The sequence below is a fragment of the Primulina tabacum genome, chromosome 12 (assembly GCF_025594145.1).
Source record: "Primulina tabacum isolate GXHZ01 chromosome 12, ASM2559414v2, whole genome shotgun sequence".
Taxonomy (NCBI): Eukaryota; Viridiplantae; Streptophyta; class Magnoliopsida; order Lamiales; family Gesneriaceae; genus Primulina; species Primulina tabacum.
This window is the reverse complement of record NC_134561.1, coordinates 16,738,121-16,810,209: the sequence shown is the minus strand read 5'-3', so window position 1 is coordinate 16,810,209 and position 72,089 is coordinate 16,738,121. Positions and strand designations below refer to the sequence as shown.

Sequence of the window (72,089 nt, the reverse complement as noted above, 5' to 3'; positions counted from 1 at the left end):
TCTGCACTTGCGACCATACAAAGCTTCATACGGAGCCATTCCTATCGACGACTGAAAGCTGTTGTTATAGGTGAACTCTGCCAATGGCAAGTTCGACTCCCAACTCCCAAAGAAATCAATGACGCAAGCACGGAGAAGATCCTCCAAAATCTGAATGACTCGCTCTGACTGCTCATCTGTCTGCGGATGGAAAGCTGTGCTAAACAGCAACTTCGTCCCCATAGTCGAATGCAAGCTCTTCCAAAACGAGGAAGTGAATCTGGGATCTCTGTCAGATACGATAGAAACTGGAATACCATGGAGTCGGACTATCTCCCGAATATACAACTCCGCATACTGAACCATGGTGAAAGTCGTCTTAATAGGCAAGAAGTGCGTTGATTTGGTAAGACGATCTACAATCACCCAGATGGCATTCGATCCTCTAGCTGACCTCGGCAATCCGGTCACAAAGTCCATGGTAACATTCTCCCACTTCCACTCATGAATGGGAAGAGGCTTGAGCAAACCTGCTGGTCTCTGATGCTCGGCCTTCACTAACTGACAAGTCAGGCACTCGGATACAAATCGTCTGATGTCTTTCTTCATACCAGGCCACCAATACAATAGCTGCAGATCTTTGTACATCTTCGTACTCCCTGGATGAATAGAGTACGGGGACATGTGGGCCTCTGATAGAATATCTGCTCGGATAGAACCACTGCTAGGAACCCACATCCTGTCTCGGTATCTCACAATACCGTCACTAACTGAATACAAGACACTGCCCTTGGCCTCATCCCTCTGCTTCCACTTTGCCAATTGCTCATCTGCTGACTGACCACTGCGAATGCGGTCCAAAAGAGAAGACTGAATGGTCAAGGTAGATAGTCGGGGAACTCTACCTTGAGGATATGGCTCTAGATCAAACCTCTGCATCTCAATATGAAGAGGTCTCGAAGCTGTCAAATGAGCCATCACTGCGACTTTTTTGCTCAACGCATCCGCAACTACATTAGCTTTACCCGGGTGGTAGCTAATGTCACAGTCATAATCCTTCACAAGCTCCAACCAACGCCTCTGACGCATGTTCAGCTCCTTCTGCGTAAAGAAATACTTGAGTCTCTTGTGGTCGGTAAAGATCTAGCACTTCTCTCCATATAGATAATGCCTCCAAATCTTCAAGGCAAAAACTACTGCGGCCAACTCTAGATCATGGGTAGGGTAGTTCTTCTCATGAGTCTTCAACTGTCTAGAAGCATAAGCTATTACCTTCCCATGCTGCATCAATACGGCGCCAAGACCGAGCTTTGAAGCATCAGAATACAGTACAAACTCCCCGGACCCTGACGGCACGGCCAAAACTGGTGCTGAGATAAGAGCTTGCTTCAAAGTATCGAAGCTCTTCTGACACTCCTCGCTCCAAAAAAATTTCACATTCTTCTTGGTCAGTGCTGTGAGTGGAATTGCAATCGAGGAGAATCCCTTGATGAACTTCCGATAATATCCCGCTAAGTCAAGAAAACTGCGGATCTCTGATGCATTCTGCGGTACAACCCAATCTCTGACTGCTGCAACTTTCGCTGGGTCTACCTCGATGCCACTGCTGGAAACAATGTGGCCTAAGAACGCCACCTTCTCTTACCAGAATTCGCATTTACTGAACTTTGCGAATAATTTGTGCTTCTGCAATATCTGCAACACTGTGGTCAGATGCCTGCTGTGATCCTCCCGATTCCAGGAGTAGACGATAATGTCATCTATGAACACTATCACAAACTGGTCGAGGTACGACTGAAATACGCGATTCATGAGATCCATGAAGATCGCTGGCGCATTCGTCAAGCCAAACGGCATCACCAGGAACTCGTAGTGACCATAACGAGTCCTGAAAGCTGTCTTTGAAACATCGGCGTCTCTCACCCTCAACTGGTGATAACCTGAACGCAGATCTATCATGGAGAAAATCGAAGCTCCCTGCAGCTGGTCAAACAGATCCTCAATCCTCGAAAATGGGTATTTATTCTTCACTGTAACCCTGTTCATCTCCCGATAGTCAATACAAAGCCTCATCGTGCCATCTTTCTTCTTAACAAACAAGACTGGCGCGCCCCAAGGTGAGAAGCTAGGGCGAATGAACTCCTTGTCAAGAAGTTCCTGAATCTGCTTCTTAAGCTCTGCCATCTCTGTCGATGCAAGTCGGTACGGTGCTTTTGAGATCGGAGCCGTACCTGGCATAAGCTCGATAGAAAACTCCACCTCCCTCTCAGGTGGCATACCAGAGACGTCCTCAGGAAAAACGTCTAAGAAGTCTCTAACAATCGGAACATTTGAAGCTGACTGACTGGGTGCCTCGGGGACAGATACAAAAGTCGCTAGAAACGCCCGACACCCTCTATGCATGAGCTTCCTAGCCTGAACATATGGAATAATGCGCGGTAAAGGAAAGTACCTGTCTGGCTCAAATAAGAACTGCGTCATTCCAGGCGATCGGACTAAAACAGATCTCCGCTGGAAGTCAATCAAAACTTTGTTCCGCAATAGCCAATCCATCCCTAGGATGATGTCAAACTCTGGCATCGGCAACATGATAAGATCCGCATAGACAAGATTGCCATGGAGCTCAAGATCTATGACTCGTATGACATTGGTGGCTGTCATCTCCTCGCCAGACGGTAGTACTACGAAATAGGTTATATCTAGCCCAATGGTCTTAACTTTGAGGAAATTAGCAAAGACCTCTGAAATGAATGAGTGAGTGGCCCCTGAATCTATCAAGGCCTTGGTAGCTGAGCCAGCTATGAAAATTCTCCGTGAAAGTTCGGAACACTAAGCGGAACCCAATAATCACAAGAGCTAAGCTTATAGACATGCAAAGGTCACAGTTCTTCTAACTAAATCCCGGAAATAAATACTGAGTAGAGCATGCAATCCTATCGCAAAACTAAGTTCAAAATCTAAATCCCGTTTCCCAAAACATTAAATCTCAAATGTAAACTTAAAGCTGCAAAGTACCTGTCATCAACATAGTATCGGGGTTCATCTCCGTCGCATGGAGAGCAAACACTCTGCCCTGGGTAGGAAGGTTCTTCTGAGGGCAATACGGCAGCGTGTGGCCTGGGCTACCACACTTGTAACACTTCCCTGAGCCAAACATACATACTCCGACATGGCGACATGAGCATTTAGGGCAAGCCGGATGCTCAAAGGTCCTCGGGACGGCACGTCCCTGCTGCTGCTGAGGTCCTCCTCTGTTTCTGGGCAGGCCGTGATACGGCCTCTTGTTCTGATGCTGATGCTGCTGAGGAGGAGGGCGGTGTGGTACCTGGATTGGGCGCTTGCACTGACGGTCTCTCTCGATGTCCCGCTGATCCTGCTCTGCGGCTAAGGCTTTGGAGACAGCGACCTCATAAGAAGTAGGGTCAGACACCCTAACATCACGGCGCAAGATCGGCCGTAGACACACCAAGAAATGCATTAACTTAGCTCTGGCATCATTCGCGATCAGGGGCACAAAATGGCAACCCCTCTCAAACTTACGGATGAATTCCGTAACAGTCGAATCTCCCTGTCTCAGGCTCATGAACTCAGTGGTCAACCTGGTGCGCACCTCCTCTGTAAAATATTTGGAGTAGAATACCTCCGTGAAGCGTGCCCAAGACAGTGTAGCCAAGTTAAGGGCTACTGAAGCTCCTTCCCACCATAAGCGGGCATCTCCTCCGAACAGATAAGAGGCACAACGAACTCGATCTGAATCTCCAAGCTCCATAAACTCGAAGATAATCTCGAGGGACTTGATCCAGCCCTCGGCAATCATGGGGTCAGACGTCCCAGAAAACTCCTTCGGACGCATCTTCATGAATCTTTCGTAGACAGCCTCGGGCCCTGTCGGCCTGGTCGCCACAGCATGGTTCCCCGCAAACTGTGCGAAGAACTGTGTCATCCCAGCTAGCATCTGGGCATTCATGTCCGGTGGAGGCGGTGGTGGGGGTGGTAGGTCTCTCTCCTGTCTCTGCTCCTCCCTGTCCTCTCGGCGAGGCTCCTCATCTCTATTGCGCTCGAGGATGCGCCTAGGGGGCATATTGTTCCATAAATAACTCATACGTAACTAACATGCATAATTCCATTATTAATTTAAATTTAATACTGAGCAATGAAATCTGGGCAAAAAATATCTCATGAAATCATGCTGTTGAAAATAATTCATGCTTTAAATGAAATGCGTAAATGTAAAACTTACAGACCGAAGATGTGACTTCATGAGCTTCTCGAGATCAGTAGTAGTACAACCCTATACAAAACCATTGCTCTGATACCAGCTGTCAAGGCCTAAAAATCCTTACTTGAAAATTTACAGAAAATTTAAAATTTTTCTTTTAAATAATTAAAATTGCCTCAATCATAACTGAACTGATAAATAAAGTTTGATGTTCAAAGTGGCAGCGGAAGAAAATAACATTTTTGAAATAACAGTAAAAGGTTTTTCCAACGACAATTAAAATGTTTGAGCCATCAAATAATAATAAATGCTGAACTGAGGTCCTCGGGTCCTACTACTGCCGACTCGAGCCTGCTCACTGGTCCCCGCCCTCGGTCCCGACATCATCAGCACCTACAACAATCAAGTCTAGTGAGTCTAAAGACTCAACATGCATATATCGTAAATAGCAAGTAAATAAATAAATAATAAGCTTGCATGCAAGTGAAAATATCATGTCATGAGGCATAACGTAAAAATGTCGTGTCATGATTAATTATAATACGTGCATAACTGAACTGAAAATCATAGTGAAAATGTTTGCTCCTTGGAGCCCTGTACTGAAATAGCCTGTAATAATTTTCTGGTGAGATTATGGTCTACGCATATGGTCCCTGAACTGAACTGACCGGTAACTGGCGACCGGGCCTGTAACTGGCGACAGGACTTAGTAATGTACGTCTGATCAGACCACTGCGACAGTACTGGGTGAAACAACTGAACTTACCGGTAACTGGCGACCGGGCCTGTAACTGGCGACATGACTTAGTAATGCTCTCATAACCGGTAACTGACAATCGGACCGGTAACTGGCGACCGGATTTAATCATGATAGTAAAGTGACCACAAGCCATATCGCATAAATCTCAAAATTTGTAATTTTTCACGTAATATAATTAAATAACTGAATTAAATATCCTGTAACAATTTTACTGAATGGATTGGATCGCTCCCAAGCTCGCTGCAACCTAAATATGCCATGAAAAATATGCAATAGATTTATGGGACCAAACTATGCAATTAAAAACCAAAAACTGAGACAAATGCGCCTGATGACTTCGTATTTAATCATGACTCCGAACCAACATTGAAACATCATATAGTCATGATTAAAATACGCTTAAAATGATGAATTAATGCTCCTCAAATGATGCATGTCGAATCTTAGGTGATGGAGGCCAAAACATGAAACGCTCTTTCGAGAGTCAATTTGGCACATCGCACCGTAAATTCTCGTACGACCTCAAAAATGAACCGAATGACGAATGGACAACAACATGACCTTTCAACTCAATGAGGCACTGTCCAGTCCAAGGCCATAGGCTAAAAGCATACCGAGAACCCGAACGAGCCACCGAACCGACGCAGCAAGCTGCTGTCCAGAAATTCCAGCAGCTGCGCTTGGGTTGCTTGTGTCGTTTGCAAGGCTAATGGCCATTCGGGCTTGAACCACCGACCAGAACCTCTTACCAACATCCTACGGAATGATTTGAACCATGGCTATGGGCCCTAGACCAGCCACAATTCGCACCATTCAGCAAACACCAGAAAAACTCCAACCGAGAATACCTTGCATGCGTGTGTGTGTTGTGCTTTGCTTGCTGTCTCGTCTCGTTCCAGTGGCCATTTGATTGACCATGGCACGATCTAAACATCTTGGGGTATGGTATGAACCGTGGCTAAGGGCCATAGGCCAAACAAGATCCACACCAAAACACCAAAACCGAACCATACATGCTGTAAAAATGAGAGGGGCGAAAGTGGGGGGGCTGTTCTTGAGTTTTATGTAAAAACCGATTAACCATGGACCAAGCCACCAAAAGGGCGACTTAGTCACGTCTTGGAAATGCTAGGGAAGTGATCTAACCATGGCTATAGGCCCCTAGGGCAGCCATGATCAGATCCATTTCCTTGGACAGCAACAACAGATTTTCGAAACTCAATATGGCAAAGGTGATGAGTTGCTGTCATCTCGTGTTTTCCAGCATGCATGGGGTTGAATGAGTGAACCAACATGATCCTAATGCATCCTATTACATGTCTAGATGTCGCCTCGGGAGCCTGGAATCGAGCCAATACCTGAAATCCACAACACAAAGCAAACCGTGAAACTGCACAATGAAAGCCGAAATTCTGCATGTTGGTTTTTCTGAAAAATGCTTGCTGTATTTCGATTTTTGCCAAGGACTTGATTGAAGAGGCAAGGAATAATATATGCATGCCTGGTTTCGTTTTGAAAGAAAACGAACGAAACGACGACGACGCGGCGCGGAGGAGTGGAGCGCTCTTGCTAGCTTGTTCTTCACTCGATTATTCTCTCTTGTTTCCTACTGAATTCCCACGGTTTTTAGCTTTGAAATTCTCTCAGGTTTTGAGCAAGGGAGAGGGGGAAAGATGGTTAGGAGAATGAGGGAAGTGGGTGCAAGATATAGGGGATAAATCAAGACCAAGTCTCCACCTTTTGAAATTTGAATTTTTGTTGCTATCAATTAATTTGTTGGTGCTTGAAGGGGGTGAGGTGGCCGATTATTCAAGGCTATGAATAGGTTAGGATATGGCTTATTAATTAATTAATTAAGGTTGATCACTAATTAAAAAGGTTATCATGCTAAAAAAAATGACAAAGAATGGGTCAAAGGTGAGTTGGCATATCCTTGCTCAATCTACTAAGGGGTGGCCGAATTCTTTGAATAAAATGAAGGGAAATGTTGATTATTTACTAAATTTATAACCCTTAAAAGCCTTACCTATCCTTTAAATAATTTAGTGAACTAAACCCTCATTTAAGTAACTTAAATGAATTTATTTTCTACTCACATCAAGTAACTTAAATAATTCCTTAAACTTCCATTTAACTTAAATTAACTTATTAATTAGCTAAAATAAGTTCTGGGAATGTTTTCCTAAATCTTAAATTTTATCTCTAAACTCCAACTCTAGTCCGGCCTCTATGAATTAACTGAAATGATAAAAATCTAAACGACTGCATAAAATAATAAAATAATTAAATTTAAATACTCATGCAATAAAAATCATTTTAATTTAAATACTAGAATTATGCATGGCTTATACGTAGTCTAAGTTACGGGTTCTACATTTGGCTTTAGCTTTTCCCACAACCAAGACAACTCATTCACTCCACTTCACTCTCTCTCTTGGCCGAAAATTTCACCTCATTTTTCTCTCAATTTTGTTCTTCAATAGTTGGAGAAACAATTCTCTTCTCAAAGAAAAATGCCCTACATTTTCTAGTGCAAGTGTAAGGTGGATCTTCCTAGTTGGTGGCGGGCTTGATTTTTTAACAAGGAGTGTTCAAAGGAAGCTTGTAGAAGGTCATCCCATCAAGTGCTAAGGTGTTTACACCTTAGTTGGAGCCATCATCAATCCATTGTGATTGATAGGTAAATTTCATAACACCGTATGAATGTCATAATTTGTGTTTTGTATATGTTACACACTAGTACATGAGGTGTTCAAGAAATTTTTCCCTTAAAATTTCGGTTTTCATGCCCTTAAACATTTTTGAACTTCCGTTGCGCATTTGAACACCTAAAACCGATCCCCTTTCAAGTGGTATCAAGAGCTAAGGGTACTAGTTTGTGTAGCATATACATAATATTATATTGAGGTCGATTTCTAACCGCATGAGATGAAATTTTTGCAACAAAATCAAGGCGTTTTGGGGGAAAATTTCGGGCAGCATGTTGCTGCCCATTTCAGGCAGCTCGGGCTACCCGAGGGGCTGCCCATTTTGGGCCATCCCCCTCAAAATAATTAAAAAAATTTTTTTTGTCTTTTTTGTTGGCCGGAATCCGGCGACGGAGCTCCGGCAACGGCGATGACGACAAGGGTTTTCAAAAGGTGTTTTGAAATACCAAAGTGTCATGGGCCTTGAGTTGTTGGGCCGTTGGATGGCTAACATATTTGTGAATTTAAATGGGCCAAAATATTTTTGGTGAAAAATGAATTTTTTGGGCCCTTAAGTTTAAAATTACAAAAGTTGCAAATATTTTTTCATGAAATAAATAATTGAAGTTGGACTTTAGTTATTTATAGTAAATGGTGATTTACAAGAAATTCGATTATAAATAAATTAATTAGAAAGTAGACAAAGGTGTTTGTATACTTTGTTAATTTAGTTTATAATCGTGGCGGTTAGTGATTGGTTCAAGATATATAATATTGGATCAATTAATTATTGTGATAATTAATTGATGGTGTATGATATGTGATATTATGCATGAAGGATGATCAAAAGCCCAAGCCCAAGTTGCTAGGTGTATGCTAGGATATTTTGTGTTGAATGATTGTAATAATTATCAATTTATAAAGTGGGCTTAGTTTATGGCCCGTTCCCACCCCCATGAGATGTATCCCTATTTGCCATGGATATTTATTTGTAAATATTAGTATAGTGGATGATCAAGATTGGAAGATGGTGGCCATGATGATTATAAAGATCGAAGACATGTAAATATTGGAAGCTAATGTAATAGTTGCATTTGCATCCCATGCATTTCCCTAGGATTGGACCTAGGCCCGTGTTTAGCTCACACGGGCCATTAGTTTTGGGGCGATTGATCATCCTTTTTTTGTTTACTGTTTATAATATATGCATGATATGTTATAAAAAATGAGTATGTGCGTTATTATTATGATAATAACAAAGTTGCATGAATCCGGCAAACATACGATCAAACATGGCGAGCTTTTAAATAAAATTAATGATGAGACCTTTCAAAATTAAAAACCCTCATTTTGAATAAGATTCAAAATTAATATCAAGCCCGAAAAGGGGAATTATAAATTTGTTTATAATTTCCATGTCTTCCATCGACAATGGGTGCATGATGAACCCTACCCGTGCTCGGGGCTCGGCTCATATTATTGGGGGGGCCCTGGGTGCCGGAAAGCTGCGACATCCATTGACATGGTGATGTGAACTACGTGGAACTCCCATGATTTCGGCTCATATTATTGGGGGAACTCATGGCGACCGTCCATTAAGGTTCAACATCGATGGGTAAGGCTTGACACGTGAAGATGAACGACGCCATATTATTGGGTCCTAATCAAACGGGAGACAAAAGTTTACGTAGAGGGTTGCATTGAGATGCAATTGGAAACTACCTTTTAGGAATTGTGATTGGTTGATATTATTCGGGATCATGATTCGCTAATTGGACCTTGCGTACCTACTAAGAAAAGGAGTTTCCCGTTTTCACTAGAGGGTAGTGAAAGATGTCAAAACAGTGGGAGTAAACATTTATAAAGTAAAAGTCCATACTTTATATCTTACTAAATATTTTAAAATAGTCATTTAAATTTATCTGTTATACTTTTCAGTACAATTTTTGACAATGTCTTCGATTCGCAATCCGCTATCTGCAATACTCGATAAACACGTATTAACCGGACCTAACTACCTCAATTGGCTAAGAAACCTAAAAATTGTCTTGAATTCAGAAAGGATAGCATATACACTGACTGAGTCCCCCCCTGTTGAGGCTCCGACTGACTGCACTCCTGAGGAATTGCAGACTTACAAGGAATGGTGTGACCATGACTTGAAAGCCATGTGTTATATGAAGGCTTCTATAAATGATGAGCTGCAGAGGCGTTTTGAGGATGCAAAGAGTGCTGCTGACATTCATTTGCATCTCAATGAGCTCTTTGGTGATCAAACACGGCCTCTTAGACATGCTACCGTCAAGGAGCTAATCACTTTGCGCATGCGAGATGGGGCTTCGGTCCATGAGCATGGCCTAAAGATGATTGGGCTCGTGGACAAGCTCGTTGGCATGGAACTTACGTTTCCTTCGGAGTTTACCACCGACGTGTTGCTCTTGTCACTGCCTAGCTCATTTGATCTTTTTGTGGTGAACTTCAATATGAACAAGATGGAGCCGACCCTTGAGGAGTTGGTGAACATGCTTGTGACCTTTGAGTCCACCATCAAGAAAGAGAAGCCGGTTCTTTATGTGGGTTCTTTATCTGGTACGAAGATTGATCCACATGGGAAGGGAAATAAGCGTTCTTTCCAACGTCCCAAGAAGAACGTGCCCTTGATGAGGCAATCTCCGAATCCCGTCGTGGCAGCCACACCAGTTAAGGCTGACAAGACTAGTGATGTTTGTCATCACTGCAAGAAGCCTAGACATTGGAGGCGTAATTGCAAAGAATATCTTGCTCAGAAAAGTTCTGAAAATGGTATGTTCTACATTGAAGTAAACATTTCAATTAACTCTACTTTTTGGATATTGGATACCGGCTGTGGCTCACATGTCTGTAATGATTTGCAGGTGATGGAAGAAGTAGGAGACTAAGGGGAGGTGAGACCTTCTTGAGGATGGGCAATGGGGCAAGAGTTGCTGCTAAGGCTGTTGAAGATGTTTACTTATTGTCGAACAATAATTTTAAGTTAATTTTTAAGAGATGTTTTGTTTGTACTTGATTTGATGAAAAACATTGTTTCCATTTCTATGTTGATAAAGATGGATATTCTTGTTTCTTTAGCAAAGGTGTTTGCAATATTTACAAGAATGAATGTTTGATTGGTACTGATGAACTTGAAAACGATCTCTATAACTTAAAATTGAAAGATATTCCACTAAATGTCCATTCAAAGGCAGAAACCATATGAGATATGGATGGGTAAGCCTCCCAAATATTCTTATCTTAGAATATGGGGATGCTCTGCTTATGTGAAGCAGGTAGTGGGAGATAAATTGGATAGTCGATCCATTTTTGTTACTTTGTGGGATATCCAAGGAATTCAGTTGGATACTATTTCTATCATACCCAAGAAACAAAAGTGTTTGTTTCTAGGAATGCAACCTTTTTGGAAAAAGAATTTCTATTGGATAGAAAAGGGGAGATGATAGAACTCGAAGAGGTTTGAGAGACACCCACAATTATAGAACCCAAACCCGAAGAGCCAAGAGAGGAGATACAAGCTCCTAGAAGATCCGAGAGAGTCTCGAGACCACCTGTGAGGTATGGTCTGCTTCTTGAAGAGGGCCATGATGAGCCTAACCATGGATGTGATCCAAGGACCTTCAAGGAAGCGTTATCTGATGCCGATTCATCCAAGTGGCTTGAAGCGATGGAATCTGAGATGAATTCCATGCATTCAAACCAAATGTTGAATCTCGTGGATCCACCTGAGGGAATTGTTCCCATAGGGTGTAAATGGATTTACAAGAGGAAACTTGGGGCGGATGGGAAGGTATTGACCTTCAAGGCGCGATTGGTAGCAAAAGGATATACTCAAAGATAAGGAGTTGACTTTGAGGAAACCTTTTCTCCAGTTGCAATGTTCAAGTCCATTAGGATATTGCTAGCCATAGCTGCATGGTATGACTATGAGATATGGCAGATGGATGTCAAGACAACATTTCTTAATGGGGATATTAAGGAAGAAATTTACATGTCTCAACCCGAAGGGTTTACATCTGTCGGAAGTGAGCATATGGTATGCAAACTTCAGAGATCTTTTTATGGTCTAAAGCAGGCATCTAGGAGTTGGAACCTCAGATTCGACAGTACAATCAAAGAGTTTGGTTTTACTAAGAATCCTGAGGAACCCTGTGTGTATAAGAAGGTCAGTGGGAGTGCCGTGTCATTCCTGGTGTTGTATGTTGATGACATTCTACTCATTGGGAATGATTTAGGAATGCTGCAATCAACTAAGATATGGTTAGCGAGTAAGTTTTCGATGCAGGACTTGGGTGAAGCATCTTTTGTATTGGGAATACAGATCTATAAAGATAGATCAAAAAGATTGCTTGGTCTCACCAGTCCACATACATTGATACCATCGTGAAGCGGTTCTCGATGGATGAGTCCAAGAGAGGACATCTATCAATGTGTCATGGCGTGTCCCTATCCAAGTCTATGTCTCCCAAGACTGATGCAGAGATAGCGGAAATGACAAGCATTCCTTATGCATCTGCGATTGGTAGCATCATGTATGGGATGATATCTACACGTCCTGACGTGGCTTTCGCACTAAGTGTAGTGAGTAGATATCAATCGAACCCCGGTCTTCCACATTGGAAAGCTGTGAAAGACATCCTCAAGTATTTGAGAAGGACCAATAAATTGTTCTTGGCCTATGTGGGTGGGGAACTGAAATTGGAAGGCTATACCGACTCTAGATTCCAAAGCGATATAGATGACTCGAAGTCAACCTCTAGGTTCGTATTCATGCTCAATGGTGTTGCTTTCTCTTGGAAGAGTTCTATGCAAGACAGTACTGCGGATTCCACCACTGAGGCCGAATACATTGCTGCATCAGATGCAGCAAAAGAGGCTGTTTGGATAAGGAATTTCGTCCAAGAGTTGGACGTCGTTCCTATGGAATTGCTGCTGTCCCGGTGTTGTGTGACAACACGGGAGCCATTGCTCAAGCAAAGGAGCCAAGGTCTCATCAGAAGTCCAAACATGTATTGAGAAAGTACCACATCCTCCGAGAGATTGTGGAAAGAGGATATGTCTCGATTGACAAAGTCGGCTCCGCAGATAATGTTGCTGATCCGCAACTAAGCCTTTACCTGGACCATTATTCGAGAAGCATCGCGAATCGATGGGTTTGAAGCATATGGGTAGTTGGCTCTAGTGCAAGTGGGAGATTGTTAGAGTAGGTGCACGTCGAGCCAAGTGTTGGCCGAGTGTTCACAATGAAACTCTATGTATAAACAATCTTTATTTTAATAATATTTGAAATTATTATTTTGGCACATCTTTATCCGTATACCCATGCTAGTTTCATAGATAAAGCCCTTGAATATACAAATAGTAGAAAGAATATGAGATGCTCATATGATGAGTATCATGAAACTCATATTTGGAATACTGTATATTCTAAACAGTTCCTAGTCGATTCAGCCGCCGCTAAGGAGGATATAGGCCGCTCGAGTTCAAGACTAGTATCTGCGATATGAGTACCATGTTTCATTGGTAGGGGACATTGTGATGTCCGAGCATGCAGATAGGTGCTTCTGGTAGAGTGCACTGAACTACCCTCCATAAAGGACTTTCCAAGTGGTTCTCACTTATCGAGTGTAAACGTCCTAGTTTATGGTTGTACACCATTAGTCCTTATGACCCGGGACAACATTGAGACTCTATGTGCTAGAATTATACTTTGACTTGTTTACCGACTCTCAAGGGGTCATCAGGTGGCAAGGTTGGGTGTTTTGTCGAAACATATAGGAGTCGATGCATTGTAGTCGGGGATTCACCGCTTACCTTCGGGTATGGATATCCTATGTGTTCTCTTGTATGTGTAGTATGAAATCTCTGATCAGAGTATGGTGGTAATTATGAAAGGGGTTTCATAGATTACACCATCGATGCAACTACGACATGACACATAGTATCGATTCATTGACAACTCTCGATTTACCAATGGTTGTCGAATCGGTCGGGATATATGAGTTGAAAGGACCGTACTGTGCGCTAACCATAATTGAATGGTTCTTGCAGGCACTATCATTTGATACCTAGGGAATCATGTAAGCGATGCTGCTAGGCGTTTAACATGATTGGTTGGGTACTATCAGACTTGAGTTCTGACGTTCTTGTTATCAAGGACTTGATAAGTAAGAATGGAGCAATTGGGGTATGCTCGTATAAGGACATGTTTAGTCCGAATCACATGGAGATGTGAACACACGGCTAGTTGTATCAATGAACCATTGAGGGTCACACAAGTACTAGCTTTCGAGATCACGTTGAGAAGTAAAATAGTTCAATGTGTTGAACGGCTTATAAATGAGTTTATAAGTGTAAGGAAAAATAGAAGTATGACTTCTATGAGGGAAAAATGTAAATTTTAATTTATGGAAGTGTTCCTAAATTAAAAGTATGCCAAGTGAATAATGTATTTGAAAATTGTGATTTTCATAAACATTATTATGGACTAAATTAAATTAATTCAAGTGTTGAACTAATTAAACACTAGTGGGCCTAGTAGAGTCCACATAATTAAATTAATTCAAGTGTTGAATCAATTAAATAACATTGGGCCTTGTAGAGCCCAATTGGAAATAATTATTTAACTAGTGGGCTTGAGTAAAATCAAGTAAAATTTAATTGGGCTCAAATATGTTTGAGACAATTTAAAAGTTCATGGGCGCTTTGTAAATGTTACAAGCCTACTTGATATGCATGCTTGGGAGGTGAAGGATTGTGAAATACTTTTGATTAAAATATTGCATGGCATGCAACTTTTGGCTTTAGCTTTTCCCACAACCAAGACAACTCATTCACTCCACTTCACTCTCTCTCTTGGCCGAAAATTTCACCTCATTTTTCTCTCAATTTTGTTCTTCAATAGTTGGAGAAACAATTATCTTCTCAAAGAAAAATGCCCTACATTTTCTTGTGCAAGTGTAAGGTGGATCTTCCTAGTTGGTGGTGGGCTTGATTTTTTAACAAGGAGTGTTCAAAAGAAGCTTGTAGAAGGTCATCCCATCAAGAGCTAAGGTGTTTACACCTTAGTTGGAGCCATCATCAATCCATTGTGATTGATAGGTAAATTTCATAACACCCTATGAATGTCATAATTTGTGTTTTGTATATGTTACACACTAGTACTTGAGGTGTTCAAGAAATTTTTCCCTTAAAATTTCGGTTTTCATGCCCTTAAACATTTTTGAATTTCCGTTGCGCATTTGAACACCTAAAACCGATCCCCTTTCAGGCCTCTGGCCCTTAGCCACGGTTCATACCATAACCCTTGATGTCAAGATCGTGCCATGGTCAATCGAATGGCCACTAGAACGATCAATGACAGCAAAACAATAGCAATGCCCCACGCGCGCAGAATTGGTGCTCGGTTGGGACGTGTGGTTTGTTTCTGGTGTGGTTCGAATTGTGGCTGGCCTAGGGCCCTTAGCCATGGTTCAAATCATACCTTAGGATGTTGGGAAGAGGCTTTGGTCAGTGGTGCAAGCCCCAATGGCCGGTAGTCTCGAAAACGACGCAAGGAAACGAAGGCGCTGCTGCTGTATTCTGTGGACAGCAAGTGGGGCGTAGGTTCAGAGGTGCATTCGGATTCTTGTTTGGCTTTTAGCCTATGGCCTTGGACTGGACAGTATCTCATCGAGTTGGGAAGGTCATGTTTTTGGCCGTTTGTGATTCGGATCATTTTAGAGGTCGTACGAGTAATTTCGGTGCGATGTGCCAAATTGACTCTCGAAAGAGCGTTTCATGTTTTGGCCTCCATTCACCAAAATTTCGGCCCTTACCATTTTAGGAGCATTATTTCATCATTTTAAGTGTACTTTAATCATGACTAAATGACGGTTCGGTGTTGGTTCGGGTTGGCACGGAGTCATGATTAAATACGAAGTCGTTGGGCGTAATTGTCTCGTTTTTGGATTCAATTACAAAGTTGGGTCAAGAAAATCATTTGCATATTTTTCATGTTAAAATTTAGGTCACAGCGAGCCTGAGAACGATCCAATCTATGTGGTAAAATAATACAGGATTTTTCATTATGCCATTTAATTATATTACGTGCATAAAAATATAAAATATTCATTTTTTTTAGATTTATGCGATATTGCTTGTGGCCATTTCACTATCATGGGATTATTGCATCACCCGATCGTCAGTTACCGCTTCAGTTCAGTTCAGTTCCACCCAGTATACTGTGGCATTAGTCTGATCAGACGATTATTACTTCACCCGCTTGTCAGTTACCGGTCAGTTCAGTTCAGTTCAGTGCAGGGGCCACTTGCGTAGACCATAATCTCAACAGAAAATTATTACATGTTATTTCATTACAGGGCTCGATTGAGCAAACATTTCACTTATGATTTTCAGTCAGTTATGCACGTATTATAATTGCTCATGATAAGTTATTTTCACGTTATGCCTCATGACATGATATTTTATCCTTGCAATTTTATTATATTATTTACTCTTTATTTACAATATATGCATGCTGAGTCATTAGACTCACTAGACTTGATTGTTGTAGGTACTGATGAGGTCGAGACCGAGGGCGGGGACCAGTGAGCCAGCTTGGGTCGGCAGTAGTGGAACCCGAGGACCTCATTTACGGCATTTACCATTTTTATGCTCAAACATTTTTATCAGTTGTTGGATTACTTTAAACTTGTTATTTTGCGAACAATAATTTCTTCCGCTGCTATTTTGAACATTAAACTTGATTTATCAGTTTATTTTGGTGAATGAGGCATTTTAATTATTTTTAAAAGAAAATTTTAAATTTTTTCGCAAATTTTCAAACACGAATTTTCGGGCCATTATACATATAGTTTCTCAACTTCTCTTCTCTGCTATTTACAGGCTTTTCCTCCAACGGTAATATTGAATACGATCTGAAACTTTCTATCCATTGTTTGCCACGTCAACGTTCTTCTGACAGTCGTACTCTGTAGCTTTTCTGAAATGCGACGATCCCACTACTTGTTGCAATCAGCTTTTGTATAGTTGTCGGTTGAACGTATTTTTCCTTAACTGATGACGTGTACTGCTGAAAGATCAGCTAATAAGATGTAGCTGATAAGCTCACAACTGATTGTAGTAACTAATCAGTCAGTTGTCTGTGTAGTTCAGTTTGCTAGTCCAGTTGCCTTTGAAAATCTGCGTACTATTCTTCAGTTAAGGGCAACCGATAGTTTACGTATTTTAGATCAGTTGCTATCAGTCTTCTTGATCAGTTAGTTCAATCTATTAGACGCTCAGTTTGTCAAACTTCCGAAATTCAGTTTCCAACACTGCACAAAGCCGACAGAAAAGCTATCCCGATAAGCGTCGAAGAGTGTTGGAGTTTGCAGCGGATGACCACGTATTTGTGAAAGTAGCACCCCTGAAGGGTGTTATGAGATTTGGTAAGAACGGTAAGCTCAGTTCGAGGTTAATAAGGCCTTTTGAGATTTTTTAGAGAAGAGTAGTGCTTCCACCGATGCTAGCTGGAGTACATAATGTGTTCCACATATCGATGCTGCGAAAGTACATGTTGAACCCTTCACATGTACTAAATTATGAACCGCTACAATTAACTCCAAATATGTCCTATGAGGAAAGACCTACACAAATCCTAGGTAGACAAGAAAGAAGACTTTGAAACAAAATCATACCAATGATGAAAGTCAGGTGGCTAAATCCCTCCGAGGAAAAAGCTACTTGGGAAACTGAGAGGGACATGAGGAGTCGCTACCTAGAGTTATTCGTTAAGTTTTAACTTCTAGGACGAAATTTCATTTAAGGGAGGGAGGAATTGTAAGATCCAAAATACAATGACGTAACCAAACTACATGAGAATCTAGGGAAAAAAAAAAATGACTAACTAAAGTGTTTTAATTGCATGAATTAAATATAGGCTACATGCTTATATGTTTAAAATGCACTTTTGTACATGAATGCCTAAAACTGTGTTTTAAAAGCTTATTCGAGACGTGATCGAAGAACAGAGATCAAGAGCTGAAAAAGGAAAAATATTTTTATTAAATAATTATTTTTAATTATTTAAAATATGGTATATGTTATATGGTATTTTTGAAAATGAGGTGTTTTGATGTGATTTTATACGTCGAGATATATTTTAAGACGAAAACATGAACTTTTCGAGAACTCGGCTAATATTTTCATAAACTTTCCTAAACAAAATATTTTAAATATTTACTAATGGGTTAAATGGTCCTACTATACTAGGTTAATGAGCCTAAGCTTATACTAGGAGTTTTAATTAACAAATAAAAGCCTAAAACCTCCCCCAACCCACACAAAACTCTCGCCCTACCCCTCAACATAATACTAGGACTCTTCATCAGCAAGAAATCACACAACACACGAAAATTTTGGAAGAAATTCACGTGGGGTTGAAGGAAAATCACCAAGGTCCTGGCTAAGTCGGCGTTCTTCGCATCTCAACTCGTTTTCGTGCGTAATAAACGAAAGGCACACCTTAACTTTCTTTCAAACATCTTTCACACCATATTATGTATATTGGATTAACCTTTCATGAAAAATATGTGGCACAAGTTTTCGTTTTTATGGGCATACATGCATATAACTCATGTTTTGATGATATAAAACTCATGTATATGGTTCATAAAGGGGCTGCCATCCTAGGACAATAAAAAGAGATGAACGAAAACAAGGAGTTGCATGCACTAGGGTTTCAGCTATGGCTTGTAGAGGGCTGCGGCTCCTTGCTGCTGATAGGGCATGATCAGAGGGCACTAGAGGGTTGCATGAGGATCCTAGGGAGGCTGCACGGTGGCTGGCTCGAGGGCTAGGCACAAGCCGCGTGAGGAGTCCTAGGGCACGGGCGAAGGGCCGCGACTTCTGGGTGGGTTAGCTTCTGTGGAGTAGCCTGTTGGGGGTTTGGTTAGGGTCCTAGGGTCAATGGTTAGGAGCTGGACTCGTTGGTTAGGGCTGGAGCCGAGGTATACTAGGATTCAAACCACTTACAACTAGGACTCTTGGTGCAGAAAGTTTCAGTAGGCATCCTAGGGTGTTCGAAGGTCTTACGGGGCTTGAATTGGGTTGAGAGTAGTTTAATTATGTGTTATTATGCTTTGGTCCAAGTTTGGTAAGTTTTAGTTAAATTTGGAGTCAATACGAGTCAAAATTGGGATGTACGGCTAAGTTTAAAAACGAATCGAGGAAATTATCAAAAACCTAAATTTTAAGCCTAAGGAATATTTAAGGAAGTGTTTTAAGGTAACAGGTTAAGTTTGGAATGATTTGGGACGTAGTTTCGAGGTCCAGGGATAAATATGGAAAGTTATACTTCTAGGGATAAAACGGTCATTTTACACCTGAATTTGTTAGACGTCCTGGCAGTTCCCTGAATGCTGTAATATATGCTAAAATGTTTTTTTTAAATGTTTATGAAATTATATGACGAAACATTAATGCTAAAAGACATGTTGTATGCTTGGTTTAAAATAAAAATGATTTCTATATGCATGAATTTTATAAGTGATGAAAATATAAAAAATTAAAGGAGATGAATTGATTGTGACTAATACGATGATATGATTGAGATATCGTAAGAGAAAAGGCCAGAGGGAGCCTATTTACGGGAGAAAGCACCAAAAAAAGCCCGACGATCGTATTTCCTTTCTAGACTAATATGATTTGTTAGAATATTGATATTTATGATAAGATATCTAGAAAGGTAAAATTATGTATGTTAATACCACATATCAATAAAGAAAAATTAGTTAAGGAATAACATATTCCTTTCAGAATGACTATTATCGTGAATATGAGAATGACCATTTTCACTTCAATATAATACCAATCACGAATATAAGTAATTAGATGAGAATGTTCATTTCATTCTCTTCTACCAAGCATGCCTTAAGTTCCTAATATCCAGTAAGAAAATATTTAGTTCAAAATCGATCTTGATCTAAAACTAATTTCAAAAGATACTCAAAGATTGTAAATGTAAACAACTTTTTTTATTTAAAAAAAAATTACATTAACCTCGTAGTCTTCATCTTTCGATAATCATCGAGTAAACCTTCAGAATTAACGCAGTAAATGTAATTAACCACTATTTAATATTACGTTAGATTGATGGCATTTTAATTGAAATATGATAAGTATGATGAGATACGTGATAAATATGTAATTAATATATAAAAATTTATATATCCCTAAATATTACAAAGTAATATTTTGAGTATAATAAATTTGTCATTTGCTAATTGTTTGAAACTTTATCTTTATATGAACACGATAAAATATTTTACAAATATATACATACACTCGATTAATCAAATATCTCTTTTGGAATTCCTCTCAATAAATACATAATAATTTTTTTTAATGAAAGTGAGACTCGTTATAATTAGATCTCGACTCTTGAATTTCATCCAAAACATGATATTTTAGTATCAGATCAACTATAAAATATAGCTAAAAGATACATACATTAACATTTACCAATTATCTCAGCCATATCAAATCAACCATGGACACACACCTATATACATACAACACACAAAACACTTATTATATCTATAGTTTAGAGGAATTTCGCCCCACAAACGGCTGATGAATCGGTCTTTCATTGGCTTGACCTTTGAGCAAAGACAGAACAAGTTCGATTACGGTTTTTGTGAGATGATTTCACGCATTTTTATTTGTGAAACGAGTTAATCATACTCATATTTATAATAAAAGTAAAAAATTTTTGCATAAAAAATAATATTTTTCATCGGTGATCCAGTTAAAAATTATCTCACAGATTAACTCATTAGATCTTCTCGAAAATTTTTGTGAACAAAAAGCATTACTCCAAGTTTATTTTGGAAGTTTTCATAGTATTTTTGTGCACAAAAAACATATAAATCCTAAATTTATGTTTTCACAAGCAAAATTTCCATATACCCTTTGAGATTCTGCCTCAGATAAAGCACATAAGAACAATCCAACAGATCTGGAACGTTTGATTTTTGGCCAAACGAAACCCTCTTTAGTGAGTACACGTGCCGCCCATCTCTTGATTCGTATTTGTTTTCATGCATGGAATACGCCTCACACTATAGCGCACGAAAACGGAAAATATAGATAGATACACGGATTGCAAGTACGTAAAGAGAGTGTGAGGGGGTTATGTGGGACGAATGGAGAGCAACGTGGGAAGGAAAGAGTCTTTGGTATCTGTTTCATTTCTTGATCTTTGATGGGCAGTGGTTGGTTCAAGGCCATCTTTAGCTACCCATCTGTTTAAAGTTTTGATTTTGGCATAAAGTTTTGATTTTTGGATGTGATTCATTTTACGTTGTTATTTATGCGAATTATCTTCCATGGATGTGGAATGCAAGACTGTTTTCTTTTGGTGGTGGGTCTGATCTTTTACTTCCCCTTAAACTGTCACATCTGACCAGTTTGATGTTCTTGTTTACATCGCTTGTGGAATATCATGGTATAGACTTGGTGATCTGTGCCCAGCACCACTTCCTAGTTTTGTACTTCGCAGTAGTATTTTTTTTTTTGATCTTGGGTCTGTTTTTTCGTGCTTCTCTGTTTCTTGAACTGTTTGTGAAGTGGTGGATCAGGAAGTGATGCATCGTTGCACAGTTTGAGTTCATTTAGTTGTTTGCTGGTCTTGATTTGGTATTGCGATTATCTTGATTTGATGGGTGGATCGAATAATTTGATGGAGGAGGATAAAAGTTTGAGATTTGTTTGCAAGTTTTGCTACAAAAAGTACCCTTGTGGGAAGTCGTTAGGGGGTCACATTAGGTCTCGTGTGATTGTGAATTCAGTTGAATCTGAGAAAAAAGGTCAGGCCAGCATGAAAATAATTACATCTCCAATTGATGAAGTGCAGCAGAATTTTACCGAGTTTGTGAATGGGCAATCTATTTACGGTCTGAGGGAGAATCCCAAGAAAACTTGGAGGGCAATGGATTTAAGTTTCGAGTATTCACAAGAAAGAGTTTGCAAGCAATGTGGTAAAGGGTTTCAATCAATGAAAGCTTTGTGTGGTCATATGGCAGTTCACTCGGAGAAAGATAAGGCTAACTTGAAGGACGATCAATCTTGGACTGGTGAAAACCAGAAGCTGTTACTGGATAGTTGTTCCGATACGGAAGTCGATGACAGGATTGTTCGAACAAGGTCATCAAAGAGTAAGAGGTATAATAAGATTATACCAAATTCTGCTTTTAACTTGTTTAATAATGGTTCTTCATCTGTTTCGGAGATTGTTGGGAATGAACAAGAAGAGGTGGCTGTGTGTTTGATGATGTTGTCTATGGATTATGTGAACACTGGTGGTGTTTATTCGGTTGTAGAATCTTCTGATAACAATTCTGCTGTTTTGGAGACTAAATCATCTTCTGTTGACATGAGAAATGATAGTAAATATGGCTTAGACCAGAGCAAGACGACCCAAGTAAAGAAACTCGGGGATAGAAAGATTAAAGAAACTGCTTTGGATGCTGAGATATATTCAATGGAGGATTCTGATTCTGGGTATTTCTTGGATGAATGTGCTAAGGTTGAGTCGCATGTGTCTTTTGACCGGTTATACAGAAATTGTACGACCTGTGAAGCCAAAAAGTCCCTGGTAAAGGAAAATGGGGATGATGATGCTTATACGGTTTCAAATCCAACTAGGATTGAATCCCAAAAGTGGAATCTGGAATTGTGGAACCAAACTTGGCGTACGAGGAATGGTTCGTCAGAAATAATGGTAAATTTGGTGGATCCACTAGCAGCAGAAAACTATCTGGTAAAGAATCGTTTCAATATTCTGAGAAAAAAATCAAGCCTGTGAAAAGTAAGGTTCACATTTGTCCGTTTTGCCAAAGAGTTTTCAAGAACGGTCAGGCCTTAGGTGGACACAAGAGGTCACATTTCATCGGCCGTAGCCGCGAGGAAAATACCAACAAAATTCCAGTTACTAAGCCTAAGCTCCCTGATTTACTCGATCTCAATCTTCCAGCTCCCGAAGAGGATGAGGATGATATTGAAGATTCCCTGTTTTTTCGAGTGTAAGTTTCTAATAAGCTCACAAAGATTCAAACAAACTTCGAAAGCAGGTCTCATACAATGTTTTTCGTGCTTCGCTGTGTTCATTCCGCCTAAGAGGCCTCCTTATTCATCCCATATTTTTGCATGTTTTAAGATCATTCATCAGCTTTTGCAGACTCTTTTAGTTCTTTTTTGTTTTTTTTTTCAATCTCTGTTTTGAAGTGATATGACACATGATAAATTTCTGTTATCCAGTTGTCCATTTATTCAAGACTAAATGCAAAGAATTATTTTATTTATATTATTCATTTTGCTCCCAACTCATTGTGCTGCCTTATTCTTCATAAAGTATTAGGGAGGCCAACTGGTAAAAGGAAGTCTATATCTATTATGCAAGAGCCATTTAACGACACAGACCTTACACGAATACGGCCTGATCTTCTTTCAGATCCATTTTGATGGAGCCATAGTTTATAACTTTTGATTTGGGAGGAACAATTATATGCATATACATACCTATTTGTCCCTTCCTAATGTCTTTCACTTGGACAATATAAAATGATTTGATTATGATAAGAATAAATTGCCTTGTTTACTCACTAATGCTTAACACTATTCCAAATTAGGAAAATTAACTTAATGGGATCCTAATCGGGCCGATTAGTGTTTATTTTAATGGCTAACATTTGTCTTCCTTTGAAAATAAAAGTGTTAGGATGAAGTGAATAGTGGAGTGGGGAAACTTTTAGCTATCTTCACTTTGAAGTAATGCAACTTCACTTTAAAAGTAGTGCAAGCACATTTTATCTTGGAATGCAATTGTTTCCATCACTTTGCTTGAGAGATTAACACGTGATTTTATAATCCAAATGTTAGAAGCAATAATTAAAATTAAAATATTTGAATTGGACAGCTATCACGGGTATAGTTCTTGATAAAATTGATAAGTTTTCGAAACGTGTGGTAAAACGCTACAATTTCCAAAATTTCTTACCAAGCATAATTTTAAAAATACTTTTAAAAAGATTATTTTAATAAAGAATGGTTGAAAACTATCGATGTCACACCTTAAAAACAAAGGTGCATAAATACATTTTTATTAGTATAAATTTTACTATTTTCACTTTTAAAATTTTATCACATTATTTTTCGATACAAATTTTATTTGTCCAAAGTATCTAGAAATACGTTAAAATACATCACAATACACTTAAAAATTCATCAAGCACTATGAGTTTCCCATTCCAAAATCCAATACCCAAAATATAATAAAATATTATAATTGAACTCAATATATATGTTAAATAATTAAGTACAGTAATTATTAAGTTCAATATAAGATAATTAGGTTCAATAATTAGATACACGAATATAATAATATTAAGTTTGGATAAACATAACATTTTTTTCATTTAATAAATAAATAAATAAATAAAAATAATTACATAAAACTAAGAGGGATAAACTTGAAGTTCTCGACTATAAATATAGCTGAACCTTTCCTCTCTTCACAAAAAACTAACCGAAAAGACCAACCAAAGAAAGAACGAAGGAAGGAAGAAAAGGGAAGGAAAAAAGGGAAGGAAAAAAGGGAAGAAAATAGAAGAAAAAAAGTTATACCCTTTCTGAAAAATCCCAATAAATCACCAACTATTGACCTCATATAGTAAAACAATATAGCACTGAAGGTGACGTAAAAGAATCGGTCAAAAACCAGAAAATCAAACAAAGATATTCCGCAAAACGGCAACAGTATCCCGTATTCAAGCTACTTAGTTAGCCATACGACGATATTTAAATCTGGTATTGATGGGTTAGGAATTTGATAAAACTTTCAACAGAAGAATTAAAGATCTTCAAAAGTTACATAATTTGGAAAAAAGCCGGCCGCGCGTGGTCGTCGGAAGACCAGCCACGCCTGGAACCGTCAGCGCGTGTACCTCACGCGCCGCCGGATCGGCGATTTTCCGGTGGCCGAACATTCCTGGTGATATTTTCGACTTTTTGGCCAACTTTCGTAATGTTTGGAGATATATTTAATTAATATGAATTTTGCAAACTTAAGTAAAATCAACCAGGTTAAATTTTGAACAAAAAAAATAATCTGAAAATGATCAGCTAGTTACTTAAAAACTCTAACGTATAAATATCATTCATAATACATTTTTAGGACTTGCTCCAGCAACTCGGATTATTAATCAAGCCTAAACTGTAAGTTATCAGGTGAGGAAATTACTATTCATTTTTCTATTAAAGCTTTGGCATTTGGCCTGAAAATTTCAATAGTATTTATTTAATGTTCAAATATTATCTACAATTCATTTCAACTACTGATATATTTTCTTGCATATTTATGAATGGATTGATATACCATTAATGAATGGAGTCATGGACAACGGATTTCGGTCCGAAAATTGAGTCCACTTGACAACGTGGCTTCGGCCCGGAAAATGAGTCCAATGAACAACGGGTCAAAAGTCCCGGGTATATGGTTCATCTGAACAACGCGCACCGAATATTTCGGTCCGGAGAATGGTTCACTTGGCTCGTAAAAAGTGCTCAATTAAAGCCACCAATGTTAATTTATGAAATTTTCATTTATTTACTATTCCATTGCATAGCATTCTTAACATCTAAATTGTTATGCATATTACTTCATGTATAATTTTGATGAATCGCTATTTTAATTTATTTAAAAGCTATATACTAATTTAAACTCACTAAGTCCTCAAAGACTTAACCCTCTGTTTCTTTTCGTCTATTGTAATTTCCAGCCACAAGAACCCCAGAATTGGAACATGAGAAAAATAACTGAAGCTGAAATAAGAGCATTTGAAAGTTGGGGTGATATGTTTATAAATAAATGTGAACTTCCGCTGTAAAATAATTGTACATATTTGAAATAAGAATGTAAATATTTGTGGATAATCTTTAAATGATAGTAGAAAATATTTAAATTTTTTATCTACAATATCTTGTTAATAATAATAATAGTAAAAAATAAAGATAGCAGTTCAATAAAAAAATATTGTAGAAAATGTGGCATTTAGTAAGGAAATAATTATGAATTTCTAAACCAGGCGCCACAGAGATGGTATCAGAGCCTAGGTTTCTTAGAGCCTAGAGACCGGAGCCTAAGGTTTATTATAATGTCATACGTTAATCTTTATGTTTTCTTCATAATTGAAATGTTTTCCTTTCAGGATGACGGAGTCTAGTGGGACATCAAGAAATAAACAAACTATAATCATCAAACAAATGGAGGAAGAAATAACAAAATTAAGCAAAGAAAATTCGGATTTGAAATGCCTAGTGAATATGTATCGGGAGCATTTTGAAACCTTTGGAACAACTGAAAATTTTCATGGATTTATTGAAGAACGGATGAGGGCTGATAATTTAGCATATCAGGGAGAATTGGGTCATGTACTGTATGAAAGAGACCGCACTCTTATATACTTACTAGACATGCATGAATTCTATGACCGAGGTTTGATTAGTTTCTTAAAAGGAATATCACACCCTTCGATCCACATTGACCACTTAATCATGCATGGGCGTGAACTGGTTTATCAATCTATCCACGGAATGGAACCTGGTGTTATCGGTACATCTTACACAAATCAGACCACAGCTTCTCCCATCACTAGCACATTTGAAACCGGAGGTAGTAGTGTTCCAGAGTATGTACCAGCCCTTTTTGTAGAATATTCTGGAATCATGAACACAACAATAGATCAAGACCCCTTTATGAAAAAAGATTATCTGTTGCAGTCACCAGAAGTTGAATTTCTTCTTGACCCCATGTGGGAAAACTTTGTATTTGGAGTAAATGAACTTATTCCAATAACTATCCAACCTGAAAGTGAAAATGAAAATGATCTTAGTTATGAACCGGACCCAGTTGAACCACATACATCACTGCCAAATACGGATCAAAATGTTACCATGGGAACCACAGGCACAAATGAAGGCTCGAGCCACACAACTTTTATAGATCTCTCCGACGACGAATGAAGACAATGACTATTTGGCACTAGTATATAACTAGTATTAATAATCATCATCTTTTGTAGGCATGATGATTATCATGGTCATCATTTTTTGTAGGATTGATGACTCAGTTTGCTTGTTCTGTTTGTATTTTGCTTGGGTATTGTAAATATTTGAAACATGTCTTGTTTATAAATAAAATTGACTGTTTACCCTCTAACATAACTATGTACATTCATTGAAAGATATGTTCATATTTTATATTTATGTGTTTAGAATGACGTCTTCACAAAATAGTACTCAAGCCAGAATCGGACAAGACATCCCCTCTCAAGATGACCACAACTCGGCAACTGGTGGAAATTCCAGAAACGCTCAACACAATCCCCTCCAAGAACAAAACATACAAAATATGTTTGAAATAATGCATCAATTTGTGCAGTTTTGTCAGCAAAATCAACCACGACCTCATGATCAAGCTCAAGAACATCACATTGAGGCAAATGATCGAGCTCTTGAGAGATTTTTGAGATTCAAGCCGCCAAAGTTTGAAGGCAAACCAGATGCGTATCAAGCAGAATCTTGGCTAAGCAAAATCAACAAAATATTCTCTATTCTTAATTATTCTGAAGAACAAAAGGTAAATTTTTCCACTTACTTATTTGAAGAAGCAGCTCATAACTGGTGGCGTACGGTAGAACATAAATGGACAAAGAACCACACCCCAAAAATGTGGGACAATTTTCTACAAGAATTCGAAGGTAAATATATAACTCAAGTTATATTAAATACCCGAGAACGTGAATTTATGGATTTAGTCCAAGGTGACATGACCGTAGCTCAATATGAGGCAGAATTCCACCGTCTTATACATTATGCACCACATTACATGGAAGATGAGGTAAGAAAAAGAAAAAAATTTGTTCAAGGACTAAAGCTCGATATTCGTTGGGCAACACTGTCCACAGAAGTTACCAATTATGTTTCTGCTGTTAATCAAGCCCTACAAGTGGAAGAAGACATCAAGGCACTTCTTAAAAAAGAGAAAGAAGAAAAGAAAATCAGGAAGCCCAACCCTTTTAAGGATAATAAACGGAAAAGAAAATTTGAAAAGAGAACACAACCAGTCAGGTAAGGAGAAGCTGTCAAAGGAAAAGTTCCAAGAAACAACAGTAAAAAGTGTGGATATTGCGGATAACCAAATCATGAAAAAGAAAAGTGCTGGAGAAAAGGTGGGAAATGTCTTATTTGCGGAAGTGAGCAACACCGTATTCAAGATTGTCCAAAAAGAACGCAGAAGACCCACCCACAACAAAGCCAAAGATACCTGCTCGAGCCTATTCCTTCTTAGGAAACCAAGAGGAGGAAATTGACCCCACTGCAGTCGTAGAAGGTACTGTTACCATATTATCTAGTTCTGCAAAAACTTTATTTGATCCAGGAGCTACTCATTCTTTTATCTCAAAAGTTTTTGTACGTAAATTACCACTGTTATTTGAGCAGCTACCATATAGCTTCGAAATTTGCTCACCTTTAGGGACAACGATGATTGCTGACATCATTTACAGAAACTGTCCCTTAAACTTCCAAGAAAAAAAATATCTAGCAGATTTGATTGAATTACCTATCAAGAACTATGATATTATTCTTGGAATGGACTGGTTATTTAGACACCAAGCCCAACTCAATTGCTACACAAAAGAAGTTTATCTTCAAACTTCTCATCCAGTCATTTCCAAAATTAATCATACCATGGGAATAGTATCAACCGCAGAAGCTAGGGCTATACTAAAAGACAACAGACAAGGATTTCTAGCTTATTTGATAAATAAGCCAAAAGATCAAATCAAGATCTCAGAAATCTCAGTTGTACAAGAATTTCCAGAGGTTTTTCCTGAAGAGATCAATACTTTACCTTCTCAGAGAGACGTAGAATTTTCCATTGATCTAATACCTGGAGCACAACACAGATCTAAAATCCATACCGAATGGCACCTTCAGAGTTAAAAGAATTAAAACCTCAATTACAAGAGCTCAGGGATAAGAAATACATCCGGCCTAGTACATCTCCATAGGGTGCTCCTGTATTATTTGTCAAAAAGAAAGATGGAACTCTAAGGATGTGCATTGATTATCGAGAACTTAACAAGGTTACCATCAAAAAAAATATCCTCTACCACATATCGAGGAATTGTTTGATGTTTTACAAGGGTCTCAAGTATATTCAAAACTTGATTTGCGACAAGGATATTACCAATTGAGAATTAAGGAGGATGACATCTCCAAAACGTCTTTTAATACCCGTTGTGGACACTATGAGTTTGTGGTAATGCCATTCGGATTAACCAACGCTCCTGCAGATTTCATGGATATGATGCATCGAATATTCCAACCATTCTTGGATAAATTCGTTGTCATATACATAGATGACATTCTGATATTTTCAAGAAATCACGAAAAACATGCTCAACATTTACGATTTATTCTCAAAACTTTGAAAGAGCATCAATTATATGCCAAATTCAGTAAGTGTGAATTTTGGCTAGAAAAAGTGTCATTTCTTGGCCACTTTATCTCTAAGAAAGGACTGGAAGTAGATCCTGCAAAAATAGAAGTCATATCTCGTTGGAAACAACCAATCAACATCACAGAAATTAGAAGTTTTCTCGGCTTAGCAAGATACTACCGAAGATTCATTAAAGATTTTGCGAAAACTGCTGTCCCCCTGACACAGTTAACTCGCAAAGACAACCCTTTCTTATGAAATGATGAGTGTGAGAAAAGTTTTTGCAAATTAAAAGAAATGTTTACCGGTGCACCTGTATTAGCTTTACCAGAAGGGACAGAAGGATTTGTGGTTTACACATATGCCTCAAAAGAAGGTTTTGGATGTGTATTAATGCAAAACGATAAAGTTATTGCATATGCATCTAGAAAATTAAAGAATCACGAGTTAAATTATCCCACTCATGATCTGGAATTAGGAGCAATAGTGTTTGCATTAGCAAAATGGAGACACTACTTGTACGGTTCCACTTTTGATATTTATACAGACCACAAAACCCTGAAGCATTTATTTACTCAAAAAGAGCTGAACATGAGGCAAAGAAGATGGATTGAATTTTTGGAAGATTACGATTGTTCCATTCTTTATCAATCACGTAAAGCTAATGTAGTAGCTGATGCTTTAAGTAGAAAGATTAGCATGGCTTGTTTGGAAATGAAAGAAGTAAGAGAATGGGTACACATCCATTCTCGTGGGAACTTGGTCGGATTGAGAATTGAACCTGAATTTCATACCAGAATTAAGCAAAATCAAGAATTGGACCAAGAGGTTTCAAAACTCCGTACTGATACCAATTTCGTCACCAATTCACAAGGAATACTATGCTATCATGACCGTATTTGTGTGCCTAGCTCTATGAAAAAGGAAATAATGAAAAAATCACATCAGTCTCGGATCAGCATTCATCCAGGAGGATCTAAGATGTACCAAGAGATTAAAAAACACTTCTGGTGGAAAGGAATGAAACGAGATATTGCAGATTTCATTTCACAATGCCTATCTTGCCAAATGATAAAGGCTGAACATCAAAGACCAGCAGGTCTTTTCCAACCACTTCCTATACCAGAATGGAAATGGGATCAAATAACTATGGACTTGTGACCGGATTACCCCAGCTCCCAGGAGGTTTTAATAGCATATGGGTAATCGTTGATCGCTTGACCAAGTTAGAACATTTCATACCCATAAGTCACAAATATGGGGTGGAAAAACTGGCTGAACTCTATCAGAAGGAAATTATACGATTACATGGTATCCCAACTACCATAGTATCTGATAGAGATCCGAATTTTACGTCAAGATTATGGAAAAAACTTCAGGAATGCCTTGGTACCAAATTAAATTTTAGCACAGCAGCACATCCGCAAACCGATGGTCAGTCTGAACGAACCATTCAAATATTGGAAGACATGCTTCGCGCATGTGTGCTGGATTTTGAGGCAAATTGGGGAAAACATTTGCCTCTAGTTGAATTTTCATACAACAATAATTATTAATCCTCAATAAAAATGGCGTCATATGAAGCATTATATGGAAGAAAATGTCGCTCTTCTCTTAACTGGGATATGGATGAATGGAGAGGCACAAAGAATCGACAAGAACGAGCAATCAGGCCTGACATTATACAAGAAGCTATCGACAAAATACAACTTATCAGGCAACGAATACAAACAACTCAAAGTCGACAGAAGAGTTATGCAGATAAGAGGCGGAAAGATTTGAAATTTGAAGTCGGAGATTACGTATGACTAAAAGTATCACCAAGAAAAGGAATCAAGTGTACTGGAAAGAAGGGAAAGTTGCATCCTCGATTTATTGGACCTTTTGAAGTAATAGAACGAATAGACACTGTGGCTTATCGTCTATCTCTACCTGAAAATATATCTGGTATACATAACGTATTCCACGTATCACAATTAAGGAAATGCAAAGTAGACTCAGCCCAATTAGTTGACCACCAACAGATAGATCTGGAAGAAATCTAACATATGAAGAACAACCTGTGAATATTTTGGACCAAAGAATAAAGGAACTTCGTGATCGACCAATTCAGTTGATAAAAGTCTTATGGAAAAACCACAACATTGAAGAAGCAACGTGAGAAACAGAGAAAGATATGAGATGTCAATATCCTCATTTATTCCAATAACTCTTAAATCTGAGCACCAGATTTTTAAAAGGAGGGGATATTGTCGCACCCTAAAAACAAAGGTGCATAAATACATTTTTATTAGTATAAATTTTACTATTTTCACTTTTAAAATTTTATCACATTATTTTTCAGTACAAATTTTATTTGTCCAAAGTATCTAGAAATACATTAAAATACATCACAATATACTTAAAAATTCATCAAGCACTATGAGATTCCCATTCCAAAATCCAATACCCAAAATATAATAAAATATAATAAAATATTATAATTGAACTCAATATATATGTTAAATAATTAAGTACAATAATTATTAAGTTTAATATAAGATAATTATGTTCAATAATTAGATACACGAATATAATAATATTAAGTTTGGATAAACATAACATTTTTTCATTTAATAAATAAATAAAAATAATAATAAATAAAACTAAGAAGGATAAACTTGAAGTTCTCGACTATAAATATAGCTGAACCTTTCCTGTCAAGGCCCGTATTTCGTATTCGTAATTTTGCGGAATTATTAAAAATTTTATAAATAAATAATTATCTTGTCCCATTTAATTAAAGTAAACATGTAAATAATTTTAACTTTAAAATAACAGCGGAAGCAAATATTGTTTTCAACCAACAATTTAAAAATAATTCAACGTAAACATCAACTTAAAAATAATCCAACGTATTAAAACTGAGTTTGAATAATAAAAGGTACATAAATTAAATCATGAAATCATGAGGTCCTCGGGTTTACTACTGCTGTCCCAAGATCGATCACTGGTCTCCGCCCGCGGTCTCGACCTCATCAACACCTACAACAATCAAGTCTAGTGAGTCTAAAGACTCAACATGTATATATCGTGAATAACAAGTAAATATATCATAAAATCGCATGCAACGTAAAAATAATGTATCGTAAAGCGTACGGTGAAAAGCGTATCATGAATAATTATAACTACGTGCATATCTGAAAATTCATACGTAAAAGCTTAGCTCAATAGAGCTATGTCATAACATATCATAATTTTTCTGGTAGAGATAATGTTTCTAAGCAAGTGGCCCATAACATAGCGTAAGCGTCTGATCAGACTAAACCACAGTATACCGGGCGGTAGAGATCAATCACAGCCCTTGGACTGGATGTCTGTACCCATACATAATCATAAACCAGTCGTAAGTCACCGGGCGGAGAGGTCCTCGGTTGTTCCTACCGACTTCCAAACCCATAAGTATAAGGTGGCCACAAGACATATCGCATATATCTCAAAAATAAACATTTTATATTTTTATGCATGTAATATAATTATAACCTTATTTTTTTTTACCGGATGAGTTGGATCGTTCCCAGGCTTGCTGCGACTTACTATTAATATGTGACACATGAAATAAATCTTAACTTGATAAAATATTAACAATAGAACCAAAAACGAGACGATTCGGACCAACAACTTGATTTTTAACCATGGCTTCGTACCAACCCGAACCAACATTAAACCGACGTTTAACCATGATTAAAAATACCCCAAACATACTGAAAAATATGCATAATAACTGTAAAACACGAAAATGAGTGAAAGGAATCCAAAAACATAAAACGCTCTTTTGAGAGTCATTTTGGCACCTTTCACCGTAAATTCTCGTACGACCTCTAAACTCGACCGAATGACGAACGGCCAAAAACATGACTTTCCTAACTCATTGAGGTACTGTCCAGTCCAAGGCCATGGGCTAAAAGCCAACCAAGGACTCAAACCACCTCATGAAACCGAACTCATAGTTGCTGTCACCAACAGAATTTACAGCAACTGCTATTGCGCGTGTGAGGGGAAAAATTCAAAATTTCATGACCATTGGCTCGAACCACCAACCAGAGACTCTTACCAACATTCTAAGGCATGGCTTGGACCATGGCTAAGGGCTAAAAGCCAACCACAACCCACGCCATTACCTAAGACAACCGAAGGTATCAACCGAGTGCACCAAATCTGTGCAATGAAATGAATTGAGTTGTTTTACTGTCGTGGGTCGTTCCAGTGGCCATTTCATCAACCATGGCTCGATCTAGACATGATGAAGTGTTGTATGAACCATGGATACAGGCTAGGAGCCAACCATAATCCACACAACATCCAAAAACCGAAAGGGCATATACACAGAATTTGAAGAAACCGAAATGCATTTGTGTTGTTGTTGTGAAATTCTGAAGGATCCGTGTACCAGGCTTGGAAAGGACACCTTGGTCACGTTCTAGACATGTTAAGGGATGATTCTAACCATGGCTACAGTCCCTAAGACAGCCAAGATTTGAACTCCCACTTTAAACACCCAATGACAGAAACTTTGACACAAAACTGTAACTCATGGAAATGTTGCTGTAAATTCTTTGTTATGCTTGTATGGACTTGAACCATTGACCCAAAAACATCCTAACACATTCTAATTTATTCCTAAATGCAGCCTTGGGTGCCTGGAAAACGAGACAACCTCCTGAAGCACCAAACAATTCAAAACCGTGAGTCACAAAGAGTAAGCCGAAAAATCTGTGCAGAAACTTTTGTGTTGGTGCTGTCAAAATTTCGTTTTTACCTCATGAATCCTGAACATATAATGCTTAAAAATATTTATAGGACTTGATTGAAGAGCAAAGAAACAACATATACATGCCTGGAATTTGTTTGAAGAAAAACAAATCAAAACGACAATACGACGCGACGGGATCGGAGTTGGCTTCCTTCTTGTTCAGCTGCTGTTATTCTCGATTATTTGCTGATGCTTTCTTCTGTAATTTCGAAGGTGGGGTTGTGGGGGATGTAGGCAAGGAAGGTGAATGATTTAATAGGCGTTAAAGGTGACAATATATGCCTTAAAATGAGAGTTACAAGTGAAGCTTTGAATGGAATTTGAAATGCATTTTGATTCCCTTTTTCTGCCGATTCTTTTCTCTTCTTCTTGCTGTTGTTTACGTTTTAGTTGTTAGCATGAAGGGATTGAGGAGCTTCAAAGAGAATTATGATACATGTATTACCCCTAATTATGGAGTTTAAAAGTGGGAAATGAATGCACTATAAAAAAAACATTTAGTGGTAAATTTGAATGGGTTTGAATTGCTTCTCCTTCACTCCTTATTGCCGTTGGTTTTTTCTCATTTCTTTGCTGCATGGTCTCATTCATTTTCTAGTAAATTAGTTGGGGAGAAATGAGGTGCTTTATTGCATTTAAATTTCCTACTAATTAGAGAATTAGAATAGGACATGAATACACCATGAAGTGTAATTAGAGATAGTTTGAATGGAGAGTTATCAACCTTTGAAATATTTTAAATGTTGGTCATTATTATTAATTTGCATTGTATATTTTTATTTAAACCTTGCATTTTAATTGTTTAAGATTTTAAACCTTCATTATATTTATTTTAATGCATTAACAAATTAATTTAGTTTAGCAGCTTGCTTAGAACTTTTGCATGGCATACATGACCTCAATTTAAATGTTTAAATGCTATGTTTAATTTCTTGAATATATTTACCCTATATTAGTTCATCCCCAATTGTTTACCAATTTTACTTAAATTTTAATTAAATATTGAACCTAATACAATTTATTTACTAATTTGACTCCCATTAATTTAATAAATCCTAAAACATTCTTTTTCTTCAAATTAAATTATTTCTTGACTTAAATTAAATTTGAGAATATTTGTCTTATTATTAATCTTATCTCAAATCTCCAAACTCCAGTCCGGCCTCGCGTATTTATCCTGAAAAGATAATACTAAACATCTACCTTTAAAATAAATAATCATGATTTAAAATTTCATATTTAATTTAAATAATAGAAATTATGCATGGCTTATACGTAATCTGATTTTCGGGTCGTTACAATCTTCCCCCCTTAAATTGAATTTCGTCCCCGAAATTCGCTAATCCTCGATAATCCAAAAGTTTAGATTCTTAATTCTATTATCCCAAAAACCACGCTACCGCTGCGCTACTCTGATAAAAATTAAGTCATAGGCCGTCCTTACGTTTCTTCAATCTTAATTAGATTGCCTACCAAAAATCGCATTTGCGAATCGCAACTTAAAACGACTTATGGTAGCTTAGCTTTACTTTACGATGACCTCGAATTCTGAATTTTCTCATCGTTCCCAATATTAGAATTGGTGGTTCAAACTTTTCATGTCTTACCTTCCTTATACTATACCCGTAATGTTCAACGATCTATTACATTAGCATTTACGCAGTTCAACTTAAAGACTCTTAGCACCAAAGGTTACTGATCAACTTCTATCCTTGGTGATACACTTAAAAGTTAAATCTTATCTCAGCTCCATAACAAAATTAGTTTAAGATCCTTGAATCGAATCTTTATCTTACAGCCCAAACTTATATAACTTAACTATTTACGAGTATACCCAAAATATAAAATTGTTGCAAATCTTAAACCTCAAATAACGTTAATCCATAAAATCCAATTATACAACATCGACCTTCTACCAATATTTTAAAGCCCTTCAAGTCTAAATTTTATGCTTAAACCATTTTCTTTCCAAATACAATATAGTTGAGGCCTAAGACTCTGGACTTTCCTCATTGAAACAAATGTTGCATTCTTAAGTATCATCAATGCTTAATTAAATCTAGTGTATAAAACTTAATAAGTTATCTCATGTTAGCGATAAATTTACTCTAATAATTCAACTTCGCTCATATCACCCATAGAGTTCTAAAATTCCCATATCAAGATTTCGGATTTCTCACTCAATTAAAATCTTAATGTTAGTTCATTGGTACTCTATGTTGAACGCCTCTAATTCTTTTTTTTTTTATTTCACCCAAAACTTATGTATGAACACCTATCTTATAAATCTTGAATTCAAGCTTATGCAACCCAAATAATATTAGATAGTATAACTCCAGCCCACATATCCGCTTAGTCCCAAATTTCTTAATGACTTTCAAAATTCCTCAAGATAAGGTGTCTAATTCAATTCTTACATGCGTATATCGAGTAACCTAACCATCCATCATACTCAACTTTCTAGAAAAATCAAATTCCCCCAAAGGTATAATTCTAACTGTTAAGATCCTGGTTAAAACTTACGACACATCAAACTTAAATTCCCAAAAAAATTCTAACTCAATGTTTATCCTTATAACTTAACTAACCGATCAAATTTTACCTTAAATCGGCATCACTTTAAATCCTTAATTTGCCACAACATGATTTCACTAACGCCTAAATTTTCGTGCCTAAGATTGATTCATCCTACAATGTCCTTGGTTACCATTCCTTATAACATTATAATCCAAATATCTAAATATTTTATATTTCCTTCGAGCCTAAATAAACGAAAATTCCTACCATTGAAACCGTTCAATTCTCACTTACTACTAGATAAGTTCTCAAATTTCTTAAAATTGTAAAAATAATTCTTACTTTCCTCGAATATCGTCCAATTTTTTTTTTTCTAAATCTCGAAATTTCCACAATTACCCATGAGTACTCAGTATTTCCAATTTCATTTTATAGATTTCCCGTATCATAAGGTTCAATAGTCTTAAGTTTATTAAACCCAAAATTAATTCCCATAACACGTCTTACATTTCTATAAATACTTAAAATCCCAAGTGTTCCTCAAAAGTTCGCATTTAATCCTTAAAATTTTGAAAATTGCAACCTGACCCTTACAGTTCTCCCAATTTACATTTTGGCCCCACAACTCTTCGAAATCTGCATCATTGTCCCCATAAAATTTTCCATCTTTACCTCATTAAACTTTTAGATTCTCGAACTCAAAATTTAATCCCCAAAATTTGGTAAATTCGAAAATAGTCCCTTAGAATTTTTTTTTTCCACTTAGGTCCTCAAATTATTAGTTATTACAATTAGGTCCCTAAAATTCTCAATTCATGCAATTCCATCCTTAAATCTAACTAGGTAGAGCATGCATCCTAAATAAATTCTCATAATTAATCTTACATTTTCATAGATACTTAAAATCCTCAAATTGTACATTTATAATCTTAAAGATTGTCGTAGTCTTCGAATCGCTATTGCTTATATGAAATCCTCAAAAATTTGCTCGACTAGTAACCAAGAACCATTAATAATTTCTTAGAAATTCTACAAGTCTCAAAAGTATTCATAATTTTCAAGATTAACTTATAACCCATAAGGAGAACATTAACACTACTGACCTAAAAATTAATATAGTCAAATCATTTTCAACCTCTCCTAAAGCCCAATATTCGAATTCTTAGACATGTCCAATTTCAAACGTACCCAACATGCATAATTCCATAATTTATTTTTTTTATTTAAATAAACACTGAACAATTAAAATCTGAACGTAAAAACATTTCATGAAAACATGTTGTTAAAATAATTCATGCTTTAAATAAAATGCGTAAATGTAAAACTTACAGACCGAAGACGTGACTTCATGAGCTTCTCGAGAGCAGTAGTAGTACAACCCTTTACAAGATCATAGGCTCTGATACCAACTGTCAAGGCCCGTATTTCGTATTCGTAATTTTGCGGAATTATTAAAAATTTTATAAATAAATAATTATCTTGTCCCATTTAATTAAAGTAAACATGTAAATAATTTTAACTTTAAAATAACAGCGGAAGCAAATATTGTTTTCAACCAACAATTTAAAAATAATTCAACGTAAACATCAACTTAAAAAGAATCCAACGTATTAAAACTGAGTTTGAATAATAAAATGTACATAAATTAAATCATGAAATCATGAGGTCCTCGAGTTTACTACTGCTGTCCCAAGATCGCTCACTGGTCTCCGCCCGCGGCCTCGACCTCATCAACACCTACAACAATCAAGTCTAGTGAGTCTAAAGACTCAACATGTATATATCGTGAATAACAAGTAAATATATCATAAAATCGCATGCAACGTAAAAATAATGTATCGTAAAGCGTACGGTGAAAAGCGTATCATGAATAATTATAACTACGTGCATATCTGAAAATTCATACGTAAAAGCTTAGCTCAATAGAGCTATGTCATAACATATCATAATTTTTCTGGTAGAGATAATGTTTCTAAGCAAGTGGCCCATAACATAGCGTAAGCGCCTGATCAGACTAAACCACAGTATACCGGGCGGTAGAGATCAATCACAGCCCTTGGACTGGATGTCCGTACCCATACATAATCATAAACCGGTCGTAAGTCACCGGGCGGAGAGGTCCTCGGTTGTTCCTACCGACTTCCAAACCCATAAGCATAAGGTGGCCACAAGACATATCGCATATATCTCAAAAATAAACATTTTATATTTTTATGCACGTAATATAATTATAACCTTAATTTTTTTTTTACTGGATGAGTTGGATCGTTCCCAGGCTTGCTGCGACTTACTACTAATATGTGACACATGAAATAAATCTTAACTTGATAAAATCTTAACAATAGAACCAAAAACGAGACGATTCGGACCAACAACTCGATTTTTAACCATGGCTTCGTACCAACCCGAACCAACATTAAACCGACGTTTAACCATGATTAAAAATACCCCAAACATACTGAAAAATAAGCATAATAACTGTAAAACACGAAAATGAGTGAAAGGAATCCAAAAACATAAAACGCTCTTTCGAGAGTCATTTTGGCACCTTTCACCGTAAATTCTCGTACGACCTCTAAACTCGACCGAATCACGAATGGCCAAAAACATGACTTTCCTAACTCATTGAGGTACTGTTCAGTCCATGGCCATGGGCTAAAAGCCAACCAAGGACTCAAACCACCTCATGAAACCGAACTCATAGTTGCTGTCACCAACAGAATTTACAGCAGCTGCTATTGCACGTGTGAGGGGAAAAATTCGAAATTTCATGACCATTGGCTTGAACCACCAACCAGAGACTCTTACCAACATTCTAAGGCATGGCTTGGACCATGGCTAAGGGCTAAAAGCCAACCACAACCCACGCCATTACCTAAGACAACCGAAGGTATCAACCGAGTGCACCAAATCTGTGCAATGAAATGAATTGAGTTGTTTTACTGTCGTGGGTCGTTCCAGTGGCCATTTCATCAACCATGGCTCGATCTAGACATGATGAAGTGTTGTATGAACCATGGATACAGGCTAGGAGCCAACCATAATCCACACAACATCCAAAAACCGAAAGGGCATATACACAGAATTTGAAGAAACCGAAATGCATTTGTGTTGTTGTTGTGAAATTCTGAAGGATCCGTGTACCAGGCTTGGAAAGGACACCTTGGTCACGTTCTAGACATGTTAAGGGATGATTCTAACCATGGCTACAGTCCCTAAGACAGCCAAGATTCGAACTCCCACTTTAAACACCCAATGACAGAAACTTTGACACAAAATTGTAACTCATGGAAATGTTGCTGTAAATTCTTTGTTATGCTTGTATGGAATTGAACCATTGACCCAAAAACATCCTAACACATTCTAATTTATTCCTAAATGCAGCCTTTTGTGCCTGGAAAACGATACAACCTCCTGAAGCACCAAACAATTCAAAACCGTGAGTCACAAAGAGTAAGCCGAAAAATCTGTGCAGAAACTTTTGTGTTGTTGCTGTCAAAATTTCGTTTTTACCTCATAAATCCTGAACATATAATGCTTAAAAATATTTATAGGACTTGATTGAAGAGCAAAGAAACAATATATACATGCCTTGAATTTGTTTTGAAGAAAAACAAATCAAAACGACAATGCGACGCGACGGGATCGGAGTTGGCTTCCTTCTTGTTCAGCTGCTGTTATTCTCGATTATTTGCTGATGCTTTCTTCTGTAATTTCGAAGGTGGGGTTGTGGGGGATGTAGGCAAGGATGGTGATTGATTTAATAGGCGTTAAAGGTGACAATATATGCCTTAAAATGAGAGTTACAAGTGAAGCTTTGAATGGAATTTGAAATGCATTTTGATTCCCTTTTTCTGCCGATTCTTTTCTCTTCTTCTTGCTGTTGTTTACGTTTTAGTTGTTAGCATGAAGGGATTGAGGAGCTTCAAAGAGAATTATGATACATGTATTACCCCTAATTATGGAGTTTAAAAGTGGGAAATGAATGCACTATAAAAAAAACATTTAGTGGTAAATTTGAATGGGTTTGAATTGCTTCTCCTTCACTCCTTATTGCCGTTGGTTTTTTCTCATTTCTTTGCTGCATGGTCTCATTCATTTTCTAGTAAATTAGTTGGGGAGAAATGAGGTGCTTTATTGCATTTAAATTTCCTACTAATTAGAGAATTAGAATAGGACATGAATACACCATGAAGTGTAATTAGAGATAGTTTGAATGGAGAGTTATCAACCTTTGAAATATTTTAAATGTTGGTCATTATTATTAATTTGCATTGTATATTTTTATTTAAACCTTGCATTTTAATTGTTTAAGATTTTAAACCTTCATTATATTTATTTTAATGCATTAACAAATTAATTTAGTTTAGCATCTTGCTTAGAACTTTTGCATGGCATACATGACCTCATTTTAAATGTTTAAATGCTATGTCTAATTTCTTGAATATATTTACCCTATATTAGTTCATCCCCAATTGTTTACCCATTTTACTTAAACTTTAATCAAATATTGAATCTAATACAATTTATTTACTAATTTGACTCCCATTAATTTAATAAATCCTAAAACATTCTTTTTCTTCAAATTAAATTATTTCTTGACTTAAATTAAATTTAGGAATATTTGTCTTATTATTAATCTTATCTCAAATCTCCAAACTCCGGTCTGGCCTCGCGTATTTATCCTGAAAAGATAATACTAAACATCTATCTTTAAAATAAATAATCATGATTTAAAACTTCATATTTAATTTAAATAATAGAAATTATGCATGGCTTATACGTAATCTGATTTTCGGGTCGTTACAATCTCCTCTCTTCACAAAAAACCAACCGAAAAGACCAACCAAAGAAAGAACGAAGGAAGGAAGAAAAGGGAAGGAAAAAAGGGAATAAAATAGAAGAAAAAAGTTATACTCTTTCTGAAAAATCCCAATAAATCACCAACTATTCACCTCATATAGTAAAGCAATATAGCACTGAAGGTGACGTAAAAGAATCGGTCAAAAACAAGAAAATCAAACAAAGATATTCCGCAAAACGGCAACGGTATCCCGTATTCAAGCTAGATACTTTTCGCTCATTTTTCTTATAGCTACACACCAAACGAGAGGTTGACTTGAACATAAAGCTTGTACCTCTTGTTGTATAGATAAGGTACATACCGTCCGTCGTCCCAAAATATTGTCGGAACTAACATTTTCGGAATGCCGGAGTACCTTAGTTAGCCATACGACGATATTTAAATCTGGTATTGATGGGTTAGGAATTTGACAAAACTTTCAAAAGAAGAATTAAAGATCTTCAAAAGTTACATAATCTGGAAAAAAGCCGGCCGCGCGTGGCCGGAACCGGTACACGCGCCGCTAGATCGGCGATTTTCCGGTGGCCGAACATTCTTGGTGATATTTCCGACTTTTTGGCCAACTTTCGTAATGTTTGGAGATATATTCTAATTAATATGAATTTTGCAAACTTAAGTAAAATCAACTGGGTTAAATTTTGAACAAAAAAAATAATCTGGAAATGATTAGCTAGTTACTTAAAAAACTCTAACATATAAATATCATTCATAATACATTTTTAGGACTTGCTCCGACAAATCTGATTATTAATCAAGCCTAAACTGTAAGTTATCAGGTGAGAAAATTACTATTTATTTTTCTATTAAAGCCTTTGGCATTTGGCATGGAAATTTCAATAGTATTTATTTAATGTTCAAATATCATCTACAATTCATTTCAACTACTGATATATTTTCTTGCATATTTATGAATGGATTGATATACCATTAATGAATAGAGTCATGGACAACAGATTTCGGTTTGGAAATTGAGTCCACTGGACAACGTGGCTTCGACCCGGAAAATGAGTCCAATGAACAACGGGTCAAAATTCCCGGGTATATTGTTCATCTGAACAACGCGCACCGAATATTTCGGTCCGGAGAATGGTTCATTCGGCTCGTAAAAAGTGCTCAATTAGAACCGCCAATGTTAATTTATGAAATTTTCATTTATTTACTATTCCATTGCATAGCATTCTTAACATCTAAATTGTTATGCATATTGCTTCATGTATAATTATGATGAATCGCTATTTTAATTTATTTAAAAGTTATATATTAATTTAAACTCACTAAGTCCTCAAATACTTAACCATCTGTTTCTTCTCGTCTATTGTAATTTCCAGACACAGGAACCCCAGAATTGGAACAAGGGAAAAATAACTGAAGCTGAAATAAGAGAATTTGAAAGTTTGGATTATATGTTTATAAATAAATGTGAACTTCCGTTGTAAAATAATTGTACATATTTGAAATAAGAGTGTAAATATTTGTAGATAATCTTTAAATGATAGTAGAAAATATTTAAATTTTTTTATCTACAATATCTTGTTAATAATAATAATAGTAAAAAATAAATATAGCAGTTCAATAAAGAAAGATTGTAGAAAATGTGGCACTTAGTAAGGGAATAATTATGAATTCCTAAACCGGATGCCACAATCGATCATATGTAATGTCATTTGTGATCAAGGAAAAATCGCAATTTTTGTTCTTTGTGTTTAATATCTTTATAGTTTCGGTCGTCTATATTGTCAACATTGAGTTTTAGTCATGTATGTTTCAAGTTTTAGATTCTTCGTTGAGAATTCTGATGTGAAACTGCATACCCGAGTGTCATTTGGTACCAGGTCAGCGGTACGTCAACATATCGGAAAAACAACCAAAATCGTTTTGGACTAAATTAAATTTGAAAAACACGAAGAACCAAAATTATAAAATGAAAAAATTTACGAGATCAAAATTGCAATTTTACAATCGTTACAATGTGGACAATAGGATGTGTAAAAGTAGTAAAGTCCTATTAATTGAGATATCAAATTATAATAACGTCGCAAGGAGTTGTACTCTACCGGTTCGATCTCCTATTAATATAACTTTATCTAATGGTCGTATCACATTTACATAATTTAGGGCCCTTAAATATAATATTCGTTTAAAATGTATTCAAAAAATTTTTACATATAAAATTATTTAATTACAAGAAAAAATGTACACCATATTAATTGTAATCTCATTAATAAATTGAAATTCAAATTAAAACTTTGGTATGTGCTTTTTCTTTTCTTTTTTGGTATGTTGATTTATTAATTTTTAAAATATTGTTAAACTTTTACGATTCTTTATTTATTAAATATTTGAATTGATATATATATATATATATATAAATATTCTTTGATTCATTAGTTTAGTTACTTTCCTATCGACTCTAAAAATTTAATATTAATCTGATTATATTTTAGTTAATTAGCAAGCGCGATCCATGGATTACGTGTTCTAATACCTTAAATCCATATAATATTTGATTTATAAACAAAAAATATATACTCTATTCAATTTTTAAAGAAAATAATATAATATTATTTTGATAAATTGAAAATTATAGTTGATGAGTAATGACTCAATTTAACTATTCAATTTATTATTGAGGCCCAAATTATTAATTATAAAAGTCCAAGTCCACAATTAATTATAAAAGCCCAAGCCGACTATACACTCCAAAAAAATCTATAAATAGGAGAGGATTCTCATTATTCAAAGGAGGATAATTTTATGCTTAAACTTTTTAGCTTTCAATTAACATTTTTGAATTATTTTCACACTTGAGCGTCAGAGTGTCTACGCCGGGTAAATCCCGACGTCTCTGACGTTTGTTTGTGACGCATGTGATAACCCACAAAGATTTCTCTCCACCAGCAACTTGGACCCATTTACGAACCAGTAGAGTAATTCGGATAATCACAATTTTTGACAATATCAATAGTTAATAGTAGATATCGACTCAAATGTTGAACAAAGAAAAGACAGTGAATGAATCTTATATTATACATCCAACCATATGTTAAAGATATTGAAAAAATTACACATTCTCACTTCGATTTGAGGATGTGATATTATATATGAAAAATCAAAGTTTTGAATCAAATCATTTAATAAGATTTATTAAATATTTTTTCATGTAATTTTTTTAAAATTTTTAACCAATATTCCAAAATATTATTTATCTTTTAATAACCAGAAAGAAACATAAAATTAAAATAGATTATGGGAACCAAATTCCCCTAAAATTTAATTTGTTAGTTCATTTTACATCATACGCACTACTTATTTTATTAAATGAAATATTAATTAGTTCAACAACTAGGAAAGTAAGTAGTGACTTGCAATAAAGGCTATGTAGTCACTTCATTACTTTGGTACCAAATTTTGGTGTAGTAATACAAATACAAAATGAAAAAAAATATCGAGTAAATCGGCTTGAATAGTTTTCACTCTTCTCTACGAAATCGGTATATTTTTTTGTAAAAATATATGTAATTGTTTCGCGAGCGCTATGTGATGATTAATTGAAATATAAAAATAACGTAACTTTTTTTTAAAACTCTAATTAATATAAAATTTGATTCAGATACGAGATTAAACAACGATGTTGAATCACGTTATTCGTAGCGTTTAACGATGAGTATTTTCTATATTTCACTTATGATTTCCAAAAGAATTAAAAAAACGACAATAAATATTTAAAATAAAATTAGTTATCCTACATTAATAACTACTCTGTCCATGAGATATTTAAGAACTACCACAAAATGTAAAATATAAAAAAAATTAGTTGACTGAAAAAATTGAACCGTTATATTTTATACAGAAAATAAAATATCACAAATCCTTAAATTTTTTTTTTAAATTTGTTCTATAAACAACACTTTTCTTTTCCTTTTTGTTAAATAGTAACCACATGGGTCATTAACGGGCCCACTTGTATGGATAGCCGGCCCAATTCAGTGGACCGACAAAATTCCTTCGTCTCCGATTAGGAAGGAGAGTGGAGTAAGCAATTTTCATCTGCCCACCGTCAGAATCAGAAATGCCAGTGAATAAAACAAAATCCAATCGTACACGTGTACGGCAGTGTGTTGATCAGAGATTTTATCCACGAAATTTAATGTCATTGGGAGTTTATGAGAAGGTGTTTTTTTAAAAAAATAGGTGGCCACTTAAAATAATTGGGTAAATTGCATACATTATCATATTAAAATCTCTCGGAGTCTTAAAATTCTACAAGAAAATTCATCCACTAACTTCTCATATTTTTAAATCTCTTATTGATACTAACGGAAAATTTAGGGTCCGATTCCAGCAAGTGTCACTAGTACAGACGCAGGTTGCAAAATTGACCCGAGCCTGAAATCACGAATAAGACTGTTAGCAGGGGGCCAGGAGGGTATCCTAACGTAGCCCCTCCGACGCTAAAGTCAGTGACTGAGGATATGAGTGAAAAGCAGCTAAGGGTGCTGCTGAAAACAATATATTGAATGAATTATCATACGCTCAAACCTGGTATTTATAGGAGAATACCTGGGCCCTTGATGGGCCTGTCTTCCATTTGGGCTAGGGATGGGTCAGGGATAATGTGCTCATCCATGGGGTATCACCAGTCTCCCCCTCCTGAGTCGAACTGAATCATAGGTTCGAAGTTCGATTAATTGCGTTGTCCTCGATTTACCAGCGACGAAGGCATACCGTGTTAGAGAAACTTACTTGGTTTGTCGTCAACGAACGATATTATCGCTGCAAAAATTACGGGGATCGACCTGCCCGGTCAGGTCATGGGGGTTTGGCAGCAACGCCCCCAAAAGCTCTTCAGAAATAATCATTCGCAAGGGTGATGGCGTGCACTATCTTTCTGCCGTTCGTCAGTCTCCAAAAATTTGGAAACACATCAAATCGTAATCAAGTTCCGAAAGAAAATATATCAAATCAAATCGCAATCTTGTTCTGAAAGGAAAGATATCAGATCACAATCTTGTCCTGAAAGGAAAGATATCAAATTGCAATCCTGTTCTAAAAGGAAAGATTTGGGCTCCCCCTATAAATATAGGCTCCTTCCTCACTTCATTCTCACTTCACCCATACCGAATTTTTCACCCACGCTCACGCCCTGCTCACGCAACCCATCACCACACTCGATAGGACGCACGCACCATCACCACGCTCGCCTCTCGCTGCCCGCCGCGCCCCTACATCCTGCCCACACGCTCGCCCAAACCTCTCAACCTTGCCCATACATCTTAGCCTCGCCCTTCGCCCATCCCAAGCACCTCGCCCCCTCGCCCGAGCACACCCTCGCTTACGCCCACAGTCCCTCCGCAGCACATCGCCTCCATGCTCGGCTCGCCCTCGCCCCGCACGAGCGCTCGCCCCAGCGTGCATCCTGCCCCTCGCGCAGCTCGCCCCTTGCGCCGCCTCCCGCTCGCCCCGCCTCACGCTTGCCCGAGCGCATTTCTCCCCTCGCCCCGCCCGAGCGTCTCACGCTCGCCCGGCACACCCTTTCCCCGCACGAGCGCCCGCCCCAGCGCGCATACTACCCCTTGTGCAGCTCGCCCCTTGCAGCGCCTCCCGCTCGCCACGCCTCACGCTAGCCCGAGCGCAGTTCTCCCCTCGCCTTGCCTGAGCGCCTCACGCTCTCCCGGCACACCCTCGTCCCGCACGAGCGCTCGCCCCAGCGCGCAGCTCGCTCCTTGCACCGCCTCCCGCTCGCCCGGCCTCACGCTCGCCCAAGCGCAGTTCACCCACGCCAGCCCGCACGCCCGCACGCTAGCCCGCGCTCGAGCCCTCGGCAGGCACGCCCTCGTGCTCATCACCTACTCGCTCTCGCGATCTTATTCCTTGAGTATTTTTTCACGTCTCATCCGAGTCAGTTTTCTCCCCTATCTATTTAATTATCCTTAGCACCCATGTCTTCATCTGATTTCGAGTTTAATTCCTAGAGTGACTCCGAGAGGTTTAGCGGGTCTAGAGAGTCTAGCGAGTCTAGCCAGAGTAAGAGTTCCCTAGCTGATCCTGAATTTAACCTTGATTCTCATGAGGAGGAAGTCACCACTCATAGCCGTTTTGGTAAGGAAATTCGCCATGTGACACAACAGATGAACATATCTGACGCAGATAACTTATGGTACGGTCATTTGTCATCCCACATCCCTCCTAGTAGCGAGTCAAAGCTTAGGACTTTGTGGCACATTCCTCCCTCCCATCAGATCATCATTCCTACCTCTAAGGACCGACCCTATCTAGCTCCCAAGGGCTGCTACACCTTCTTTCAGCACCACCTTGATGCCGGTCTTCGTTTTGCCTTGTGCGATTTCCTCCAAGAATTGAGCAAGTACTATCAGGTGCATCTAGGTCTGCTCACTCCCAATGCTCTCCGCTTGATAAGCTGTTTCGCTGTGTTATTCCGGACCATAGACTTCTCTTTGAATTGCACCACTTTCTCCTACTTCTTAGTTCTGTCCAGATCAAAAGAAGGACCTTTTTATGTGACTTCTCGGTCTAGCCATAAGCTTTTCGAGGGGGCTCCTAGTCATGTGAAGGACTGGAAAAAAAACTTCTTCTTTATCCAGCCACCCAACGAATTGACTTGTTATACTGATTGGTACCCTACTTTCACCAAGCCTAAACTTTCCAAGGGTTACAAAAAAGATAAGGAGTATCTGCAGATAATGAGTGTACTAGGAGACCGATGCTTTAGCATTCCCCAACTTCTATCTGAAGATCTCCTGTGCCATGCCGGGTTAAGTCCCTCGAAAATTAAGCTGAAGGAGGATGCCGGTAGATATTCTCATCTCTTCACCCTTTCTGTCTCTCTTTTGCTTATTGTGTTCTTTGATAATATTCTCATTCGGTTCACTGTTTTTATTTGCAGGTGTTAGAATCATGAATGCCGCATTGCTTCGCGAGGTTGCGAAAAAGAAGGCTGGGAGTTCATCCTCCGCCCCCCAGAAGTCAGTCGTTCCAGCAGTCACGATGGGCATAAAGGGAGATTGTTATGCTGCTGAGGAGACGAAAACATGTTCTTGCTCTACTACTGCGAAGAGATCTGCTAGCTCCCCTACTGATGTGAAGAAGAAGGAAGGCTCATCCTCTTCCGCCCCAAAACGAGCCTCCTCTCCACCTCCTCGAGCTAAGTCCCCCCTCCATCTAGTAAGAAGAAGGCGTCCACTGATCCTAGCCCGTCAGTCCCACAACATGGTAAGCGCAAGATTTCTGAGATCTCAGTCGTATCGGTCTCTTCTACAGAAGGGTCCGGGTCAGATGAGGGGGCTCTTCCGGAATCGGGGGTACATCCTCTATACACCCTGGATTCGGCCATCGTGGGGCGGGGTCCTACTCATCTGGCTCAGAAGATAATGTATCATCTTCCTTCCGACACGGATGCAGTGTTCATGACTTCACTGTGGTGGTCTGAACTCACTTGCCGGACATGCAGCTGTATCACTGAGGTATATTTCTCCTTCTAGTCCCTAGATTGATGTCCAATACATGTTTGATTTCCTTGTCGTCTTTTTACTCTTGTCTACTTATTCAGGGCATGATGTACGTAGGGGAGTTGGTTGAGCGCGCTAACGCCACTCGATCTACTGCCTGCCAAGACTTACGCGAGGGCAAGGCCCTTCGCGAACAGCTCCAGGTTACTATTGACGAGATGAAAGTGACGCATGCTAAGGAGCTTTCGGAGTCCCAAGCTTGAGGTGATGAGCTTCTGAAGGAGAAATAGGAGCATCAGTGGCGGACAGAGGACCACGCAAAGGAGAACCATAGGCTGAAGGAAGAGTTAAAGAATGCTCGAGTTGAAGCAGCACAAATCCGAAGGGACCTCAAGCACGCCAAGGCGCAACATGCTTCCGAAGCCTCTTCATTTAAGGAAAAATTCCTCAAGTCAGAGGAGTTCAACGAGATCTGTGCCCCTAAAGCTTATCATTTCCTGGAGGTGGGTTTCGAGGGTGCAGTCGGCCTCTTCAAGGCTCAGGGCTATCCTCCGCCAGGCGCCCCTACTGACTTCATCGACATTGAGGGTTTCATAGCGAGTCTCCCACCCGATTCTTAGACCGAGCTTCTTTACTTATGTTATTTTTCATTTATGCAGACATTGTATGCCTTCTGGCCATATTCTGCTATTTTCTGAACTGCTTTACTTTTCATATTATTATGCGACTATGGATTTTATGACGTTTATATCTCTCATTTGCGCACTTTTAGTATGTACGAACTCGTTTTCGGCCATATTGAGTATTTTGCGTTTGCATTCACCGCTTATTCTGAATTTATCACTGATGATTTTAAACCACTAGGGTGAATAAAATCGGTAGAGTGTGAACTTCTCTGCTAGGCGATGCCTTAGCAGGAAAATAAAAATTCAATACCCCCACCCGCTAACTCCTCTTCTAGGTGATGCCTTAGCAGAAAAATAAAAATTCAACACCCTCGCTCTCTAACTCCTCTGCTATGTGATACCTTAGCAGAAAAATAAAATTCAAGACCCCCACGCGCTAACTCCTCTGCTAGGCGATGCCTTAGCAGGAAAATAAAAATTCAACACCCTTGCTCTGTAACTCCTCTGCTAGGTAATAACTTAGCAGGAAAATAAAAATTCAACACCCACACCCTCTAACTCCTCTGCTAGGTGATACTTTAGCAGGAAAATAAAAATTCATCATCCTTGCCCTCTAACTCCTCTGCTAGGCAACGCTTTAGCAGAAAATTAAAAATTCAACACCCCCACCCTCTAACTCCTCTGCTAGGCGATGCCTTAGCAGAAAAATAAAAATTCAACACCCTCGCTCTATAACTCCTCTGCTAGGCGATACCTTAGCAGGAAAATAAAATTTTTTCTCTTCTTCTCAGATCTGCTCCTCTACTAGGCACAGCCTAAGTAGGAAAATAAATTTTTTTCTCTTCTTCGCCTCTACTCCTCTACTAGGCGATACCTTAGTAGGAAAATAAAAATTCAACACCCCCGCCCTCTAACTCATCTGCTAGGTGATACTTTAGCAGGAAAATAAAAATTCATCATCCTTGCCCTCTAACTCCTCTGCTAGGCCACGCTTTAGCAGAAAATTAAAAATTCAACACCCCAACCTCTAACTCCTCTGCTAGGCGATGCCTTAGCAGGAAAATAAAAATTCAACACCCTCACTCTGTAACTCCTCTACTAGGAGATACCTTAGCAGGAAAATAAAATTTTTTCTCTTCTTCCTAGCTCTGCTCCTCTACTAGGCACAGCCTAATTAGAAAAATAAAATTTTTTCTCTTCTTCGCCTCTGCTCCTCTATTAGGCGCATCCTTAGTAGGAAAATAAACATTTTTTCTCTTTTTCGCCTCTGCTTCTCTACTAGGCGATGCCTTAGAGGGAGAATAAAATTTGTTCTTTTCTTCCCAACTCTGCTCCTCTACTAGGCACAGCCTAAGTAGGAAAATAAAATTTTTTCTTTTCTTCCAAAATCTGCTCCTCTATTAGGCACAGCCTAAGTAGGAAAAATAAAATTTCTCCCCGCCCCCACTCTGCTTCTCTACTAGGCGCAGCCAAAGTAGGAAAAATAAAATTTCTCCCCGCCCTCACTCTGCTCCTCTACTAGGTGCAGCCTAAGTAGGAAAATAAAATTTTTTCCCACCCCTACTCCGCTCCTCTACTAGGCGCAGCCTAAGTAGGAAAATTTAATTTTTCTCCTGCACTCTGCTTCTCTACTAGGCGATGCCTTAGTGGGAAAATTTAATTTTTCTCCTGCACTCTGCTCCTCTACTAGGCGATGCCTAGTAGGAAAATTTAATTTTTATCATCTTCACAATACAACAACATTCATGAATTGAAAAGAAGAACTGGATTTTATTGAATTTCAACTGATTACATAGGAAAATTCAGAAAATAAAATGCATTAGTGATAGAATCAAGAATAATAATTCTAAGGTGATAAGCATTCCAAGGCCTCTTCAACGCCTTGCCTTGCGCACTCTCCAAGTAATAGGCTCAAGAGCTCAGCCTATCGATAACTATGAAGGGACCCTCCCACTTTGGATCCAACTTTCCTCTCTGCTCTTCTTGAACCTTCCTCAGGACCAAGTCACCTACCTGGAAGTTTCTCTGAATGACCCTCCGATTATAAGACTGTGCAATGCAGTTCTTATACGCTTCCATGTGAATGGTGGCAGCCTCTCTCTTTTCTTTCAAAAGATCAAGGTCAGTGGAGCGTCTCGCACCATTGTCCTCGTCATAAAACATTACCCTTGCCGATTCCAACCCAATCTCAACCGGGAGCACTGCCTCATTACCATAGACCAAACTGAAAGGAGTTTCTTTGGTTCCTTCTCTTGGAGTCGTTCGGTACGCCCATAAGACACTTGGTAGCTCATTCCCCAATTTCTCTTAGCATTGCCAAGTCAAACTTTCAGACCCCGTACCAGCGTCCGATTAGTCACCTCCACCTGCCCATTATTCTGCTGGTAAGCTACAGATGTAAAGACTTGTTGGATCTTCATCTCTTTACCCCAAGCTTGGATCTTAGCCCTTTGGAACTGTCTCCCATTATCAGATATCAATCTTCTAGGCACCCCATATCTGCACATTATATTCTTCCACAGGAATTTCAGGACGTCATTCTCAGTGATTCTGGCCAAAGGCTCTGTTTCCACCCATTTCGAAAAATAATCAACTGCTACCAATATGAACTTCTTCTGAGCAGGAGCTATAGGAAAAGGCCCCACAATATCCATTCCCCACTTGTCAAAAGGATAGGCGGCCGTGATGGCCTTCATCATCGCGGTCGGCCGGTGATGCAACCGGGCATGACGTTGACAACTATCACAAGACATCACTAACTCTTGAGCATCATGCAGCACTGAGGACCAACAATAACCGGCTAGCAGCACCTTCCTTGTCAACGCATAAGCCCCCAGGTGATTTCCACAACACCCCTCATGAACTTCTCGGAGTACATAATCAGCCTCTTGATAACTCAAGCATCGAAGAAGCGGCCCCGCAAAAGACGTTCTATACAACACTTCCCCGACCATCACATAATGCGAACACTTTGTCTTCAACTTACGAGCTTCGCGAGGGTTATCAGGAAGCTTTCCCTCTTTCAGGTAATCAATTATGTCAGTCCTCCAATCCTTCTCCTCCTGTTAAACTGCGGGCGAACTCGTGTGAGGTGCGAGTTCAACTTGAAATACCACATCTCTAGTCTTCCAACTTCCCATTGTCCCAGCCATTTTGGCTAGAGTGTCCGCCTTTTCATTTTCTTTCCTGGGAATTTGTTCAAATGTAATCTCTGTGAATTTCTCTCTGACTCTGTCCACTTCTTGAGCATACTTAATAAGTTTTTCATCTTTCACATCATACATTCCCTTCATCTGTTGTGCTACCAACTGTGAGTCAGAAAAAATAATTACCTGGGTAGCTCCCACGTTTCTGGCTGCTCGAAGTCCTGCCAACACAGCCTCATACTCTGCCTCATTGTTTGATGCTCGAAAGTCCAACCTTACATCTAACTTCACTTCCTCCCCAACTGGTGAAATCAGTGCTATCCCCACCCCACTTCCATCTTTCGACGAGGAACAATCCACATACACCTTCCAAGGGTCTTCATTCTCCTGATGCACTGTCTCAGCCAGAAAATCGGCTAAGACTTGTTCTTTGATAGCTGTTCTTGGCTCATACTGGATGTCATACTCTCCCAGCTCAGTAGTCCATTTTACCAAACGGTCAGACATATCTGAATTAGTTAAGATCTTCCCCAATGGGCTGTTGGTGAGCACCACAATTGGATGAGATAGGAAGTAGGGTCTCAAACGTCTCGCAGTCATCACCAAGGCTAAAGCCAAATTTTCCAACCCTGAGTACTTTATCTCCGCCCCCTTGTTTGCATGTGAAACATAATAGACTGGATGTTGAGTTGATCCCTCCAGCTTGACAAGGACCGAAATCACAGCTTCCTCGGTGGCAGATAAATATACCCACAAAGGCTCACCTACTGCCGGTTTGGCCAGGACAGACAGCTCAGCAAGGTAATTTTTTAACTCTTCAAAAGCTTTCTCGCAGGTTGGATCCCATTCAAATTTTTTCACCTTCCGCAAAGTCCGGAAGAACGGTAAGCTTCTGTGAGCAGACCTTGAGATAAACCACGCCAGTGCTGCGATCCTCCCTGTCAACTTCTGCACATCATTCGACCCTCGGGGAGAAACCATGTCTTGAATAGCTCGAACCTTCTTGGGGTTAGCCTCAATCCCCCTCTCTGTCACCATATAACTAAGAAACTTCCCACTTCTCACCCCAAAGATACACTTCTGAGGGTTCAACTTCAGCCCATAGGACCTGAGGGTGGAAAAGGTCTCCACTAAGTCAGGTATGAGCTGGGTTGAATCCTTAGACTTTACCATGATGTCGTCCACATACACTTCGACATTATTTCCCACCTGCTCAGAAAAGACTCTCTCCATCAATCGTTGATACGTGGCTCCGGCATTTTTTAGTCCAAAGGGCATGACCACGTAGCAGAAAGTTCCTTCAGAGGTGATGAAACTCAATTTATCTTGGTCCTCCACAGCCAAGGGAATTTGATGGTACCCTTGATAAGCATCCAACATGCACAGATATTGATGTCCAGCTGTGGAGTCCACCAACTGATCTATCCGGGGAAAAGGATAACAATCTTTAGGACATGCCTTGTTGAGATCTCTAAAGTCCACACACATCTTCCACTTCCCTGAACTCTTTGGGACTAGGACGACATTCGATAGCCGAGTAGGGAATTGCACTTCTCGAATGTGTCCAGCCTCCAGCAATTCACCGACCTCTTTCCGTATAACTTTATCTTTCTCCGGCCCGAAGTGTCTTTTCTTCTGTTTTACCGAGCGAGCATTCGGCAAGATGTTCAACCGATGCTCCGCCACATCCGGGGCCGTCTCGGTGAGCTCTTGAGCTGACCAAGCGAACACGCTGAGATTAGCCCGTAAGCAAGTAATGAGTTCCTCCCTGACACTGGGGTCTTGGTCAGGGGCTATTTTGGGCATCTTATTCTCGGTCCCGAGCGCTATAACCTCAGGCTCTTCATCTATCACCTCATGAACCTCCTTCCTCTCCCCAAACAACCCACTCCTTCCTCTTCTAATCATATTGACTTCCACCCGCGCCATCTTTCCATCTTCCTTCACTATCCCTTCATAACACCTACGCGCGATTTTCTGGTCCCCGCACAAGACTCCGACCACCTTTCCCACATGAAACTTCAGCTTCTGATGGTAGGTGGAAGCTACAGCTCTGAAATCCTTTAGGGCTGGCCTCCCTAGAACTGCATTATAAGCGGATGGGATGTCTACCACGGTAAATGTTGTCACCTTTGTTATATGTCGAGGTTCATGTCCCAAGGATAGAGCGAGGACGATCTGACCCAATGGCGGAATGTCATGTCCTGCAAACCCATATAGAGGAGTAGAGATCGGCTCGAACTCAAATCCCTCCACTTTCATCTGATCCAGAGTGCTCTTGAACAGGATATTAATAGAGCTTCCATTATCAATAAAGATTCATGCCACATCGTAATTGGCAACGGTGGCCGTCTCCACCAAGGCATCGTTATGTGGAGCCACGACGCCTCGGAGGTCTTCCGGTCCAAAACTGATGACAGGATCCTGGGGTAGGTCCGCACCCTTAGATATTTCAAAGTTTTCCAACCTCCTCCCATGCGCTTTCCGAGCTCGCCCGAAATCTCCATCAGTAGCGCCCCCCGAGATCATATGAATAATTCCCCTCGTAAGGTGGCTATCCTCATTCGTTCTCCTCCTTGGTTCAACGGGTTCCCGAGGGGCATTCTGAACTCGACCTTCTCTCCTCGGCTCCTCGACCCTCTGATTTATCCATAGAGGACCTCGACCCTGTCTATGAGACGGGCGAGATCTCAGTTCACTTCCGGACGAGGACCCTTCTTGTCTGCCCCGCGACGGAGGCCGAGCAATGCTCTCATTCCTCTGCAACTTCTCCCCCCTCTCCCCTGATTCCCTCACCTCCATCACTTTATCCCGATTCCTATTCAGAGGAACATGTGATGAGAATTGTCCTCTACTTCTAGTTCTGTCCTCCTCTCTTTCCCCCGCACCCCTCTTTCTTCCTCCTCTCTCCGCTCCCTCAACTCTACTTCCTCCGGGCCGATTTTCCATCCTTCTGTACCGTTGGACATCTTCCAAGTTTACATATTTCTTAGCTCGAGCAAAAAGATCATCATAGCTTGATGGAGACTTCTTGACTAACGACTTGAAAAACTCCCATCCCCTCAGTCCTTGTGTAAAGACACTTATCATGATGTCAGGAGTAGCCGCCGGTATCTCCAGCGCTGCACTGTTGAAATGTTAGACAAATTCTCGCAAGGTTTCAGCCTCTTGCTGTTTCATCACGAACAAGCTCAAATAATTTTTCTGGTGCCTTTTGTTGCTAGCAAATCAGTGCAGGAAAGTGGTAGAAAAATCCTCGAAAGACTGTATGGAGTTGGGCTGCAGGGTATTAAACCATTGCTGGGCAGACCTCACCAACGTGCCTAGAAACACCCTGCACTTGACTCCATCCGAATATTGGTGCAACATAGCCGCATTATTAAATCTCCTCAAGTGTTCTTCGGGGTCCGTATGTTCGTCATATTCTCCCACGTTTGACTGTCGGAAATTTAGAGGAAGCCCTTTTTCCAAGATGGCTAGTGAAAAAGGACTTCCTCTCTTGGGTACCGGCAACCTGCTTCCTACCTGCTACCTCAACATCTGTATTTCCTTCCACATCTCCCCCATCTCACTAATCTCCCCACTTTGGAGGGGCCATGTCTCTTCAACCCTGCTCTGGTGGGCTTCAACATTTTCTTCTCGCTCCTGACGAGTGTCCTGTTCCTCTACAAACATAGAATCTTGGTTCCTCTTCAAAGCCAAATCCACTGTCCGGGTGATAAATTGGCCCAATTGTTCCAGGGTCAAGTTCCCCACATTCTCATTGGGACAGCTTTGCTTGGCCCTGGTCTCGTGATGGGACTGCTCGGCTCTTGTCTCTTGACGAGGTTGTTCTGGCCTCGTCTCAAGACGCGGTTGTTCCTGTCTTGTCTCAACATTAGATTGTTCGGGTCTCCTCTGCGGACGCGATGACGCTAAGTTAACTCTTCTACTCCCTCTCTTGCCTACCATCTCTACGTCTCAACTCAAACTTTCCCACAGACGGCGCCAAGTGATACTCACGGGAAATTTAAGGTCCGATTCCAGCAAGTGTCACTAGTACAGACGCAGGTTGCAAAATTGTCCCGAGCCTGAAATCACGAATAAGACCGTTAGAAGGGGGGCCAAGAGGGTGTCCTGGCGTAGCCCCTCCGACGCTCAAGTCAGTGATTGAGGATATGAGTGAAGAACAGCTAAGGGTGCTGCTGAAAACAATATATTGAATGAATTATCGTACGCTCAAACCTGTATTTATAGGAGAATACCTGGGCTCTTAATGGGTCTGTCTTCCATTTGGGCTAGGGATGGGCCAGAGATAATGGGCTCATCCATGGGGTATCACTTATAAACACACATATCTATATTTTCAAATATTGAGTATAAACATCTTTGTCCATATTTATTTTCAGAGGCATATGTGTTAAAGATTTGTAAACACAAAAATTTAATAATCATGAGAAGTTTTCAACCATCTGGATATTTCACAAAGATATAAATATTTGTAATTAAACCAAAAGTAATTTGTATACGTGGATATTTTCATATTTGAGAAATTGGTTTCTATTGAGGTTCAATGATTGTCTTCGCTAAGAGGGCACTTAAAATATGAAACTTGACTTTTTGGAGTGTTATATAGTTTAACAAGATTAGAAGTATACCATTAAACGAGCTATAACTTTTGGTAAATGTAAGTTCTAGGAAATTCGAACTACGTAACCGGACTGCATGCATGAAACGTCTACTCATTTAAAAGACGGAAATATTAATTTATTTATTTTATAAAAGCTCACATTTTCGAAATAACATTTTAAAATAATCGTAAAAATTTTACAGTAAAAATAGTGCAGTTTAAAATAACCAAACTCATCCAAAATCATACGTAAACATAATGCGGAAAACATGCGGTCCTGGGGTCGTGTCATCGCACCAGGTCTGCCTACTCAGAGTTCGGCACCTCCAGTCCCCTCACCGTACCTGCATCACACACGCCTAGTGAGTCTAAAGACTCAACACACATGTACCAGAAATAACAAGTACATATACATGGCACACAGCTGTGAAAAATATCATACTCAACATATATTTCGCGAACTTAAAAGCATGAACATAAACGTGTCGTATAAAATCATATCGTGTCAAAGCATTTCTCATCATGTAATCGTATATGTATTTAATTTCTTTTAATTTAATTTAGTTCATTAATTGTGATTTTCGTATCAGCTCTATTCGATGGATCCATCTACGTATAACCACGGTACTGGGCGGCGGGGACATCAGCGACAACATTACCCATCCATTGAGCCTTGGCCTCAGCTATTCATATCTCATGTCATCATAGACATATACGTCGTCAGTCACAACGAATTCCCTTGTTTCAAAACGTGTCATCATATTCACCACTTAAATAAAAGCATGCATATACATAATTTTTTCTTTAAACCAAGCATGCAACGTATTTATCATAATTACATAAAAATCATAAATGTGGGGACCCGGACGCTAATCAAGTTCATAATTTTCATTGAGAAAATTTAATCAATTATAATAAACATGGTCTAATTTAATTTTTTTTTTTAAAATAAGGAATGTAATGGAAATCATACTAGTATACATATCAGTATAAAATAAGGTACAAGTCCTGTACAGCATACATTCATTACAGACTAAGTTTCAACAACTAGTTATCAAGTGTTCAAACCCTATCTACAGCAACATTAAAGTCTGTGGTCTCCACTCTAATCATGATCTCTTGTCATCTCCTCGATCCTGATCCTGTCCCACCTGTTGTCCTGCACACATACAAACACGACAACAGCCGGATAATTCTGGTGAGAATATAATCCCAGTATAAATCAACGAACATGCAATCATATAAAAAATGTAAAAGCATGTAACAATTATCAGTAACATATGTCAAAATCTGAAACATAATCAATATGAAATCGTAAATCTGACTCGTGACTCCACGGCTCAGACTAGACTCAATCCTAGTCTAGGGATCCCGGTTTCCAGACATTGGCATTCCATATCGACAAACAGTAATAGAAGAAACTCTGATTCTATCCACGTCGATATAACCAAGCATCCAGTGTCTTGGCCTAACCGTCACAGACTTTGGCGTTTTCACCGATTTCCTATCCTGTGACATCGTGCAATGTGCCCGTGGCGATCCCACCACTATCAGGTACTTCTGTCACAATATCACTCGTCTAGTACTCATCTAATACGTGCTTTCTATAAATCAATAGAACAAGCATATCAATTTAAATCAATGAACATAATAATAATAAGTATGTGATTTAGGGAAACTCAAATATATCCCACTTGAGTCGATGTCCCAATACCACATTGACTTATACCTTTCATTTGTAGTCTCGGTCTGAAGCAATATCAGTTCTGAACTCAAGACTGTCTCTGTAAATCTGAAACGACATATCGAGAATCATAATATCAATGTTCTATTCTCAATTCAACACTGAATCTGATTAATCTGGATTTAAGTCAAATCAACAGCATAACGACACAATCTCAGTATCCCCGTCAATATCAAATCAACAGACATCAATTAAAAATCATAACTCATATCCGATACAATTTGTAATTCATTCATAATCCAAATCTGTCCGATTCCAAATCAATATGATCAGAAAATCATAGCAATTCCATAATCAATCTGTTTCTCAATATGACTTCGATTCTACGATGTCTAACATGCTAAGAACATCATATATGAAGTGTATTCGATTCCAACAACATCATAATTTCAAAACCTATCAAAACATAACACAACTTACGTCCAGTTGTAGCATGCATTGATAGGAACACAGTACTGAAGTCGGATTCAAATTCTGACGGGCGGATCTTTCACAAAAAGTGTAAGGATTTTTCACAACTTTTCCCTGAACCTTTCTCCGTTTTCTTGAAAAGGAAATGAAGAGAATTGCAACTTATATACATCAGTTGCATGGTAAAGCTATGTGGCTCGTCCTTTCAAAAAACATGTCTCGCCGCGGGTGCGCTACCCTTTGGACCGCGGGTGCGCTGAGCATACTGGATCACTACCAACATTTCAGAAAGAACGACCGCGGGTGCTATTTTGTACCTCGGGTGCGGTAGATTTTATGGCTCGGGTGTGGTGACCGTTCTGTATCTCTTCAGAAATTTCCTATGAACCACCGCGGGTGCACTGTCTTTTGAACCGCGGGTGCACTGTCTGTGCTGTCCCAATAATATATTTTGCAACTAAAATCGAATCGCAACGTCTCTTGTTCGGTCTTCAATAAATACATCAAATCATGCATTAATAATTGTTGATTACCAGCTCACATCTCGGGCATTACATTTCTCCCCCCCTAAGATATGATTTCGTCATCGAAATCTCAGGTAATCATATCAAATGCCATCAAATCAATACAATAACTCAGTCAAAGTAATAGAAACTAAAATAATAGACTCACATCATCAAAATAACTCTGGGAACTCCTGTCTCATGTCTGATTCAGTCTCCAAGGTAGCTTTCTCAGTGCCATGACGAGTCCACTGCACTTTCACGAGCGGAATTGTCTTTGTTCTGAGCTGATTTTCTTTACGATCGATAATCCGAATCGGTTTTTCGACATAACTCAATGTCTCATCCAGCTCGGTCTTGTCTGGCTGAATAATATGAGAATCATTGGGGAGATACTTCCGCAGCATAGATACATGGAAGACATCACGTATTCCTGATAATGAAGGCGGTAAGGCGAGTCGGTAGGCACGATCTCCTATATTTTCGAGAATTTCATATGGACCAACGTATCGTGGTGACAATTTCCCTTTCTTGCCAAATCTGACAACTCCTCGGAAAGGTGAAATCTTCAGGAATACTCGATCTCCTGCCTCAAATACCAACGGTCGTCGTCGAACATTGGCATATTTGGCCTGTCGGTCCTGTGCTGCCTTCATTCTTTTCCGAATCAGCTTCACTTTCTCTGTCATATCTCTGATGATATCATGTCCAATCTCAGGAATCTCAGAGATATCATCCCAATAAAGAGAGAATCTACATTTCTTTCCGTACAATGCTTCGAATGGAGCCATCTCAATACTCGTCTGATAGCTATTGTTGTACGAAAACTCGCACAGAGGCAAGGCATCTTGCCAATTAGTGCTAAAATCAAGCACTACAGCTCTAAGTATATCTTCCAATGTCTGAATCGTCCGCTCTGACTGTCCGTCAGTCTGTGGATGATATGCGGTACTCAGATGTAACTTCGTACCGAGAGCCTGCTGCAAACTCTGCCAGAAGTGCGAAGTGAACCGAGGATCACGGTCTGAAACAATCGACTTCGGCACTCCGTGCAATCTAACCACCTCTCGCACATAAATATCGGCCATCTGGTCATATCTGTATGTCATTTTGTATGGAATAAAACATGCAGATTTGGTCAATCGATCAATCACGACCCAAATCGCATCACCGCCTCTGGAGGATCTCGGTAACTGCGTCACAAAATCCATGGAAATGTGATCTCATTTCCATTCAGGAATGGACAAACTCTGTAACAATCCTCCTGGTTTCTTTCTCTCGGCTTTCACCTGTTGGCAATTCAGACACTTGGCTACAAATTCAGTAATATCAGATTTCATTTGTTTCCACCAATATTGTGTCTTCAAATCATTATACATTTTCCTGCCACCAGGATGAATGCTAAAACGACTGCTGTGCACTTCTGTCAATATTCGGTGTTTCAAAATTTGAACATTTGGAACAACAATACGATTATTCAAATACAAAATACCATCATGAAGCTGATACTCCATTTGATGTCCAGCTCTGACCATAACAATCGAATTTTGTACGTTCTGATCAACTTTCTGTGCCTCTTTGATTCTCACTATCAATTCTGGTTCAGCTCGAATTGCACATAATCTCAGAGGCTGACAATCTGTTTCAAAAGCTAATCCAGACAAACAGCAGTCTTCTATCAAATTTGAGACACCTATCGTCGATAAGGATAAGGAACATACCTTTTGACTCAGTGCATCAGCTGCTGCATTGGACTTTCCTGGGTAATATTTGATTTCACAATCAAAATCCTTCAATAAATCGAGCCATCTTCGTTGCCTCATATTTAGCTCGGACTGTGAAAACAGATACTTTAGGCTCTTGTGATCAGAATAGATCTCAAACTTTTCACCGTACAGATAATGTCGCCATATCTTCAAAGCAAAGACAATGGCCGCCAATTCAAGATCATGAATTGGGTAACGAGTCTCATGTGGTTTCAGCTGTCTCGAGGCATAAGCAATAACATGCCCTCGCTGCATCAGTATACAACCCAATCCTCGATGAGATGCATCACAATAAACCACAAAATCACCTGTACCTGATGGAATCGTCAAAATCGGTGCACTGGTCAGTCTTTTCTTTAATTCAAGAAAACTGGTCTCACATTCCTCAGACCATACAAATGGAGCATTCTTCTGAGTCAACTGTGTAATCGGTTTGGCAATACTAGAAAAATCTTTGATGAATCAACGATAATATCCTGCCAAACCCATAAAACTGCGAATCTCGGGCACTGATGTCGGTCTCGGCCAAGAAATCACTGCCTCAACCTTACTGGGATCAACAGCTATACCGTCTCCGGATATAATATGTCCCAGAAATACTACCTGTCTCAACCAAAACTCACATTTCGACAGTTTAGCATACAATTTCTCAGCCCTCAAAATTTTCAACACAGTTCTCAGATGATCAGCATACTCAATCATATTCTTCGAATAAATCAATATGTCATCAATAAATATAATGAACAAATCGTCAAGGTATCTTTGAAAGACACGGTTCATCAACCCCATGAATACAGCCGGTGCATTCGTCAAACAAAATGGCATGACAATAAACTCACAATGTCCATACCTGGTTCTGAATGCAGTCTTCGAGATATCAGAATCCCTGACTCTCAGCTGATGGTATCCAGATCTCAGATCGATCTTGGAATATACGGATGAACCCTGCAACTGATCAAACAAATCATCAATGCGAGGCAAGGGATATTTATTCTTTACCGTTGCTTTGTTCAGTTGCCGGTAATCGATACAGAGTCTCATTGAACCATCTTTCTTTCGAACAAACAGTACTAGAGCACCCCAAGGAGACACACTCGATCTGATATACCCCTTGGCCAGTAGATCTTCCAACTGTTCCTTCAACTCCTTCAACTCAATCGGTGCCATTCTGTACGGAGCCCTCGAAATCGGAACTGTACCTGGCATCAACTCAATGCTGAAGTCTATCCCTTGAATCGGAGGCAAACCAGGAATCTCATCTAGAAAGACATCAGCAAACTCACACACCACTGGCAAATCCGCCAATGATGGACTCGATTTCAGTAAATCAACTGAATAGACAAGGAATCCTTCCGCTCCTTTCTGTAACAATCGAGTCATAGACAATACAGATATTAAAGGAATTCTAGATCGAGAACCCTTACCATAGAATTTCCACTCATCAGCCATCTCAGGTCTGAATCTCACAATCTTGTGGAAACAATCGACAGTAGCTCTGTACTTGGTCAACATATCAATACCGATAATACAGTAAAAATCAGACAACCCAAGCACAATACAGTCTAACTCAATTTCATGCCCATCATACTGCAATATACACGATCTAACATACTTCACTGATATCAAACCTGTCCCCAAAGGAGAAGAGACAGACACTACAGCAGACAATGACTCAATAGGCAAAGAATACATCAAAGCAAATCGCTCAGATATAAATGTATGTGATGCACCAGTATCAATCAATAAATATGCAGGATAACCAGAAATAAAACAGTTACCTGCAACAACATCATCAGGTGCATCCTGTGCCTACTCCACAGTCAAAGCGAACACTCTGGCCTGCTGTCTCGGAGGCTGGCTCACTGTCTGGCTTCCTCCTGGCCTCTGCCGTGACTGAGTAGACGGTGCTGGCTGGAAAGAATGAACAGCAGATGGTCGTCTCTCTGTCTGAGCCACTGATCCAGATGACTCTGCACCCCGTGATCTCTGAGAATCTTTCTGAGGACAAACTCGAGCAAAATGTCCCTGCTGCCTACAAATACGGCAACTGCCGAACACTCCTCGACACTGCTCAGGCCCTGACCAGTCTGTCTCGAGCCACTAGAACTGGAAGAACTGCTGCCAGACTTCTTGAACTGCTTTTCCTTAGCTTTCAGGAAATCTTTGTTTCCACTCCCACTGCCACTCTCAAATCTGGGAGATGGTGGAGGCATCTGTGGTCTCAGTGCAGAAGGCACAAACGAAGCTCCTCTCTGTCTTATCAGACCGGCTTCGGCTCCCTTGGCTCGGTTCAGGGCATCAGTAAAATTATTCGATCGCCCTGTGTTCACCAATGTAAAAATCTCAGGATTCAAACCATTGATGAAGTGATCAGCAATAGCTTCTTCATTCTCGGCCACGTGTGGAGCAAATCGCAACAAAGTAGAAAACTTAGTCACATATTCCTCAATATTCAGCTGGCCCTGTCTCAAGTTTGCAAACTCCGCTCCCTTATCCTTCCTGTACGACACTGGAAAGAACCTCTGATAGAATTCAGTTCTAAAGACATTCCAGGTAATAGTCGTACCTCGATGTTCCAATGCCCGTTTTGTTGTAATCCACCAATTCTTTGCCACATCATGCAACTGGTGCCCTATCAGTTTCACTCTCCTCTCATCAGTATAGTCCAAGGACTTAAACAGCATCTCAATATCGTCTAGCCAACTCTCGAAATCCACTGAATTCTTAGTACCCTTCAGAGTTGGTGGATGGAACAACTGAAACCTTTTCAATAATGTCTCCATAGGAGTGGCTGTAACGTCCATTGGAGGATTCGAAGTACTACCCTGTTCTGGTATTCTTCTCGAAGGCATGTCTGATAATCAAAAGGATTAGTGACCCCAAACAAGAATTCTATTTCAGTCCTCCTCCGATCATCTTACTGTTGATCCAGAATCGGTGCTGATTCATTCTCAATAAAACATATTACCATATCAAATCAGATAAGCAAGTAACATGTATTAAAGCAGTAAGACATGCTAGCATTCAAAAGCAGGAAAGAACACACATTCTACCCCGCTCACTAGCTCCTATCTCAATCTAAAGGATCTATCGCTCTGATACCACCTGTTGTGGGGACCCGGACGCTAATCAAGTTCATAATTGTCATTGGGACAATTTAATCAATATAATAAACATGGTCTAATTTAATTTTTTTTTAAAATGCGGAATGTAATGGAAATCATACTAGTATACATATCAGTATAAAATAAGGTACAAGTCCTGTACAGCATACATTCAATACAGACTAAGGTTCGACAACTAGTTATCAAGTGTTCAAACCCTATCTACAGCAACATTAAAGTACATGGTCTCCACTCTAATCATGATCTCTTGTCATCTCCTCGATCCTGATCCTGTCCCACCTGTTGTCATGCACACATACAAACACGACAACAACCGGATAATTTCGGTGAGAATATAATCCCACTATAAATCAACGAACATGCAATCATATAAACAATGTAAAAGCATGTAACAATTATCAGTAACATATATCAAAATCTGAAACATAATCAATATGAAATCGTAAATCAAACTCGTGACTCAACGGCTCAGACTAGACTCAATCCTAGTCTAGGGAACCCGGTTTCCAGACGTTGGCATTCCACATCGACCAACAGTAATAGAAGAAACTCCGATTCTATCCACGTCGATATAACCAAGCATCCAGTGTCTTGACCTAACCGTCACAGACTTTGGCGTTTTCACCAATTTCCTATTCTATGACATCGTGCAATGTGCCCGTGGCGATTCCACTACGATCAAGCACTTCTGTCACAAGATCACTCGTCTAATACTCATCTAATACGTGCTTTCTATAAATCATTAGAACAAGCATATCAATTTAAATCAATGAACATAATAATAATAAGTATGTGATTTAGGGAAACTCAAGTATATCCCACTTGAGTCGATGTCCCAATACCACATTGACTTATACCTTTCGTTTGTAGTCTCGGTCTGAAGCAATATCAGTTCTGAACTCAAGACTGTCTCTGTAAATCTGAAACGACATATCGAGAATCATAATATCAATGTTCTATTCTCAATTCAACACTGAATCTGATTAATCTGGATTTAAATCAAATCAACAGCATAACGACACAATCTCAGTATCCCCGTCAATATCAAATCAACAGACATCAATTAAAAATCATAACTCATATCCGATACAATCTGTAATTCATTCATAATCCAAATCTGTCCGATTCCAAATCAATATGATCAGAAAATCATAGCAATTCCATAATCAATCTGACTTCGATTCTACGATGTCTAACATGCCAAGAACATCATATATGATGTGTATTCGATTCCAACAACATCATAATTTCAAAATCTATCAAAACATAACACAACTTACGTCCAGTTGTAGCCTGCATTGATAGGAACACAGTACTGAAGTCGGATTCAAATTCTGACGGGCGGATCTTTCACAAAAAGCGTAAGGATTTTTCACAACTTTCCCCTGAACCTTTCTCGGTTTTCTTGCGAAGGAAATGAAGATAATTGCAACTTATATACATCAGTTGCATGGTAAAGCTACGTGGCTCGTCCTTTCACAAAACACGTCTCGCCGCGGGTGCGCTACCCTTTGGACCGCGGGTGCGCTGAGCATACTGGATCACTACCAACATTTCAGAAAGAACGACCGCGGGTGCGGTGCCTCTACTGTAGCAACACCGCGGGTGCGGTGACCGTTCTGTATCTCTTCAGAAATTTCCTATGAACCACCGCGGGTGCACTGTCTTTTGAACCACGGGTGCACTGTCTGTTCTGTCCCAATAATATATTTTGCAACTAAAATCGAATCGCAACGTCTCTTGTTCGGTCTTCGATAAATACATCAAATCATGCATTAATAATTGTTGATTACCAGCTCACTTCTCGGGCATTACAATAAACGTGTAGCTTAAACATTTAAAACATGATAAAATGTTCTTAGGACGCTGTCAGGACAAAAATCTCGACTCGGGTGCAAAATGACCATTTTGCCCCTGAAACCCAAAATGATCATTTTACCTCCGGACCTCTAAAATTTTGACCCGAAGCTTACCAAACTCCTTAAATCATCACAAAACATTTTAAAATTATTTCTCAGACGTAAACTCGAGCCCATTTCAAAACTTAATCGATTCGTTTTAAAACTTGGACCGGGGTCCCGGTTTTAACACGAATCACACCGAAACTTTACCATTATTTTCCTAACTTAAACCATGATCTTATCCTACATGACCAGCCTCTAAACCAATTATTTCAGACCACTTATGACCCATGAAACAAGCACAAAGGTTGCTGGAAATATCCAGCGTATGCACACAATTTTCACAGCTTTGGCGATTTTACGATAAAAATCATATCTTTCTCATTTCTTATCAGAAAATTACTAATTTTCTATCTAAACGAAGATAAAACAAAGTGATACAAATCATATGTTGAACACATTTCCAGAAAATCAACCTATAAGTCGTAGAATTCAAAATAACCGAGGGTGACGGGTTTTGTGACACAGAAATTTCACAGTTTGCGCGACTTTACGGTAAAAAGCATATCTCCCACGTTTCTTATCAAAAAATTACAAATTTGCTATAGAATCGAAGATAACACAGAGTTCTACAAATCATATATTGAACATATTTCCAGAAACCCAACCTGTAAGTCGCAAAATTCAAAATAACCGAGGGTGACGGGTTTTGTGACACAAAAATTTCACAGCTTGCACGACTTTACATAAAAAATCATATATACCTTGTTTATTTTTAGCAAATTACGATTTTGCTATCGAATCGAAGATAACACAGAGTGCTACAAATCATATGTTGAACATATTTCCAGAAAACCAACCTATAAGTCGCAGAATTCAAAATAACCGAAAGTAACGGCTTTTGTGACACAGAAATTTCACAGCTTGCACGGCTTTACGGTAAAAATCATATTTCTCTCTTACTTGACTTGTACAGCCCTTAGCAACATAAAATTGGCAGCCCTTCACAAAATTTCATAAAAAAGTGAGTTCATGACAAGACGATGCAAGTTTCATGTCAAACTAACACAAAAACGCAACCACAAGCGAGATCGAAGGACGCACATACATATACATATATTTCAGCGTATTAGGGCGTAAATGATGAGAAAAACAAAAGTAAAAGCATGCCTTGATGCAATATACACAAGAATGTCGGATAAACAAGCGTCGAGGGAAATTTTCTTGCAAGAAAAATGCTTGGCCGAAGGGGGCTGTCACCCTTTACGTGCAAAGCTGCTGGAGGCCGAGAGGAAAGTTTTGAGTGGATGGGTGGACGGCTGATTAGTTTAGATTTAGGTTTAGGAATAGTTTAGTGCTAATTAAATAGAATATTACAGGCTAATGAGCCTTAATTTATCATTTAAAAAGTGTTTTGAGCTCACTAGGCTTAAAATAGGGCCATCAAGCCCAAACACACACCCGAAAAATATTTTGTTTTGGAAAGTTTTTAAAATTATTGCCCGAGCTTTCAAAAAGTCAACCGATTCGATAAAATTTACGTACCGATTAAAAATATACTCCGGCGGGTAAAAATACCCAACAAATCCCATTTCTTGAAAAAATACATTTAAAACACCTTATATTAATTAATAAAAATTAATCAGGTTATAAAAATAATTTTCCTGATAATTCACCGGTCTCCTTTCCTCGTTCAAGCGTGAAATGCATCTTAAAAACCATTATGCATGAAATTTAAATAAGCAATGAATTAAAACAAAAATTAATGAAATAAACATGTATTTAATGCTTTAAAAAATTTAATAAAATACCAAAAAAAATTAATAATTTGATTTATTGTGATTCACGTGGACCTTCAGATTTTCGGGACGTTACAATGCAATTTAGGATTTCAATAAAATATGTGTTTAATTATTTTATTGCATGATATGTGGCTTAGTTCATTATTTATTTAAATTTTCATGCATTAGGGCTTTAAGTTGTATTCCGCGCTCGAACGAGGAACGGAGACCGAGGATGATCAGAAAAAATATTTTTATTAAATAATTATTTTTAATTATTTAATATATGGTGTAATTAAGTGTGATTTTTGAAAATGGACCTTGGTTGAGTATTTTTAATCGCCGAGTCATATTTTTAATCGGTACGCAAATTTTAGATAGTCGAAGGATTTTTTGAGGGTTCGCACATTATTTGAAAAAACGTACCTAAAAGAAATATTTTTCGGGAGTGTTATTGACCTTGACGGGTTTATTTTATTGCTTAATGAGCCTAAAACCTTTTCTAACTCGTTTAATTATTATTAAGGGCCCATTAGTGTAATATATTATTGACTTAAACTCAAAAAATAAACCCTTACCTTACTCCCAAGCACTCGGCCGCCCCTCCCCTTGCTGCAGCACCATTTCGAAAGTTTCAGCAGTAGCCACTTCGATTTTCCCTCAAGGTTTTCAAGAAAACTCCTTCCCCGTCTCCCAGTGCTCGTCCTACGTGTAGATATCCAAGGTTTCGATCGTTTATTCGCAAAGGCGGCCATATATCCTTATTTTTCTCAGCATTCACGCTAATATACGCTGATATGTGTGTGTTTGCATGAGGTGTGTTTAAATCTTTTTTGTTGTATCGTTTATGCATCGATTGTCATGATATATGCACATTCTTGCTTGTAACTCACGATTTTTGTTGCTTTTTGTGTAAGGGGCTGCCAAAATGTGGTGTTAGGGGACTTCTTAGGTCGAAAGTGGGAGACACGGTGCTGGAGTCGAGTCTCGGTAGGTTTCGTTGAAGGCCGATCGGTTTTGGTTTTGAGACATCTAGGGTTTCCGTGGCTAGACCGAGGGAAAGGTTTGGATAAGCTGTGCATGGCATGATTCCAGCTGTGGACTAGACCCTATTGGGTCAGTGATAGGGCTTGGAAAGGGCCGTGAGCAGCTGGAGGTGAGGGTAGAGAGGACGGGAAGGTTTAAGGGCTAGGCGTGGCACTCCTTGGCAAGACCAAGCCTTGTGCGAGCTTGGGGCTGTAAGCTTGGTTAGGACTGGTCCAATAGGGTGTCCACAGTCTGATATTGGTCCTAGTTGGTGTTGGTTGAAGGCTGGTTTGATTTGGTTAGGCTTAGGATCGAAATATGGAAGCCTAAGGTGAGTTAGGGTTCGGCTCTCCTTGTGCAGAAATTGTCCAGCAACTTTCAGGTCGTGTTCGATGGCCTTAGGTGGTTTAATTTAGGTTTTTTAGGGGCTGGTAGGGTGTGTATAAGTGGTGTTTAAGATTTGGGAAAGTTTGATTAAGTTTCGAGATGATTCAGGTTAAAACCGGAACCTCGGTCCAAATTTTAAAACGAATCGAATAAATTGTGAAACGGGATCGAGGTTACGTCTATGAAATAATTATATTATGTTTTGAGGTTTTTTTAAGAGTTTGGTTGGTTTCGAGTCGAAAATTTGAGGTCTAGGGGTAAAATGGTCAATTAGGGTTTCCAAGATAAAAATGGTTATTTTGCACCCGAGTCGAGTTAGCAGTCCTAGCAGTGCCTTGATCACAAAATTACACTTTTTTAATACAAATGCTATCATGAAGTTGACCCTTTTACGGAATTATGAAAAATACATACGTATATGCATGAATTTTGTAAGTGTTGAATATGATACCATGTTTTAAAGGATGAGAGTCGGTTGTGACTAATACGAATACGATAATACGATGATATGTAAGGCCAAAGCTCAGTGGATGGATAACACTGTCACTGATGTCCCTGCAGCCGGGTACCACAGTTATACGTAGATGGATTAATCGAATATTGCTGATACAAAAGTCACAACTAATGAACGGAATTCAAATAAAGAAAATGAACACGTATATCATGATATGCAGATACATGTTTTGACACGTTATGCTATGTTACGATACATTTATGTTCATGTTTTGAAGATCATGAAATGTATGTTGATTACAGTACTTGTCACTGTTGCATGTTATGTATATATACTTGTTATAACGGTTCAAGTGTGTTGAGTCTTTAGAATCACTAGGTGTGAATGATGGAGGTGAGCATATTTATGACGAGATTGTAGGCGCCGAAGATTGAGTAGGAGTTGGATATGCGCACGCTAACCCAAGGGCCATATTTTTTCCGCATATTATGTTTATGAGTTAGGAGTGATCTTGGATATTTTCATACACTTGTTTTGATATGTTGATGGTTGTCAGGATTTTCACAAGTTTCATTTGTGAATTATTTTAAACGACAGTTTAGGGTTTGACGGTTTTCTCAATTTTTTTTAACTGCAGTGTTTTACTATTAGTTGAACACTTTTATTTTAAAATTTATACTTTTAAGCTGTTATTGCATGCATGCATAAAAATGTAATTTTTGAAAATTAGCTTGCAAAAAAAAAATTTTCTAATAGATGGTTCAGTTGGTATCAGAGCAAAGATCATGTATAGGATTGTGCCACCGCCAGCTTCTGCAGCTTAGTCTTCAAGCCTCAATTTGTAAGTTTTCATTTTTGAATGTTTTAAATAGTTTACTGCTATCACCTGCATGTTTACATGATATATGTTTTACAGCGTGAAGGATCAGTTCTAACACCTGCGAGTGTGCTTCAAACACAATATTCTTCATGAGCTTCAATAGCTCGTGTTCTAATAACATAAATACCGATGAATTAGATCGAGTTTGGTTTTAAACCAAGCGAAAAATACTTGAAATAATCATTCTTTAAGAAAACTGACTAATTCGAAAGCCTTTTAACTTGTGTAAACTGAATAACTGAAATAAGAGAGATCAATTATTGCATATATCAGTTCAGTTATGGTGATAACTGAACTGATAACAGCTCAAAATGATCAAAGTTTGAAACAATAGTTAAAATAGTTAAGTGCACAAGAAATGTTTATGGATGTTCGGAGACTTCAACTGCTCTTATATCACCGCTTCTACAACCTCGGGTAGGTTCTACTATAAGACTTTGATTTATACAGTATGATAGGATCGATGGGGGGATCATCGTTGAGCTACAATAGCTCGGTTCTTGAAATATTGAACATCGATGAATTAAATTGAGTTTGGTGTTCAAACCAAGCGGAATATACTCGAAATAATCCTTCGTAGAAATCGATTAAATATTTTGTAAAGCATTTAAAATATATGCAAGTTGAATGAGTAAACATATTTTGGTTGAAGCATTTTATCAAACACTTGGTATGCAATATTTTGGTATTTGAAGAACACAAAAAATGCTTCAACAATGCATCTTTAAAACTATGAAAATGATGAGTAAATGCAATAAACAAATAGACACGAATTTGTTTATGGATGTTCGGAGATTGAATAACTCCTACGTCACCCCTTCTTCCCATTGGGAATGATTCACTAGAAGACTTTGATTTATACAACACTTTGT

At 38.7% G+C, this 72,089-nt stretch overlaps 3 protein-coding genes across 4 annotated transcripts; all 3 read left to right on the top strand.

Annotated features, from left to right (window-relative positions):
- Positions 1 to 20,635: 20,635 nt before the first annotated feature.
- LOC142521496 (uncharacterized) lies at positions 20,636 to 22,970 on the top strand. Of its 2 annotated transcripts, none has more exons than XM_075624703.1 (2): positions 20,636 to 21,164; positions 21,573 to 22,970. In XM_075624703.1, exons 1-2 carry the CDS (start codon positions 21,162 to 21,164, stop codon positions 22,521 to 22,523), a joined length of 954 nt encoding a protein of 317 aa, XP_075480818.1. In that variant the 5' UTR covers positions 20,636 to 21,161; the 3' UTR covers positions 22,524 to 22,970. The 2 variants fall into 2 exon arrangements, with proteins under 2 accessions (XP_075480818.1, XP_075480817.1); XM_075624702.1 differs by having other exon boundaries at positions 21,287 to 22,970.
- A 4,020-nt stretch (positions 22,971 to 26,990) lies between these two features.
- LOC142520235 (uncharacterized) lies at positions 26,991 to 28,720 on the top strand. Its single transcript, XM_075623238.1, has 2 exons — positions 26,991 to 27,844; positions 27,991 to 28,720. The coding sequence occupies exons 1-2, from the start codon at positions 26,991 to 26,993 to the stop codon at positions 28,718 to 28,720; spliced, it is 1,584 nt and encodes a 527-aa protein (XP_075479353.1).
- Positions 28,721 to 47,401: 18,681 nt separating this feature from the next.
- Positions 47,402 to 49,478, top strand: LOC142520233 (uncharacterized). The gene is made up of 5 exons (XM_075623237.1): positions 47,402 to 48,202; positions 48,297 to 48,605; positions 48,671 to 48,873; positions 48,960 to 49,061; positions 49,149 to 49,478. Exons 1-5 carry the CDS (start codon positions 47,521 to 47,523, stop codon positions 49,476 to 49,478), a joined length of 1,626 nt encoding a protein of 541 aa, XP_075479352.1. The 5' UTR covers positions 47,402 to 47,520.
- Positions 49,479 to 72,089: the final 22,611 nt, after the last annotated feature.

Excerpts from the sequence above, each read along its gene's own strand:
- LOC142521496 (XM_075624702.1), top strand. The coding sequence starts at position 21,378 with ATGGGTGGATCGAATAATTTGATGGAGGAGGATAAAAGTTTGAGATTT.
- LOC142520235 (XM_075623238.1), top strand. The coding sequence starts at position 26,991 with ATGACGTCTTCACAAAATAGTACTCAAGCCAGAATCGGACAAGACATC. Across the intron at positions 27,845-27,990 it reads AAGAGAACACAACCAGTCAG|ATTGTCCAAAAAGAACGCAG; the intron begins GTAAGGAGAAGC and ends ACCGTATTCAAG.
- LOC142520233 (XM_075623237.1), top strand. The coding sequence starts at position 47,521 with ATGAACATATCTGACGCAGATAACTTATGGTACGGTCATTTGTCATCC. Across the intron at positions 48,606-48,670 it reads GCGTCCACTGATCCTAGCCC|AAGGGTCCGGGTCAGATGAG; the intron begins GTCAGTCCCACA and ends TCTCTTCTACAG. Across the intron at positions 48,874-48,959 it reads CATGCAGCTGTATCACTGAG|GGCATGATGTACGTAGGGGA; the intron begins GTATATTTCTCC and ends CTACTTATTCAG.